At 50.0% G+C, this 71,765-nt stretch overlaps 2 protein-coding genes across 2 annotated transcripts in view; one reads left to right on the top strand and one right to left on the bottom strand.

Moving 5' to 3' along the window:
• Nucleotides 1–5,306, top strand: part of znhit6 (zinc finger HIT-type containing 6) — a 110,164-nt gene extending 104,858 nt beyond the window's left edge. Inside the window, exon 10 of the mRNA XM_070885957.1 lies at nucleotides 5,040–5,306. Within this exon, the coding sequence (XP_070742058.1) occupies nucleotides 5,040–5,125 (86 nt within the window). The 3' untranslated portion in view covers nucleotides 5,126–5,306. The remainder of the gene's footprint in view (nucleotides 1–5,039) is intronic.
• Nucleotides 5,307–47,888: 42,582 nt separating this feature from the next.
• Nucleotides 47,889–52,315, bottom strand: ccn1 (cellular communication network factor 1). Its single transcript, XM_070886452.1, has 5 exons — nucleotides 52,069–52,315; nucleotides 51,297–51,510; nucleotides 50,143–50,490; nucleotides 49,139–49,311; nucleotides 47,889–48,572 (listed from the first exon to the last, which is right to left on the bottom strand). The coding sequence occupies exons 1-5, from the start codon at nucleotides 52,114–52,116 to the stop codon at nucleotides 48,270–48,272; spliced, it is 1,086 nt and encodes a 361-aa protein (XP_070742553.1). The 5' UTR covers nucleotides 52,117–52,315; the 3' UTR covers nucleotides 47,889–48,269.
• Nucleotides 52,316–71,765: the final 19,450 nt, after the last annotated feature.

The raw sequence follows: 71,765 nt of genomic DNA, 5'->3' as shown, positions 1-71,765 counted from the left end.
CCCTCAGTACTGCCCCCCCGACAGTGCGGCACTCCCTCAGTACTGCCCCTCCGACAGTGCGGCACTCCCTCAGTACTGCCCCTCCGACAGTGCGGCACTCCCTCAGTACTGCCCCCCCGACAGTACGACACTCCCTCAGTACTGCCCCTCCGACAGTGCAGCACTCCCTCAGTACTGCCCCCCCCGACAATACGACACTCCCTCAGTAGTGCCCCTCCGAGAGTGCGGCACTCCCTCAGTACTGCCCCTCCGACAGTGCGGCACTCCCTCAGTACGGCCCTCCCTCAGTACTGCCCCTCCGAAAGTACGGCACTCCCTCAGTACTGCCCCTCCGACAGTGCTGCACTCCCTCAGTACTGCCCCTCCGACAGTGCAGCACTCCCTCAGTACTACCCCTCCGACAGTGCGACACTCCCTCAGTACTGCCCCCCCGACAGTGCGACACTCCCTCAGTACTGCCCCTCCGACAGTGCGGCACTCCCTCAGTACTGCCCCTCCGACAGTGCCGCACTCCCTCAGTACGGCCCTCCCTCAGTACTGCCCCTCCGACAGTGCAGCACTCCCTCAGTACTACCCCTCCGACAGTGCGACACTCCCTCAGTACTGCCCCCCCGACAGTGCGACACTCCCTCAGTACTGCCCCTCCGACAGTGCGGCACTCCCTCAGTACTGCCCCTCCGACAGTGCCGCACTCCCTCAGTACGGCCCTCCCTCAGTACTGCCCCTCCGACAGTGCGGCATTCCCTCAGTACTGCTCCTCCGACAGTGCGGCATTCCCTCATTACTGCCCCTCCGACAGTGCGGCACTCCCTCAGTACTGCCCCTCCGACAGTGCAGCACTCCCTCAGTACTGCCCCTCCGACAGTGCAGCACTCCCTCAGTACTGCCCTCCGACAGTGCAGCACTCCCTCAGTAATGCCCCTCCGACAGTGCGGCACTCCCTCAGTACTGCCCTCCGACAGTGCAGCACTCCCTCAGTAATGCCCCTCCGACAGTGCGGCACTCCCTCAGTACTGCCCCTCCGACAGTGCCGCACTCCCTCAGTACGGCCCTCCCTCAGTACTGCCCCTCCGACAGTGCGGCATTCCCTCAGTACTGCTCCTCCGACAGTGCGGCATTCCCTCATTACTGCCCTTCCGACAGTGCGGCACTCCCTCATTACTGCCCTTCCGACAGTGCGGCACTCCTTCAGTACTGCCCTTCCGACAGTGCGGCACTCCCTCAGTACTGCACCTCCGACAGTACTGCCCTTCGGACAGTGCAGCACTCCCTCAGTACTGCACCTCCGACAGTGCAGCACTCCCTCAGTACTGCACCTCCGACAGTACAGCACTCCCTCAGTACTGTCCCTCCGACAGTGCGGCACACCCTCAGTACTGCCCCTCCGACAGTGCGGCACTCCCTCAGTACTGCACCTCCGACAATGCAGCACTCCCTCAGTCCTGCACCTCCGACAGTGCAACACTCCGTCAGTACTGCCCCTCCGACAGTGCGGCACTCCCTCAGTACTGCCCCTCCGACAGTGCGGCACTCCCTCAGTACTGCCCCTCCGACAGTGCGGCACTCCCTCAGTACTGCCCCTCCGACAGTGCGGCACTCCCTCAGTACTGCACCTCCGACAGTGCAGCACTCCCTCAGTACTGCACCTCCGACAGTACAGCACTCCCTCAGTACTGTCCCTCCGACAGTGCGGCACTCCCTCAGTACTGCCCCTCCGACAGTGCGGCACTCCCTCAGTACTGCCCTGGGAGTGTCAGCCTGAGTTATGTGCTCAAGGCCCTGGAGTCGGGCTCGAACCCACAACCTTCTGGCTCTGAGGTGGGGGTGCTGCCCACTGAGCCACAGCTGACAATGTAGAACTTAACAACCTTCAGCATGGAGAAAATTTCTCATGTCCCGCCCTAGTTCTTTAGCCAATGAATTTAAATCTGTGACCTCCAGTTACTGACCCACTTAGCACAGGATATAATTTCTCTCAACTTGCTCGATCAAAATTCTTCATCATTGTGAATCTCTCTATTGGGTCTCGCCTTTTCCTGCAGAGCAAAGCTTCCTCTGTCTGCCCCAGCGATGCTCCCGAGCTTAAACTCAAGTGGGCATGTCCGACTGCACTAGTGCAGGAGCGACGTCCAAAATCCGGAATCCGGACACCGGACGATCTGTGGCGGGGTCGTCCGGAAACCGGGAAATGTTCCAAAATCCGGTCTCCCCCTGACCTCGGGCTGCACTGTCGGAGGGGCAGTACTGAGGGAGTGCCGCACTGTCAGAGGGGCAGTACTGATGGAGCGCTGCACTGTGGGAGGGGCAGTACTGAGGGAGTGCCGCACTGTCGGAGGGGCAGTACTGAGGGAGTGCCGCACTGTCGGAGGGGCAGTACTGAGGGAGCGCCGCACTGTCGGAGGGGCAGTACTAAGGGAGTGCTGCACTGTCGGAGGGGCAGTACTGAGGGAGTGCTACACTGTCGGAGGGGCAGTACTGAGGGAGTGCTGCACTGTCGGATGGGGCCGTACTGAGGGAGTGCTGCACTGTCGGAGGGGCAGTACTGAGTAAGTGCTGCACTGTCGGAGGGGCAGTACTAAGGGAGTGCTGCACTGTCGGAGGGGCAGTACTAAGGGAGTGCTGCACTGTCGGAGGGGCAGTACTGAGGGAGTGCTGCACTGTCGGAGGGGCAGTACTGAGGGAGTGCTGCACTGTCGGAGGGGCAGTACTGAGGGAGTGCTGCACTGTCGGATGGGGCCGTACTGAGGGACCGCTGCACTATCAGCAGTACTGAGGGAGGGGCCGTCTTTCGGATGAGATGTTAAACCGATGCCCCGTCTGCTCTCAGGCGGATGTGTGGAATCCCACGGCCACAACTTTGAAGAAGTGCAGGGGAGTTATCCATGGTATCCTGTCTTGCGTACAGTTTTGGTCTATATATTTAAGGAAGGATATATTTGCATTGGAGGCTGTTCAGAGAAGGTTCACTAGGTTGATTCCAGAGATGAGGGGATTGACTTGTGAAGATAGGTTGAGTAGGTTGGGCCTATACACATTGGAGTTCAGAAGAATGAGAGGTGATCTTATCGAAACGTATAAGATAATGAGGGGGCTTGACAAGGTGGATGCAGAGAGGATATTTCCACTCAGGGGAAACTAAAACTAGGGGACATACTCTCAGAATAAGGGGCCGCCCATTTAAAACTGAGATGAGGAGGAATTTCTTCTCTGAGGGTTGTAAATCTGTGGAATTCTCTGCCCCAGAGAGCTGTGGAGGCTGGGTCATTGAATATATTTAAGGCTGAGATAGACAGATTTTTGAGCGATAAGGGAGTAAAGGGTTATGGGGAGCGGGCGGGGAAGTGGAGCTGAGTCCATGATCGGATCAGCCATGATCTTATTAAATGGCGGAGCAGGCTCGAGGGGCCAGGTTGCCTACTCCTGCTCCTATTTCTTAACCCTCACCCTCAATCAACATCACTAAAAAGCAGATTATCTGGTTATCACTGTTTGTGGGAGCTTGCTGTGCACAAATTGGCAGCTGCGTTGTCCACATTACATACAACAGTGACTACACTCCAAAAGTACTTCATTGGCTGTAAAGCGCTTTTGGACGTCCGGTGGTCGTGAAAGGCGCTATCGAAATGCAAGCCTTTCTCTGTGTGCTGAACCACTTTGGTGATCTTATTTTTAATGTTCATTGAGGTTCGTGCAAAGGAGCCGAGAATGATTTCAGTCGATTTTGAGACCTCTATTTCAGCATCACGCATGCACTCCCTCCCTCCCAGGCTAGACCAGAAAGCAAAGATCTTTTCTCTTGTCGGGCCTCACCAAAGCTCTGTGACGTGATGTGCAATGAGGGTGGATTTTGTACTTCCCAGTGTTGAGACTGACCCCATTATGCCTGCATTACGGGCTGTGTCGCTTCATTGGATTTGTGCTGGAATTGGCGTTGGCCAAATTCCCTTCACTTCATACCTGTACTTTGAGCTTGAACTGAACACGGATTTGGGTCCGAGTGGATCCTGTTTGTATATAAATGTCGCCCAGCCCCAACCCGGTTCAGCGTAGTCCATCGTTACATGCAAGCCTTAGTCTTGAATGGGTCGATTTTCGTTATTTCTTGCTGTTATTTACACGCCCTAAGTGGAGGAAGCGCATCCGGGAGGGCACTGAGTACCTCGAGTCTCGTCGCCGAGAGCGTGCAGAAACCAAGTGGAAGAAGCGTGCGGCAAACCAGTCCCACCCACCCCTTCCCTCAACCACTGTCTGTCCCACCCGTGACAGAGACTGTAATTCCCGTATTGGACTGTTCAGTCACCTGAGAACTCACTTTTAGAGTGGAAGCAAGTCTTCCTCGATTCCGAGGGACTGCCTCTGATGATGATGATGAAGTAAGTCTTACTCTTGAGTGGGTAGATTTTAGCTTTTGCTGCTGTTATTTACACTATAATTGTTGTGTCTGTAATGCACTTATGAATGACTCCACGAGGCAATGTGTTGCACTCAAACTGTAGTGCCCTTGGTCCTTTATTCGTAACTCCAGAGTGAGGCACAAGCACGGTGGGCAGCCTTTTATACTGGGCCCTGCACACCTATGCAGGTGACCCTCAGGTCTCCCACTGCAGTGCCCTCTGGTGGACAGCCTCCTGCCACAGGGGCAGGAAACCCCAGTCTCCACCAGTTGCACCCTCTAGTGGTGCCAGCATGTATATACACAGTGTAAACCTTATTGATAGTACATCAGGTAACAAGTCTCCATCTTATGCAACTATGCAGTGACTACACAGAGAGTATATCTATAGTCTGCATATACAACAACAATGCGTGTTATGTATTAATGCTTGGGGGTCACCAGACACCAGAGGGCGCCGCGGTCGGAAGTCATCGGGCTGTACGCATGTGGCCTGTGTGCTTGGTCACCTGTATATAAGCTGGGTGTCTTTGTCACGCTGGCTTTCTCGGGCTGGAATATAGATGGATCAGGTTGCACCTGAGTGAGTTTACAGTAACCAGACTCTTGAGTCATTACAATGTGTTTTTTTTCCCTTCCCCTCAAGATAACTCAAAGGAAGACTCTCAGAGCAGTGCGGACTCCTCATCAGAGAGTGAAGAGGAAGAAGGGGAAATCAGGGACAATCTCTAAAGAAACCGCAATCCTGTGCGTTGTATCCAGGGAACATTTACTTGATTGAAGAAGACTCTTGGGGTGGGACCGTGTTTCAGTGTTTACATATTGTGTGCTCTTGTCTCCAGCGGGAAATTTTTAGAGTAGTGTTACGTTTGTTTTTTAAATGAACCCACAAATAAATTTTCTAACTACATAACCTTGTTTTCTCCCCCCGACACACACACACACACACACAAGTCTATGGGCTAGACTTCCCACTTCACATCGCTGGGCTATCGCTGAGCCGAAAGTCGCGAGCCACAAAACGGGCGATGGTCCAGCGATCATGAAGGCTGGAACATCGCTAAGGCTGGAACATCGCCCATTTTTTGGGCCCAAGCAAGCAGAGTGGAAAGTCCAGCACATATATTTTCGCATCCCCTCAATGATTAGCAGGCTGACACTTTCCTTATCTCCAGATGTTTTGGGGAGTGGGTTGCGAATGAGATTTGTTTCTGTAAACCCGTGTTGGATATCAGTTAGTCTGCTGAGCGGTGCGTAGGACGCCACGACTGTTGGTTGTTGAGGTGGGGAGAACTTTCATAACCTTGGTTAGAGCACTGCGTACAGTTCCGGTCTCCATATACCTGGGTTAGACCACACACAGAGCACTGCGTACAGTTCCGGTCTCCATATACCTGGGTTAGACCACACACAGAGCACTGCGTACAGTTCCGGTCTCCATATACCTGGGTTAGACCACACACAGAGCACTGCGTACAGTTCCGGTCTCCATATACCTGGGTTAGACCACACACAGAGCACTGCGTACAGTTCCGGTCTCCATATACCTGGGTTAGACCACACACAGAGCACTGCGTACAGTTCCGGTCTCCATATACCTGGGTTAGACCACACACAGAGCACTGCGTACAGTTCCGGTCTCCATATACCTGGGTTAGACCACACACAGAGCACTGCGTACAGTTCCGGTCTCCATATACCTGGGTTAGACCACACACAGAGCACTGCGTACAGTTCCGGTCTCCATATACCTGGGTTAGACCACACACAGAGCACTGCGTACAGTTCCGGTCTCCATATACCTGGGTTAGACCACACACAGAGCACTGTGTACAGTTCCGGTCTCCATATACCTGGGTTAGACCACACACAGAGCACTGCGTACAGTTCCGGTCTCCATATACCTGGGTTAGACCACACACAGAGCACTGCGTACAGTTCCGGTCTCCATATACCTGGGTTAGAGCACACACAGAGCACTGCGTACAGTTCCGGTCTCCATATACCTGGGTTAGACCACACACAGAGCACTGCGTACAGTTCCGGTCTCCATATACCTGGGTTAGACCACACACAGAGCACTGCGTACAGTTCTGGTCTCCATATATCTTGGTTAGACCACACACAGAGCACTGCGTACAGTTCCGGTCTCCATAGACCTGGGTTAGACCACACACAGAGCACTGCGTACAGTTCCGGTCTCCATATACCTGGGTTAGACCACACACAGAGCACTGCGTACAGTTCCGGTCTCCATATACCTGGGTTAGACCACACACAGAGCACTGCGTACAGTTCCGGTCTCCATATACCTGGGTTAGACCACACACAGAGCACTGCATACAGTTCCGGTCTCCATATACCTGGGTTAGACCACACACAGAGTACTGCGTACAGTTCCGGTCTCCATATTATCTTGGTTAGACCACATTTGGAGTACTGCGTACAGTTCTGGTCGCCATATTATATAAAGAATATCGAGGCACTGGGGAGGATGCAGTGAAGATTTACAAGGATGATACCAAAAATGCGAGGGTATACGTATCAGGAAAGGATGAACTGGCTGGGTCTCTTTTCTCTTGATAAAAGAAGGCTGAGGGGTGACCTAATAGAGGGCTTTAAAATGATGAAATGTTTTGATAGAGTGGATACAGAGAGAATGGGTCCAAGTTTCGGGACGCGCCGAAAACGGTGCAGCCCGGACCTGGACGCCCGTTTTTCGCGCCAGAAAGTGCGCCTAAAAAATACTTACCTATTCTCTGGCTCCCTGCAGGTCCTCTGGAGCTAGGTGCAGTGCAGCACGAGCTGTGGGAGGCGGAGACAGGTCCCTGCACTGAAAACAGTGCCGGGACCTCTGCACATGCGCGCTACAGTGGGCACGCATGTGCAGTAGCTCCAGGCGCCCAAAACTATGGGAGGGGCCCGAAGCACGCAGCCCCTAGCCCTGGCCCAATGGCCTCACTGGGGCTGCGTGGATAAGGCTCCTCGCTCCTCCCACCCGACCCGACCTCCGCACCCCCCCCCCCGGACCTCCGCGACTCTCTCTCCCCGACCTCTGCGACCCCCCAAGCCCCCGCGACTCTTCCCCCGCCCCCCCCCCCCCCCCCCCGAGACCCGACGCCACCTACCTATAAATCCAGCCCGAAGTCTTGGGCCCGGCCATTCAGCCTCCCTCCTCTCTCCTTCCCTCCCTCCTCTCTCCCTCCCTCCTTCCTTCCCTCCCTCCTTCCTTCCCTCCTCCCTCCTTCCCCTCTCCTTCCCTCCCTCCCTCCTTTCTCCTTCCCTCCCTCCCCTCTCCTTCCCTCCCTCCCTCCTCTCTCCTTCCCTCCCTCCCTCCTCTCTCCCCCTCCCTCCTCTCTCCTCTCCCTCCCTCCTCTCTCCTTCCCTCTCTCCCTCCTCCCCCCTCTCCTCCTCCTCTCCCCCCCTCTCCTCCCCCTCTCACCCCCCCTCTCCCCTCACCCCCCCCTCCCCTCCCCTCACTGTCAGAAACACAGACACTGACAGACAGAGAGAGAGAGACACTAACAGAGACACACTGGGGGGGGGGCATCCCAGCATGCTGTTGGAGGGCTCCCGGTGCTGCAGTCGGTAAGTAGAAAATGTTTTATTTATTGATTTTTTTTATTTTTTATAAATTTTTTTGGATTGATTTATTGATGTTTTTATCATTTATTATTGATGATGGCTCTTTATTTGTAAAACTGAAGTGTTTAATGTTTGTAAACTTCCCTTTAAACCCCCCCCCCCCATTCCCTACGCCTGATTTGTAACCTACGCCTGATTTTCTAAAGTGTAGACGAGGTTTTTTCGAACGTACAAAAATCTTCACTTACTCCATTCTAAGTTAGTTTGGAGTAAGTTTTCACTGCCGAAACTTTGAAAACAGGCGTAAGTGGCCGGACACGCCCCCTTTTGAAAAAAAAATTCTGTTCCAAAGTGAAACTGTTCTAACTGACTAGAACCGGAGCAAACTAAATGCCGAGAATTCGAATTTCTAATATACTCCGTTCTCAACCAGTTGCTCCAAAAAAACAGGAGCAACTCAGGCCGAAACTTGGCCACAATGTTTCCACCTGTGGGGGGAGACCAGAACTCGGGGCCATCAGTATAAGACAGTCACTAATAAACCCAATGGGGAATTCAGGAGAAACTTCTTTACCCAGAGAGCAGTGAGAATGTGGAACTCGCTGCCACAGGGAGGGGTTGAGGTGAATAGTATCGATGCATTTAAGGGGAGGCTGGATAAACACATGGGGGAGAAAGGAATAGAGGGTTATGCTGATAGAGTTAGATGAGGAAAGATGGGAGGAGGCTCGAGTGGAGCATAAACACCGGCACGGACTGGTTGGGCCGAACGGCCCGTTTCTGTGCCGTATATCTGATGTAATCCTATAAATTATCTTCACAGAATTATATTGGTATGTAATGCAACAACAGATTGCATTTATATAGCGCCTTTTACACCGTATAATGTCCCAAGGCGCTTCACAAGCTTTGTCGGACAAAACTTGACACAGAGCCACATGAAGATATTCGGACAGGTGACCGAAAGCTGGGTCAAAGAGGGAGGTTCGAAGGAGCGTCTTAAAGGAGGAGAGGTTTAGGGAGGGAGTTCCAGAGCTTGGGGCCCAGGCAGCTGAAGGCACGGCCAGCAATGGTGGAGCGATTATAATCAGGGATACTCAAGAGGCCAGAATTGGAGGAGCGCAGAGATCTCACGGATGGAGGAGGTTACAGAGATAGGGAGGGATGTAGGGTGGGAGGGGGCTACAGGGATCGGGAGGGGTGTAGGGTGGGAGGGGGTTACAGAGATAGGGAGGGGTGTAGGGTGGGAGGGGGTTACAGAGATAGGGAGGGGAATAGGGTGGGAGGGGGCTACAGGGATCGAGAGGGGTGTAGGGTGGGAGGGGGTTACAGGGATATAGGGAGGGGTGTAGGGTGGGAGGGGGTTACAGAGATAGGGAGGGGAATAGGGTGGGAGGGGGTTACAGGGATAGAGAGGGGCGAGGCCATGGAGTGATTTGAAAAAACAAGATGGGTATTTTAAATTGTGGTATTTGCCGACTGGGAGCCAATGTAGGTCAGTTGAGCACAGGGGGCGATGGGTGAGTGGGACTGGGTGCGAGTTAGGACACGGGGCAGTGAGCACAGGGGGTGATGGGTGAGCGGGACTGGGCAGCGAGTTAGGACACGGGGCAGTGAGCACAGGGAGTGATGGGTCAATGGGACTCGGTGTGAGTTAGGACACGGGGCAGTGAGCACAGGGGGTGATGGGTGAGCGGGACTGGGTGCGAGTTAGGACACGGGGCAGTGAGCACAGGGAGTGATGGGTCAATGGGACTCGGTGTGAGTTAGGACACGGGGCAGTGAGCACAGGGGGTGATGGGTGAGTGGGACTGGGTGTGAGTTAGGACACGGGGCAGTGAGTACAGGGGGTGATGGGTGAGCGGGACTGGGTGTGAGTTAGGACTCGGGGTCAGTGAGCACAGGGGGTGATGGGTGAGTGGGACTGGGTGTGAGTTAGGACACGGGTCAGTGAGCACAGGGGATGATGGGTGAGTGGGACTGGGTGTGAGTTAGGACACGGGTCAGTGAGCACAGGGGGTGATGGGTGAGTGGGACTGGGTGTGAGTTAGGACACGGGTCAGTGAGCACAGGGGATGATGGGTGAGCGGGACTGGGTGTGAGTTAGGACACGGGTCAGTGAGCACAGGGGATGATGGGTGAGCGGGACTGGGTGTGAGTTAGGACACGGGTCAGTGAGCACAGGAGATGGGTGAGTGGGACTGGGTGTGAGTTAGGACACGGGTCAGTGAGCACAGGAGATGATGGGTGAGTGGGACTGGGTGTGAGTTAGGACACGGGTCAGTGAGCACAGGGGGTGATGGGTGAGCAGGACTTGGGGTGAGTTAGGACACGGGGTCAGTGAGCACAGGGGGTGATGGGTGAGCGGGACTGGGTGTGAGTTAGGACACGGGGCAGTGAGCACAGGGGGTGATGGGTGAGCGGGACTGGGTGTGAGTTAGGACACGGGTAGCAGATTTTTGTGTGAGTTAAAGTTTACAGTGTGCGGAAACTGGGAGGCCAGAACGAGCTAACTTTAAACAAAGCTGCAATTTTTCCATCAACAACAAAAACATTGACGTATGAAATGCCTTCTTGACAATTGCACGGTCTCCAATGAATGTCCTGAAGCCGACCCAAGTGAAATCAACAGAAAACATCGCCAGTAACAAGGATCCAGCAGTAACACCCACATCGTGGCCAATCTTCTCCAAGTTTCACTTTGGGGCGTGATGTGATGTGACAACATGCAATATAAGCCGCAGCTGTGGCAAATTGGTGTCGACAGTTTAATTTAATTTCCTTAACTCTAGTCTAAAGTTGATGTTTTTCTGTTTAAAGTCTTGCATTTCTATCACGCCTTTCACGACAACCGGACGTCCCAAAGCGTTTTACAGCCAACGAAGTACATTTGGAGTGTAGTCACTTTTGTAATGTGGGAAACGCGGCAGGCAATTTGCGCACAGCAAGCTCCCACACACAGCCGTGTGAGAATGACCAGATAATCTGTTTTAGTGATGTTGATTGAGGGATAAATATTGGCCCCAGGACACCGGGGATAACTCCCCTGCTCTTCTTCAAAATAGTGTCATGGGATATTTTACGTCCACCTGAGAGAGCAGACGGAACCTCGGTTTAACATCTCATCCAAAAGACGGCACCTCCGACAATGCAGCGCTCCCTCAGTACTGCCCTTCCGACAGTGCAGCGCTCCCTCAGTACTGTCCCTCCGACAGTGCAGTACTCCCTCAGTACTGCCCCGACAGTGCAGCCCTCCCTCAGTACTGCCCCTCTGACAGTGCAGCACTCCCCCTCCAACAGTGCAGTACTCCCTCAGCACTGCCCCGACAGTGCAGCCCTCCCTCAGTACTGTCCCTCCGACAGTGCAGCACTCCCTCAGTACTGCCCCTCCGACAGTGCAGCACTCCCTCAGTACTGCCCCTCCGACAGTGCGGCACTCCCTCAGTACTGCCCCTCCGACAGTGCAGCGCTCCCTCAGTACTGCCCCTCTGACAGTACGGCGCTCCCTCAGTACTGTCCCTCCGACAGTGCAGCACTCCCTCAGTACTGCCCCTCTGACAGTGCGGCACTCCCTCAGTACTGCCCCTCCGACAGTGCAGCGCTCCCTCAGTACTGCCCCTCTGACAGTACGGCGCTCCCTCAGTACTGTCCCTCCGACAGTGCAGCACTCCCTCAGTACTGCCCCTCTGACAGTACGGCGCTCCCTCAGTACTGCCCCTCCGACAGTGCAGCACTCCCTCAGTACTGCCCCTCCGACAGTGCAGCACTCCCTCAGTACTGTCCCTCCGACAGTGCAGCACTCCCCCTCCGACAGTGCAGCACTCCCTCAGTACTGCCCCTCCGACAGTGCAGCACTCCCTCAGCACTGCACTGGGAGAGTCAGCCTAGATTTATGTGCTCAATTTCCTGGAGTGGGATTTGAACCCACAACCTTCTGATTCAGAGGCGGTATTGAAGAAGGGGATTCATTTAATGTCATACATTTCCAGCAATCAAACCTAATGTTGTGACACACAAGCAGCTTGGTGTATATACTATTGGGTTACTCCACCTCTTGGATCAGCACAATCCATTGAAAGAAAGAACAAACTTGCATTTCTGTAGTGCCTTTCATGACATCCTAAAGCGCATTTGGTGTGTGTCCCCATTTTATCTCGTACTGCACCTCTTAACTTTGTAAAAGAAAAGACTTGCATCGATACAGTGTCTTTCCCATCATCATCATAGGCACTCCCTCAGACTTGCTTCCACTCTAAAAGTGAGTTCTCAGGTGACTGAACAGTCCAATACGGGAATTACAGTCTCTGTCACAGGTGGGACAGACAGTGGTTGAGGGAAGGGGTGGGTGGGACTGGTTTGCCGCACGCTCCTTCCGCTGCCTGCGCTTGGTTTCTGCATGCTCTCGGCGATGAGACTCGAGGTGCCCAGCACCCTCCCGGATGCACTTCCTCCACTTAGGGCGGTCTTTGGTCAGGGACTCCCAGGTGTCGGTGGAGATGTTGCACTTTATCAAGAAGGCTTTTGCTGGGGATGTTGGCCTGGTCGAGGACGCTAATGTTGGTGCATCTGTCCTCCCAGGGGATTTGTAGGATCTTGCGGAGACATCGTTGATGGTATTTCTCTAGCGACTTGAGGTGTCTACTGTACATGGTCCATGTCTCTGAGCCATACAGGAGGGCGGGTATTACTACAGCCCTGTAAACCATGAGCTTGGTGGTAGATTTGAGGGCCTGGTCTTTGAACAACCTTTTGAAGTGTAGTCGCTGTTGCATGCCAGAACGATGAATCATATTTTTTACGGACAGCTTTATTTAGTCACCTTGCTCATCTCGAGCAGACCCACGCTAGCGGTTGTGAGGTGCAGTAACCGATACAGAGTTGCCGTTAACAGGAGCCCCTTTCGACTTCAGACCGGTCTGGTATTGCTCGGATCTCATGGAAGGTCCAGTTACTTTATTTACCGTGTGTGAAACCGATTGTGTTGCAAAAGTCACAATAAGGCAGGAACTGAGAGACCAAACTGAGAATCTACGACGTTAATGCAATAACTATAAACAGCCAATTTATTGTCTGAATGGTGACAGATTAGGAAAAGGGGAGGTGCAACGAGACCTGGGTGTCATGGTTCATCAGTCATTGAAAGTTGGCATGCAGATACAGCAGAAGGTGAAGGTGGCAAATGGTATGTTGGCCTTCATAATGTAGTATAGGAGCAGGGAGGTCTTACTACAGTTGTACAGGGCCTTGGTGAGGCCACACCTGGAATATTGTGTTCAGTTTTGGTCTCCTAATCTGAGGAAGGATATTCTTGCTATTGAGGGAGTGCAGCGAAGGTTCACCAGACTGATTCCCGGGATAGCAGGACTGGCAGAAAGACTGAATCGACTAGGAATATATTCACTGGAATTTAGAAGAATGAGAGTGGATCTCATAGAAACTTATAAAGTTTTGACGGGATTGGACAGGTTAGATGCAGGTAGAATGTTTCCAATGTTGGGGAAGTCCAGAACCAGGGGTCACAGTCTAAGGGTAAGGGGTAAGCCATTTAGGACCGAGATGAGGAGAAACTTCTTCACTCAGAGAATTGATGTTGAGGCCAGTTCGTTAGATATATTCAAAAGGGAGTTAGATGTGGTCCTTACAGCTAAAGGGATCAAGGGGTATGGAGAGAAAGCAGGTGTTAATGAAAATAAATTCACATAGACTCTAGTAAGATAAGAGAGACAACTTTATTGCTAACACAGCTCTGGGAGAAGAGTTGAGATCCCGCGATCTGCGAATACCTTCTCCCCGAGTGCCTTGTGCCGCGGGGTTATAAGCAGTTTACAGGGGGCGGAATATAATCATTTAAATTCATTTACATACAACCAATCAATCCATATGGCAACGCAATTCATTTACAGACAACTTTTTAGTCCTAGTGAAACCTGATAGCATGGTGCGAGTTTGGGGCCCTTCCTCTGTATCTTCTTTTGTGGTTCATTATTCTGTTGCAAAGCTTTCTATGAAATAGTGGCCTGCACCTGGCCAGGAGTCACTTGTTGCTGCAGAGTTCATATCAGGGACAGCAGATAGGCTTCTTGGTACAAAGTTCATTTAGTGAAAAGGCAGATAGTTGGCTTACCCCATCATGCTTTGCTATGTCCGGAAATCCACTCCAACAGTTCCCCCTGTTGGTCCTGGAGGATGGTCACGAAATCCAGATGACCACAATGAAGGTGGCTCAGTGCCTACCTTCGAGGCAAGTTACTTCCCTGCCTTGCCTGTAGCTCTAGCCTACCCTTCATAGGTAGTGGTCTGTGCCTGCGCCATCCGCTCCGTCTTCCTCGGTGTCTCCGGGTGTTCCCATCAGATGTTCTTTTCCGGTGATCACGCTGGCAACTGGCACTATTCGGGCCATCATGACTTTACAGCAGATATTAAAACATCCGATAATCAAGCAACAAGTAATTATTATTACAACAAGAATAACTACTCCATGCGTTAAATAGGACCCCCAGGATCCCCCTAATAGCCAGTCAAGCCAGCTATTCCCCCTTTTTGGGCCTTGTCTGAACTCGTCAAGCTGCTTTCTTATGGCATCAATGGCTAGGGTGATATTGTATGATTCATCCGTAACATGCGTTATACATTTGTCTCCTATTATTGTGCACACTCCCCCCTGTTGGGCTAACTGATAATCTACAGCATAAAGGGTCTGCTGCGTATACAATCTTAATTCAGACAGCTCCCGGTTGATGGCATCCAATCCCTCAGATGTGCTGTTTCCCAGAATGGTTAATCCACAAATAAGATAGTTCCTATTTTTGGCACTAATTACTCCCGCTGATCCCCCCACAGACAGGGCCCCGAGCAACCCGTGGCCGAGTGATGCTCCCAGCGTGATAGGATCCTCCCAATCGGCACAGAACTCCTTGCTGATGGCCCGTGTTACTATCCTTCTCCGGATATGCCCCCTTTGGGGGCATGGAACAGTGAGTGGTCCTATAGTTCCTACTGCAAAGAGGAGCGGGAGGGTCGGTGTTACGGTCTTGAAGGTGCCGTTGAGGAGGAACACGAATCCTTCCTTAGCTCTATAACACTTTACGTTGGTGTTGCTAACACTCGTGAACTGCTTATACCACCAATTCCCTTGAATTTGAGCCCGATCCTACCAATTGGTAAGCATCAAACGGGTATGCCCATGTTTCTGAGCTGACATGAGTTCCGTTGCACTGACCGCAGATAACTTGCCTCCCTGCGGTCACGTTCAGGCAGCTTTGCTCGTTACAGGTGCAAGTAAACTGGCCTCTATGCACTCGACAGTGCTGACGGGCACACTGTGTCTGCACACAGGTGGCGTTCTCGGGGACCAGGGCATACACACGCCCCCATCCTTGCCCCGAGAAGCAAAGCGGGTAGCTTGCATTGTCTGAGCATACTGTTTCGTCCTTTCCCCAGGACCCCCTGCACACAGGATCTGTGGGATTTATTAATTCCACGCATCTTCCCTCTATACCCCTTCTATATTCGCCCGTTTGTCCCTCACAGGGTGCGTCCGAAGTATCCGCCATATATAAGTCACGGGGTCCGCCCAGGGGTGGCCATGAACAGGGCCTCTACTGATTGGGCTAGTGGGTAACACACGGTTCGATTGCCATGTAAACGTATATGGGTCTTGAAAAACAAGTTATCTTCTAATCCTATTAGCTTTACAACGATTATATACGCTATCTTAGGAATGTTTGTTACGCTCAAACAATACAATATTTACACATTAGCAGTAGCTGTAATTTGGACTTGCTTGGAATGCATAAACAAGTATCCTGGTTACATTATCGTGAATCACATGTCTTATGTTTACTCATTAGTTTCTTTGTACAATTTCAACTGGGTCCAATGTTTCCACACACTCTTCCCTCTTATGTCCAGACAGGCACAGGTGTCTCCACTGATTATGACCTCATATGGGCCATTCCATTTTGGTGCAAACCCTGGTTTTTCAGGTAATGTTTTTACCATGACGCGACGTCCCGCCATCGGGACGTCAGGGAGCCTTTCAAGCTCTTTCTGAGCGTCTCTCTCTTCCTGATTGTCTCTGACTAATTTACGCATCCCTTTGAGTTGAGTGCTTGGTTCCAAAACATACCGTTTAATTTTGTCTTTTACTGGGCCTACGTCTGCCCCACCTGTTATGATGCTTTCTGGTAATTGCATCGCCCTTCCTGTTATTAGTTCATAAGGGGTTAATCCGGTTGTCCGGTTTACCGTGGCTCTTAATTTCATCAATATAATGGGTAATACTTCTGTCCACGTTCTTCCTGACGTTTGCATGGCCTTTGCCAGGGCGTTCTTCAGGGTACGGTTCATGCGTTCTACCATTCCAGAACTCTGCGGGTGGTAGGGGATGTGGAATTTTTGTTTTATGCCCATCAGCTGGCATACTGTTTTTACAATCTTCCCGGTGAAGTGGGTGCCTGTCGGAATCTATCTGAAGAGGCACTCCCCATCGGGGAATCACCTGCTCGGTCAATACCCTTGCCACTGTTGAGGCACTCCCCATCGGGGAATCACCTGCTCGGTCAATATCCTTGCCACTGTTGAGGCACTCCCCATCGGGGAATCACCTGCTCGATCAATATCCTTGCCACTATTGAGGCACTCCCCATCGGGGAATCACCTGCTCGGTCAATATCCTTGCCACTGTTGAGGCACTCCCCATTGGGGAATCAACTGCTCGGTCAATATCCTTGCCACTGTTGAGGCACTCCCCATCGGGGAATCACCTGCTCGGTCAATATCCTTGCCACTGTTGAGGCACTCCCCATCGGGGAATCACCTGCTCGGTCAATATCCTTGCCACTGTTGAGGCATTCCCCATCGGGGTATCACCTGCTCGGTCAATATCCTTGCCACTGTTGAGGCACTCCCCATCGGGGAATCACCTGCTCGGTCAATATCCTTGCCACTGTTGAGGCACACCCCATTGGGGAATCACCTGCTCGGTCAATATCCTTGCCACTGTTGAGGCATTCCCCATCGGGGTATCACCTGCTCGGTCAATATCCTTGCCACTGTTGAGGCAGTGCAATCACGTGTGGCGAAAGCTTCCACCCACCGGGTAAATTGATCTATAATCACTAGGCAATATCTTTTTCCATGGGATGGGGGCAAAGGACCTGTGAAATCAATTTGTAAATGTTCCCATGGCCCCTGTGGATGGGGTTGGTGTCCCATTTTAATTTTAATGGGCCTGCCTGGATTATATTGTGCGCACGCAACGCATCGATAGCAATATTTGGCAATATCTCTCCCCATCCCCTTCCACCACCAATCTCTTCCAAGACTCCCGAATGGGACAGGCCATGGTGCAACTCCAATAAGGTATTCTGTATGCATTCAGCCGCCGTTACCTTGTCGTTTCGTCTCCAAACGTTATCCTTTCCTTGCGTTGCACCCTGCTTTGTCCACATACCCCTTTCTTCCTCAGAAGTGTCCTGGTGTAGTTTCTCGATACTTATCTGTTTCTCTCGGACCCCAGCGGCACTGACTGAGGCTTCCTCACACTCCTCTTGTTCTAATGCCTCTTGTGCAGCTAAGACCGCAGCCTGATTTCCCTGGTGACTCAGCCAATCTGGACTGGTTCGGGCCGGTTCCCTTTGGTGGGCTTTAATTTTAATGACCGTGACCTGTTTTGGTTTATTACTGACTGCTAAGAGGGCTTCTATTCTCAGCTGGTGTTTTATGGGATGTCCGCTGGTTGTGATAAAATCCCTCCTCTCCCATGCTGTCATATAATCGTGTACTACCCCGAATGCATATCTACTGTCCGTATAGATATTAACGATCTTACCCTCTGATAGTTTCAGTGCCCAGGTGAGGGCTACCAGTTCTGCCACCTGAGCTGACGACCCCCCATTAATTCACCCTGATTCGACTGTCTCTAGATCCTGGTTAACTACAGCCCATCCGCTACGAGGTAGTCCCTCTACGTATTTTCGCGAGCCGTCCACAAACTAGGTTTGTTCTGCGGATTGAAGGGGCGTGTCTTTTATTCTATCCTCTTCCATGTCCATATCCACGTCCCCGCAATCGTGGGGCTCTCTCTCTTGCACTATGCCCTCCGTGGGGTTTTCCCCTACATCTCTAATTATAGTTACTGCTTTGTTGGGTGGCAAGAGGACTGCTTGCAACTTTGCCCGTCTCATATTAGAAACGGTTCTCAGTTTTCCTGTGTTTAACATTTCTACCAACATGTGTTTGATGTGGAGAATGATGTTTCCGGTCATTACCACGGGCTCGCTTATTTCTACTGCCCAAGCTGTGCAGTCTAGTGCAGCTATACATCTGGATAATCCGGTCACCACCGGACCTTCGGCGGTGGAGTAATAGGCTATAGGTCTCCTTTTATCCCCGTGATCTTGGGTGACCACGGCCGTATAGAACCCATCTTCATTGGTACAGTGGATGTGGAAATCTTTATCCATGTCAGGCAGTCCCAATCCAGGTGCGGAGACTAGTTCTGACTTGAATTTACTATACGCCTGTTCTTGTTCAGGGCCCCACTCTATCAGGTCGAGGGCCGGTTTTCCTCCCTTTACTAGTCTTTGTATAGGCTCGGCAATCTTTGCAAACTCAGGGATAAAGTTCCGGCTGTAATTAAAGAGACCCAGTACCTTCCTCACCCCCCCCCCCTTACCGTTACTGGTCTAGGCATGTCCTTGACAGCCTTTTTCCTATCCGAGGGCATTTCTTTCAACCCCTTTGAAAGGCAGTACCCTAGGTACAGGACTTGGGTTTTCCCGGCCTGGGCTTTCTTGGGGTTGACCTTAAGGCCTGCCGTCTCCAAAGCTCGTAACACCAGGTATAGGGTTGCCTGATGTCCCTCCTTGGTTTCTGAAGCTATTAATATGTTGTCAACATATTGTAAAATACTATTTCCTGCCGGTACTTCTATTTGTTTTAGTACGTCGCTCATGACTCGGTGGAATATGGCAGGCCTATTATGGAACCCTTGTGGTAATCGGGTCCAAGTATATTGTTTATCCTCCACCGTGAAGGCGAATTTCTCTTGTGATTCTGGGTCGAGGGGAAGTGCCCAGAAGCCATTGGCTATGTCCAGGACTGTAAAGATTTTATGTTCAGGGGATAATCCATTAAGGATTGTGGAGGGACTGGCCACTATCGGGTATAGTTTGGGGGTGACCTTATTAAGGGCAGTGTAGTCAATGGTTAGTATATAACTCCCATCTGGCTTCCCTACTGGCCATGTTGGGGAGTTAGTGGTGCTAACAGTTTCTCTTAAGATACCTTTTTCCATTAGTCACTTTACTATTTCTACTACTGCTGTTCTGGCTTCAGGTCTTATAGGGTATTGCCGGTGTGGTTTATGAGATGGTCCACGGACCTTAATCGGGTCCATGTCCGCCTTTCCGGTATCCAATTTTGTCTATGCCCAAACCCCGGGCACAGAGGCACAAATGCCGCCATACCCTCCAGTCTCGGTGTGCCAGTTGTTTTTTGTGGCTGTTGCTACACCTAAACTTTCCATATGGTGAGCTATCTGTCCCAAATCTCCCTTGCAGCCATCTGCCTTTGGCCATGTTAATTTCCCCTTGCCACAATCAATCAGGGCCTGGAATTCCTTCATTACGTCATTCCCCAATATTGTTCCCTCACGATTCTTGCATACATAAAATCTCATGGGTATACATAAATGATCAATTTCCACCACTTGGGTGGTGCTCAGGTAGGCTGGTGTTGGCAGTCCATCTATTCCGTTTATTAAAGACTTTTTGTCGGTTACGGGAAGGGGTAGATTGTTATGGATATTGAGGCTCCAGTGTCCACTAGCATCTCACACTGTTGGCCCCCTCCTAGTGCAGACACATATATCCTTCCCTCCTTTTTACTTTGTACAGGGGCCGCCGGGCATCACAGGGTGGCTTTGTACTCCTGCCACTGCTGGTATTCCTGTTCTGACAGGGTCCTTGCCTTATTAGGATAGCCATTTTTACTATAGCAGGTCGCGTCTAAATGTCCCTTTTTGCCGCAATATGTGCATTGTTTCTCCATGCGTTTCCCCTTACATTCTTTGGCAAAGTGACCCACCTTCCCGCAGTTATGTCATGTCCCCTTTTTCTGCCCCCCCCGTCCCTGCTGCAAAAACCCTTTCTTGTTTAATCTTTGGGATTTTTCATCACCCCCCTCCCTGGACGCCACTAGCCCACTCGACCAGTTCATCATAATCCTGGATTACAATTACTCCCATTTTTATAATGGTCTGGTGTGCAGCGGATAGTCCGTCCTTGAATGCCTGGATAAATGCTCGGTCACCGCGGCCCGGGTTTCCCTGTCCAGAGCATTCTTGATATATCTGGAATAATCATTCCCCATACTCTGAGGCTCCTTCCCCCTTTTGTTGTTTGGTTGTAGTAATTTTACTCCAATTAGTCGGGGCATTACCTAAAGTGTAGTTGGTGGCCCACCCAAACTGTATCCAGCTCTGCCCAAAATTTGGTATTCGCACACCGGGGTTGTAATTTACCCAGGGATGCCAGTATCTGCTGTCTCTCGCCGGGGGTAAATGGTTTATAGATTGCAGTGGGATTCGCTGCAGTTCCTCCCCTGGTGACTGGCGCCGCCGGGAAGGTTTCTAGATCTTCCTGACCCGGGGCTGTTGCCTCACCTTGGTAATCTTCGTAAGGGGGCAGTGAGGCTGTTTCTCCATATCGGTTCTGAATCTGTTGTTCTAACGCCAGGCATTTCTTTTCTCATTCCCTACATTTCCCTTGTGCCTGCCTTAATTGTTTACTTTTCTCTTCCCTTTTCTCTCTAACGTCCTTTACTTGTTCAATTAGTCCTGCTAACTGATGGATGAGTAATACTCCGGCCTTTTTGGTTTTATCTTTTTTTTGTTTTGCCATCCAATTTCGTTGTTGTTCTAATGTCTGGGATACATCCCAGCCGTCTTTCTGCATTTTTTTTAATTAAGACTTGTCGATCGGTCATGTAAGAGTTAATTAGGGACCCGGGCGGTCCACATTTTACGTCCGTTTCCTTACCTGCCATTGACGATGTTTATTCTATGTTCCTGTATTCCCCTTTAGTTTATGGAATTTCCAAACTTAAATACTAACGGCCACAATTCACCTCGCAGAGACCTCTTGTCTTGCTCGCGAAGATTAATGTGTTTCCTTACCACCGGAGTCTGGCTCTTGGTTGGAGTGATCAGCTCCCTTCTGCACCGATTTTTATATCACCTTCTATGAACATTGGACTAAAATACTCAACCCCCGCATCACTAATTACTTTACTTTCAGTCTGCGTTGTACACCACTACGGTCTGAATTTCTTAACTCTTATCACATACTATCACATACTATCACATACTATCAAGTTATGTCTCTTTCCTCACTTAATCTATTTTATTCGTTTGATACCACTTTGCCGGCCAGCCGCTTCCCCCAGTATAATTTCTGGGTGGTCAGAAATTGACTACTGTCCCGTTCTACTGGGTCATATGACTATCCAGCTCCGCGATATCCTGTTCGTGACGCCAATTTGTTAATGAAAATAAATTCACATAGACTCTAGTAAGGTAAGAGAGACAACTTTATTGCTAACAGAGCTCTGGGAGAAGAGTTGAGATCCTGCGATCTGCGAATACCTTCTCCCCGAGTGCCTTGTGCCGCGGGGTTATAAGCAGTTTACAGGGGGCAGAATATAATCATTTAAATTCATTTACATTAAACCAATCAATCCATATGGCAATGCAATTCATTTACAGACAACTTTTTAGTCCTAGTGAAACCTGATAGCATGACGTGAGTTTGGGGGCCCTTCCTCTGTATCTTCTTTTGTGGTTCATTATTCTGTTGTAAAGCTTTCTATGAAACAGTGGCCTGCACCTGGCCAGGAGTCACTTGTTGCTGCAGAGTTCATATCAGGGACAGCAGATAGGCTTCTTGGTACAAAGTTCATTTCGTGGTGGCTTACCCCATCCTGCTTTGCTATGTCCCAAAATCCGCTCCAACACAGGAATGGGGAATGGAAGTTGCATGATCAGCCATGATCATATTGAATGGTGCTGCAGGCTCGAAGGGCTGAATGGCCTGCCCCTGCACCTATTTTCTATGTTTCTATATTAATGTAGTGGGTATGTAATATGGTCAGTCTGCTGCATTATTAACAGTTTGCCTTCAACAGTAACGAGCCTCGTCAGTCCGCTGTAAATCAATATGTATGAAATGATTATTTATCTTTGACCTGCCCAACACCAAGTTTTTGTTCAATGATGCCATTTGGCACCTTCTCGAATTTCGTAATGCCATGTATCCTCTCAATGTAATCTGCGGTTTGGACTTAAAATCTAATCCTCTTGTAAAGGGAAAGGTTATGTAAGGTCTGTACTGGTTTGGGAGCAGAAAAGGTAAATGTCTTTGTGACAACTTGATTGGAAAATACAACAGTAAAAAAGTTGAAAGGTGACAGGATTTGTGAACACCATTTCTCGGCGGTGTGCTATACCACGCTACCTAGAGCAGAATGTAACTATTTACTCATTCTGCACTAAATCGCTGACCGACATTAGCTCCCGGTCCGGCAACGCCTCAATTTTACAATCCTCATTCTTGTTCTCAAATCCCTCCATGCCCGTGCCCCTCCCTATATCTGTAATCTTCTCCAACCCCACAATCCCCCGAAATCTCGGCTCTCCTCTAATTCTGGCCTCCAAGTCAGCATGGATTTATGAAAGGGAAAAATTCTGGAATTTTTTGAGGATGTAACTAGCAGAGTAGACAATGGAGAACCAGTGGATGTGGTGTATTTGGACTTTCAGAAGGCTTTTGACAAGGTCCCATACAAGAGATTGGTGTGCAAAATCAAAGCACATGGTATTGGGGTAATGTACTGACGTGGATAGAGAACTGGTTGGCAGACAGGAAGCAGAGAGTCGGGATAAACGGGTCCTTTTCAGAATGGCAGGCAGTGACTAGTGGAGTGCCGCAGGGCTCAGTGCTGGGACCCCAGCTCTTTACAGTATACATCAATGATTTGGATGAAGGAATTGAGTGTAATATCTCCAAGTTTGCAGATGATACTAAACTGGATGGCGGTGTGAGCTGTGAGGGGGACGCTAAGAGGCTTCAGGGTGACTTGGACAGGTTAGGTGAGTGGGCAAATGCATGGCAGATGCAGTATAATGTGGATAAATGTGAGGTTATCCACTTTGGGGGCAAAAACAAGAAGACAGAATATTATCTGAATGGCGGCAGATTAGGAAAAGGGGAGGTGCAACGAGACCTGGGTGTCACGGTTCATCAGTCATTGAAAGTTGGCATGCAGGTACAGCAGGCGGTGAAGAAGGCAAATGGTATGTTGGTCTTCACAGCTAGGGGAATTGAGCATAGGAGCAGGGAGGTCTTACTGCAGTTGTACAGGGCCTTGGTGAGGCCTCACCTGGAATATTGTGTTCAGTTTTGGTCTCCTAATCTGAGGAAGGACGTTCTTGCTATTGAGGGAGTGCAGCGAAGGTTCACCAGACTGATTTCTGGATGGCAGGACTGACCTGAAGAGAGACTGGACCAACTGGGCCTTTATACATTGGAGTTTAGAAGGATGAGAGAAGATCTCATAGAAACATATGAGATTCTGACAGGACTGGACAGGTTAGATGCAGGAAGAATGTTCCCGATGTTGGGGAAGTCCAGAACCAGGAGACACAGTCTTAAGATAAGGGGTAGGCCATTTAGGACTGAGATGAGGAGAAACTTTTTCACTCAGAGAGTTGTTAACCTGTGGAATTCCCTGCCGCAGAGAGTTGTTGATACCAGTTCATTGGATATATTCAAGAGGGAGTTAGAAGTGGCCCTTATGGCTAAGGGGATCAAGGAGTATGGAGGGAAAGCAGGAAAGGGGTACTGAGGGAATGATCAGCCATGATCTTATTGAATGGTGGTGCAGGCTCGAAGGGCCGAATGGCCTACTCTATGTTTCTATGCCTGGACCCTAAGCTCTGGAACTCCCTCCCTAAACCTCTCCTCTATTAGAACACTCCTTAAACCCTCATCCATCTTTTTTTTAAATTCATTTACGGGATGTGGGCGTCTCTGGCAAGACTGGCATTAATTGCCCCTCGAGAAGGTGATGGTGAGCCGCCATTTCAGAGGGCAGTTAAGAGTCAACCCCACTGCTGTGGGTTTGGAGTCACCTATAGGCCAGACCGGGTAAGGGCTGCAGCTTTCCTTCCCTAAAGGACATCAGTGAACCTGATGGGTTTTTACGACAATCCGATAGTTTTATGGTCACCACGACTGACACTAGCTTTTTATTCCAGATTTATTTAATGAATTGAATTTAAATTCCCCAGCTGCCATGTTGGGATTTGAACTCAAGTCTCCGGATCATTAGTCCAGGGCTCGGGATTATTGGTCCAGTAACGTAACCACTGTGCTACCGTTCCCTTATATCGCGTTATGTGGCTCGGTGCCGATTTCTGTCTGATTACGCTGCTGTGAAGCACCTTTGGACATTTTTACGCCGTGAAAGGCGCTCTATAAATGCAAATTGTTGTAGATGGTGAGTGGCAGATTGCCAAATGGAGGGTGTCATCCAGTCCCATCCAACGTTGCCCCTGAGGTGCACGGCCATGCATCCATCGGGAGGTCCCGCGCAGAGCGTTCACCAGACGTTGCCGCTGGAAGCGATACCCCGCCTGCTCGGCCGCGCAGCACGTTTAAAGGGACCGCGTGCGAAAATAACGATGCTCCAGTGAGCATTAGTCCCATCCTGTCTGACCTGGGGGCCCGTGCGTGTACTTCCATCAGGGGTCGCTGCAAAAGGACCAGGAGCAGGAAGCTCTGCGCATGTCTCCCTCCCTGGCCCATGGACACCACTGGGTGTGGTACTGCTCTCTGACTGATCACACTGTGCTCACACCACCGAGTAGCAACCAGCTGGAGAGCTTTCACAGGGGGAGGTCTACCAGCGGCTTTCCAGTTAGAATCTAGCGGCCGGGAGCAGTTTGCGCCTCAGTTGGTAAGCTCAGACATCTGGGCCCTGGGTCAGGGGGCGCAGCGCTAAGGGAGGCGTACAACTCGTGACGCAAGGATGGGGAACTCCCGAGCTAAAGAGTTGGGCCGGGAGCGCTCCGAGAGAGGCCGGGGGGGGGGGGGGGGCGGGGAAATGTAAATAAAACACAAACATTGCCCACGCAACGCAAATCGCACAAAAAAAATATAAACCAAAAACTCTCGCACTTGCCTTCCTCTCCGCCGTCGGGATTGCTGGACCGCTCTGGTTTCCCAGGCGGTCATTGCGGGCGCACTTCTGTGCGGACGGGTCGGGCAAAACTCAAAACTCGCGCCGGTGTCGCAACCAGAGACGTTGTACACCCGGTGCGGCTCTTCCCGGCGGTCCTGCCCCCTTGTTGCCACAAAACACCGCCCAGAGGATCGGGGTGGGGCGCTGGAGATATCATCGCCGCCTTTCACACCGCTCCCGGGGCGTAACCCCCAGCGCAAAGGGCCGGGAAAATCCAGCCCTTGGAACGATACAGCACAGCAGGAGGCCATTCGGCCCATCGTGCCTGTGCCGGCTCTGTGACAGAGCGATCCAATCAGTCCCACTCCCCGCTCTTTCCCCACAGCCCGGCACATTATACCCTTCAGTATTTACCCAAATCCCCGTTTGAAAGTCACTATTGAGTCTGCTCCCACCGCCCTTTCAAGCAGCGCGTTCCCAATCACAACAACTCGCTGCGTAAAAACATTCTCCTCTCCTCCCACTCTGGTTCTTTTGCCAATCACCTTCAATCTGTGTCCCTCTGGTTACCGACCCTCCTGCCCCTGGAAACACTCTCTCCTTATTTACTCTATCACAACCGCTCAGGATTTTGAACATCTCGATTAAATCTCCCCTTAACCTTCTTTGCTCCAAGGAGAACAACCCCAGCTTCTCCAGTCTCTCCATGTAATTGGAAACCCTTCATCCCTGGGACCATTCCAGTAAATCTCTTTTACAAAGTGCTTACAGCACACAAACAGACCATTTGGCCCAACAGGCCCAGACTGGAACCGAAAATGCTGGAAAGGCTCAGCAGGTCAGGCTGGGGGAGAAGAGACAAGTTAATTTTTCAAGTGAGCTCTCTATGTCCGGGTCCAATGAAGGTTCCACGCCTGGAATGACAACATTCCTGTTCTCTCTCAAAGTTGCTCCTTGACCCACTTTCTAGTATTTGCTGTCTTTTTCACTTCTATAGTCAGTCAGTAGATCCCTGGACCAGTCGTTGTGAAATTGGCTCCCGTTCCCCCTAAAAATAACTTATTACAGAGTATTTACAGCCCATTGGGCCCACCGCTCCGTGCCGGGGTTTATGCCCCACCGCTCCGTGCCGGGGTTTATGCCCCACCGCTCCGTGCCGTGGTTTATGCCCCACCGCTCCGTGCCGGGGTTTGTGCCCCACCGCTCCGTGCCGGGGTTTATGCCCCACCGCTCCGTGCCGGGGTTTATGCTCCACACCAGCCCCCTCCCACCCCTCTCCATCTCACCCTATCCCCATATCCTTCTATTCCTTTCTCCCCCATGTGTTTATCCAGCTTCCCCTTAAATGCATCGATACTATTCGCCTCAACCCCTCCCTGTGGCAGCGAGTTCCACATTCTCACCCCTCTCTGGGTAAAGAAGTTTCTCCTGAATTCCCCATTGGATTTATTCCCATCCTGTATTTATGGCCCCTAGTTTTGATCTCCCCACAAATGGGATCATCACTTTAGGTGAGTGGGCAAATGCATGGCAGATGAAGTATAATGTGGATAAATGTGAGCTTATCCACTTTGGTGGTAAAAACAGAGAGACAGACTATTATCTGAATGGTGACAGATTAGGAAAAGGGGAGGTGCAACGAGACCTGGGTGTCATGGTACATCAGTCATTGAAGGTTGGCATGCAGGTACAGCAGGCGGTTAAGAAAGCAAATGGCATGTTGGCCTTCATAGCGAGGGGATTTGAGTACAGGGGCAGGGAGGTGTTGCTACAGTTGTACAGGGCCTTGGTGAGGCCACAGCTGGAGTATTGTGTACAGTTTTGTTCTCCTAACCTGAGGAAGGACATTCTTGCTATTGAGGGCGTGCAGCGAAGGTTCACCAGACTGATTCCCGGGATGGCGGGACTGACCTATCAAGAAAGACTGGATCAACTGGGCTTGTATTTACTGGAGTTCAGAAGAATGAGAGGGGACCTCATAGAAATGTTTAAAATTCTGATGGGTTTCGACAGGTTAGGTGCAGGAAGAATGTTCCCAATGTTGGGGAAGTCTAGAACCAGGGGTCACAGTCTAAGGATAAGGGGTAAGCCATTTAGGACCGAGATGAGGAGAAACTTCTTCACCCAGAGAGTGGTGAACCTGTGGAATTCTCTACCACAGAAAGTTGTTGAGGCCAATTCACTAAATATATTCAAAAAGGAGTTAGATGAAGTCCTTACTACTAGGGGGATCAAGGGGTATGGCGAGAAAGCAGGAATGGGGTACTGAAGTTGCATGTTCAGCCATGAACTCATTGAATGGCGGTGCAGGCTCGAAGGGCCGAATGGCCTACTCCTGCACCTATTTTCTATGTTTCTATCATCTCTACTGTGTCCCACTCCAGGGACTTGAGCAATAAATCTAGGCTGACACTCCGGTGCAGTACTGAGGGAGCGCTGCACTGTCGGAGGTGCCGTCTTTCGGATGAGACGTTAAACCGAGGCCCCGTCTGCTCTCTCAGGTGGATAGAAAAGATCCCATTTCACTATTTCGAAGAAGAGCAGGGGAGTTATCCCCGGTGTCCTGGGGCCAATATTTATCCCTCAATCAACATAACAAAAACAGATTATCTGGTCATTATCACATTGCTGTTTGTGGGAGCTTGCTGTGCACAAATTGGCTGCCGCGTTTCCCACATTACAACAGTGACTACACTCCAAAAGTACTTCATTGGCTGTAAAGTGCTTTGAGACGTCCGATAGTCATAAATTGCGCTACAGAAATGCAAGTCTTTCTACGTCTACCCTATCAAACCCAAAGTTTCGTAGCGAAGGATATGCGAGTGAATTATCCCAGAGTCATCCAACGCCTCCATTTCAGTCCTCAGTCACCATTTAATGATGTTTAATGGTGTTTAATAGGCTGATAAAAACTAGGTACAAGTGTTTTCGTCCACCTTGGTTGTGGATTTATTCAGCTCATTACTTTTTGCCAAGACGCTGATTCTGACTGGAACAAGTTGTTATTTGGATGCCTTAACTTTCCAGAACTCTCGAGCTATTCCTGGGAATTCAGCAGTGTTCCATTCCTCCCTGTGGATATTAACCTGGCATTCTTGCTCCAGGCAGATAGCGCCTTTCACGGTCACCGGATGTCTCAATGCACTTTACAACCAATGAAGTACTTTTGGAGTGTAGTCACTGTTGTAATGTGGGAAACGCGGCAGTCAATTTGTGCACAGCAAGCTCCCACACACAGCAATGTGATAATGTTCAACGACATTCAGATAAACTGTTTGTGATGTTTGAGGGATAAATATTGGCCCCAGGATACCGGGGATAACTCCCCTGCTCTTCTTCGAAATAGCGCCGTGGGATCTTTTACCTTCACACTGAGAGAGCAGACAGGGCCTCGGTTTAACGTCTCATCCGAAAGACGGCACCTCCACCAGTGCAGCACTCCTTCAGTACTGCCCCTCCGACAGTGCAGCACTCCCTCAGTGCTGCTGCCTCTCCAACAATGCAGCACTCCCTCTTCTCCCCGCCCCTGACAGTGCGGCACTCCCTCAGTACTGACCCTCCGACAGTGCGGCACTCCCTCAGTACTGCCCCTCTGACAGTGCAGCACTCCCTCAGTACTGATCCTCCAACAGTGCGGCACTCCCTCAGTACTGCCCCTCTGACAGTGCGGCGCTCCCTCAGTACTGCCCCTCCGACAGTGCAGCGCTCCCTCAGTACCGCCCCTCTGACAGTGCAGCACTCCCTCAGTACTGCCTCTCCAACAATGCAGCACTCCCTCAGTACTGGCCCTCCGACAGTGCATCACTCCCTCACTACTGACCCTCCAACAGTGCAGCACTCCCTCTTCTCCCTGCCCCTGACAGTGCAGCACTCCCTCAGTACTGCTGCCTCTCCAACAATGCAGCACTCCCTCAGTACTGTTCCTCCAACAGTGTAGCACTCCCTCAGCCTGGATTTATGTGCTCAAATTCCTGGAGTGGGACTTGAACACACAAACTTCTGACTCAGGGGTGAGGGTGCTGCCCACTGAGCCACAACTACACAGCTGATAATGATGCAAAACTGGCTAAGGAACAGAAAGCTGGAGGGAAATATACTGTGGTGCCCCCAGGGGTCAGTATTTGCACCACTGCTGTTTGATGTATATTAATGACCTGGACTTGGGTACAGGGGCCATAATTTAAGGTTTGCAGAGGACACAAAATGTGGAAATGTAGTGAACAGTGAGGAGGACATAGACTGGTGAAATAGGCCGACACACGGCAGATGAAATTTAACGCAGAGAAGTGTGAAATGATTAATTTTGGTGGGAAGAATGGGGAGAGAAAATATGAAGTAAAAGTTACAATTTTAAAGAAGGTGCAGGAACAGAGAGACCTGGGGGGGTGGGAGGTATGTACATAGAAACATAGAAAATAGGTGCAGGTGTAGGCCATTCGGCCCTTCGAGCCTGCACCACCATTCAATAAGATCATGGCTGATCATTCACCTCAGTACCCCTTTCCTGCTTTCTCTCCATACCCCTTGATCCCTTTAGCTGTAAGGGCCATATCTAACTCCCTTTTGAATATATCTAACGAACTGGCCTCAACAACTTTCTGTGGTAGAGAATTCCACAGGTTCACAATTCTCTGAGTGAAGAAGTTTCTCCTCATCTCGGTCCTAAATGGCTTACCCCTTATCCTTAGACTGTGACCCCTGGTTCTGGACTTCCCCAACATCGGGAACATTCTTCCTGCATCTAACCTGTCGAATCCCGTCAGAATTTTATATGTTTCTATGAGATCCCCTCTCATTCTTCTAAACTCCAGTGAATATAAGCCTAGTCGATCCAGTCTTTCTTCATATATCAGTCCTGCCATCCCGGGAACCAGTTTGGTGAACCTTCGCTGCACTCCCTCAATAGCAAGAATGTCCTTCCTCAGATTAGGAGACCAAAACTGAACACAATATTCCAGGTGAGGCCTCACCAAGGCCCTGTACAACTGCAGTAAGACCTCCCTGCTCCTATACTCAAATCCTCTCGCTATGAAGGCCAACATGCCATTTGCCTTCTTCACTGCCTGCTGTACCTGCATGCCAACTTTCAATGACTGATGTACCATGACACATATGAAGAGACAATATGAAGTAAAAGGTACAATTTTAAACAGGGCGTAGGAACATAGAGACCTGGGGTGACATGTACACACATCATTGAAGGTGCCGGGACTTGTTGAGACGGCTGTTTATAAAGCTAAGGATCCCGTGTGTTTTTTTAACAGGCATAAGACTAAAAATGCCCAGAAGGTACGCTAAACCTTTATAAATCACTGGTTAATTCACTGGAGTATTGTGTCCAACTGTGAGCACCGCCCACTTTAGGAAGCCTTGGAGAGGGTGCAGAGGGGATTTACGAGAATGGTACCAGAGGGATGAGGGACTTCAGTGCTGTGGAGAGACTGGAGAAGCTGGGGTTGTTCTCCTTAGAGCAGAGAAGGTTAAGAGGAGATTTGATAGAGGTGTTCAGAATTATGAAGAATGGTTTTCATAGAGTAAATAAGGAGAAATTGGCAGGCGGGGTGGGTAACCAGAGGGACACAGATTGACGATAATCGGCGATGGAACCAGAGGGGGAGATGGGGAGAATGTTTTTACGCAGCGAGTTGTTGTGATCGGGAACGCGCTGCCTGAAAGGGCGGTGGGAGCAGATTCAATAGTAACTTTCAAACGGGAGTTGGATAAATACTTGAAGGGGAAAGATTTGCCGGGCTGTGGGGAAAGAGCGGGGAGTGAGACTGATTGGATCGCTCTGTCACCGAGCCGGCACAGGCACGATGGGCCAAATGGCCTCCTCCTGCGCTGTATCATTCTATGATTCTATGATAATATAAAGAATCTTAAGAACGCTCGTAGCGATTACCTTGATAAGCAAGAACAATTCTAAACATAAATTGCTTGAATTTTAAGCCCACGATGGGGTTAAAATTTACAACAGTTGCAAGGGTAATTTCTCTTAACTGTTGTAAAACAGATTTAAGACTGAACATTCTTCACATGCTCTGTGTTCTGGGTTTGCTGCAAAGTTCTGAAGTCAAGCTCTCACAATAGTTTAATTGAGGCCGAAACTCTGTGATGTTCCTCCCCAACAGATCTATTCTTGTTGGCTCCGGGGTTAATGGGGACTGGGTAGGTGGAAGTGAAGAGATTATTGAGTCAGATATAAAAGTGCATTAAAAAAGATTGTGACCCCAACTGTGTCCCTTGACCCAGATACCAGGGCACAAGAGTCCTGCTTTAATTAAGTATCTGGAATTAAATATCAGTTTGGAGAGCTACTTAATGTATGTTCTATTACGAATAATCAAGCTTTTTTCTTTATGTTGCTGGTCTTTAACATAGAAACATAGAAAATAGGTGCAGGTGTCAGCCATTCGGCCCTTCGAGCCTGCACCACCATTCAATAAGATCATGGCTGATCATTCTCTCAGTACCCCTTTCCTGCTTTCTCTCCATACCCCTTGATCCCTTTAGCAGTCAGTGCCATATCTAACTCCCTCTTGAATATATCCAACGAACTGGCCTCAACAACTCTCTGCGGTAGGGAATTCCACAGGTTCACAACTCTCTGAGTGAAGAAGTTTCTCCTCATCTCGGTCCTAATATCTGGAATAAAGAGTATAAATCTACCATGTTTTCAGTTTTGGGGTACTGTATTTCAGGTGAGATGTTAAACCGAGATCCCGTCAGCTCTCTCAGCTGGATGTAAAAGATCCCACGGCACCTTTTCGAGAAAGAGCAGAGGGAGCTCTCCCCAGTGTCCTGTCCAATATTTATCCCTCAATCAATATAACAAAAGAACAGATTGTCTGGTCATTGCTGTGTGTGGGAGCTTGCTGTGCGCAAATTGGCTGCCGCGTTTCCCACATTACATCAGTGACTACAGAAAGAAAGAAAGAATTGCATTTTTTTAGCGCCTTTCATGACCATCGGACGCCTCAACGCACTCTACCGCCAATGAAGTACTTTTGGAGTGTAGTCACTGTTGTAATGTACACTCCAAAATCACTTCATTGGCTGTAAAGCACTTTGTGATGTCCGTGGTCATGAATGGTGCTATATAAATGCAAGTCTTTCTTTTCCTTCTTTGTATATGAAACTAGCCCCAGCACGATAGTGAGTTCTTTAATTGTTCAAATAGTAACGGGATGAGAAATGTGCGTTGATTATTTATGACTGGACCATGCTGGTTTTGTTCCAAGGCTTTTATTTTACTTTGAAGATTGGCACATTTATTTACTATAATGGCTTTTTTTTTTATACAACGTGACTCTACTTTTAATGTTGGGGCCTGATGCAAAAGAGGGCACTACAAGGATTTATTGAAGAAATATATTGGCATGGTTACATCCAGAAATCCCAGTTCTTTGAAGAACTTTTGATCTAATCACATTGTTCATTTACTGAAGTCATGTGAACTTATTATTCACAGGATGGTGACTCCAGTATTCTAGCTGAATGTTGCTGTGTTGATAAAAAGCAATGCGATGGATTAGACAGGAACCCAGAGCCGATTGGCAGACGCAAGATCCAATCAACAAACCGCTTGAGAGGATGTTTAGAATCTTGCCATGTCATTAAGCCATTTCCAACGCTCCCGTAACCAACCTCCCATCTTCCACACTCATCTTCATAGGCAGTCCCTCGGAATCGAGGTCGCGAGGCGGGGAGGTTTAGGGAGGGAGTTCCGGTGCTTGGGGCCCAGGCGGCTGAAGGCACGGCCACCGATGGTGGAGCGATTATAATCAGGGATGGACAAGAGGCCAGAATTAGAGGAGCGCAGAGATCTCTGCGGGTGGAGGAAGTTACAGGGATAGGGAGGGTGTAGGGTGGGAGGGGGTTACAGAGATAGGGAGGGGTGTAGGGTGGGAGGAGGTTACAGGGATAGGGAGGGGTGTAGGGTGGGAAGGGGTTACAGGGATAGGGAGGGGTGTAGGGTGCGGGGGTGTTACAGGGACAGGGAGGGGTGTAGGGTGGGAAGGATTACAGTGATAGGAAGGGGGTGACAGAGATAGGGAGGGGTGTAGGGGCTGGAGGGGGTTACAGGGATAGGGAGGGGTTCAGGGTGGGAGGGGCTAACAGGGATAGGGAGGGGTGTAGAGTGGGAAGGGTTACAGGGATAGGGAGGGGTGTAGAGTGGGAAGGGGTTACACGGATAGGGAGGGGTGTAGGGTGGGAGGGGATTACAGGGATAGGGAGGGGTGTAGAGTGGGAAGGGGTTACAGGGATAGGGTGGGGGTGACAGAGATAGGGAGGGGTGTAGGGGCTGGAGGGGGTTACAGGGATAGGGAGGGGTGTAGGGGGGAGGGGTTACAGAAATAGGGAGGGGTGTAGGGTGGGAGGGGGTTACAGGGATAGGGAGGGGTTTAGGGTGGGAGGGGCTAACAGGGATAGGGAGGGGTGTAGAGTGGGAAGGGTTACAGGGATAGGGATGGGTGTAGAGTGGGAAGGGGTTACAGGGATAGGGAGGGGTGTAGTGAGGTGTCATGTATGTACATGCTGTTTGTAGCCACCAGATGGTGTCATTGTTGGAGGCCACTGAGCAGCATGCACATGGTGCTGCTCAGGTATAAAAGGCCAGCCATTTTGTGAGTCAGGCACTTTGGGCCTAAATAAAGCAGAGCCAAGATTGTACCTTGCTTAGTTAAACATAACTCAGTTTGAACCTTATTGCATACATAACATTTGGCGACGAGAATACAAGAACCTTTGTTTGCAAAATGAGCACGATTGGATTTTTAGAGCGATTCGTGGAGGTAAAAGATTGGGCAGACTTTATGAGCCGTTTGAACCAGTACTTCATGGCCAACAAAATGAAGGAGGTTGAAGATGCAGATCGGCTCCGGGCCGTGTTCCTCACTGTGTGCGGTTCAAAGATCTACAGTCTGATAAAAAATCTACTCCTGCCTAGTGATCCAACAGAGAAAACGTACAGGAGTTGTGTACATTGGTGCGGGAGCACCTCAAGCCAGACGCCGGCATCATCATCTCGAGATACAGGTTTTATACACACGTTCGATCGGAGGGCCAGAGCGCGGCGGAATTCGTTGCTGACCTGAGACGTCTAGCGGGACCGTGCAAGTTCAGGACAGTGTTGGTAGACATGCTGCAGGACTTTGTTATCGGTATCAATCACGAGGTGATCCTGTGCAAACTTCTGGCGGTGGAGGAGTTGGATTTAAAAAGGGCCATCCAGATCACTCAATCATGTGTGACGATGGACAGGAGTCTGAAGCAAATATCGGTGAAGAACTGAACCTCGGCAAGTACTCGAAGTGTGATTGATTCGGCGTTCGGCAGAGCGGCACATGGCAGGGCCTATCCGGCTGCGTTTGTAGAAACATAGAAACATAGAAAATAGGTGCAGGATTAGGCCATTTGGCCCTTCGAACCAGCAGTGCCGATTTAAGCAATATAGTTACAAAGGCTGTCTGAGATTGAGGCATCTCCAGCGCAAGTGTCCACAGATGAGCAAGCGTGCTGTGACCTACCATGTGGAGGATGAGAGTCAGACCAGCGCGGATCCGGATACGCAATCCGAGATGCCAGAGGAGGAAGTGTATGGACTGCACTCCTTCATAACCAAGAGTAAACCAATGTTGATTAAGGTGAAGTTTAACGGGATACCGGTATCGATGGAACGGGACACGGGGGCGAGTCAATCGATCATGAACGAGAGGGCATTTTATAAGCTGTGGGATACTAAGACTGTGAGGCCCAGGCTGAGCCCTGTTATCGCCAAGCTGCACACGTACACAAAAGAACTGATAAAGGTGATTGGCAGTGCACAAATTAATGTGTCGTATAACGGTGCGTTTCACGAGTTACCGCTGTGGATTGTTCCAGGCAATGTCCCAACGCTGCTCGGCAGGAGCTGGTTGGAGAAAATCAGATGTGACTGGAACGACATAAAGGCGTTGTCGTCGGAGGAAGATATATGTGCCCAAGTATTGAGCAAGTTCCCCTCGCTGTTCGAACCGGGTATCGGCAACTTCACGGGAGCCAAGGTGCAGGTCCACGTGGACTCAGATACAAGACCCGTCCATCATAAAGCTCGGGCAATGCCGTATATGATGAGGGAGAAGGTCGAAATTGAACTGGACAGACTCCAGCGTGAAGGGATCATATCACCGGTCAAATTTAATGAATGGGCCAGCCCCATTGTTCTTGTGCTGAAAAGTGATGGCACGGTCAGAATCTGTGGAGACTACTAGGCTGCGATCAACAGGGTTTCGAAACAAGATCAGTACCTGTTACCGAAGGCTGATGACTTGTTTGCGACGCTAGCCGGAGGGAAGTCGTTCACAAAACTGGACTTGCCGTCGGCCTATATGACGCAGGAGTTGGTCAAGATGTCGAAGAGCCTTACGTGCATAAACACGCACAAAGGACTGTTTATTTACCACAGGTGCCGTTTGGAATTCGCTCGGCTGCAGCAATATTCCAGAGGAATATGGAAAGTCTACTGAAGTCCATTCCCAGAACCGTCATGTTCCAAGATGACATCCTGATCACCGGTCGTAACTCCAAGGAACATCTGAACAACCTGGAACAGGTTCTACTGCGTTTGGACAGAGTGGGACTCAGACTGAAACGCCCGAAGTGCATCTTCATGACATCGGAGGTCGAATTCCTCGGGAGGAAAATCGCCGCTGGTGACATCAGACCTACTGATGTGAAAACCAAAGCCATCAAGAGTGCACCCAAGTCGCAGAACGTGACGGAGCTGTGTTCGTTCCTGGGTCTACTCAACTACTTTGGTAACTTCCTACCTAAATTGAGCATCTTACTTGAACCATTGCACATGCTATTGAGAAAAGGCAACAACTGGGTGTGGGGCGCATTGCAAGACAGAGCCTTCGAGAAAGCCACCAATCTGCTTTGCTCGAACAAGCTGCTGGTACATTATGACCCATGTAAACGTTTAGTTTTGGCCTGTGACACATCGTCATATGGAATTGGTTGTCTGTTACAACAAGCCAATGAGTTGGGGAAACTTTAACCTGTCGCGTATGCGTCCAAAAGTTTGTCTAAATCAGAAAGAACCTACAGTATGGTGGAAAAAGAAGCTTTAGTGTGTGTGTACGGTGTTAAAAAGATGCATCAATACCTGTTCGGTCTGAGGTTCGAATTAGAGACCGATCACAAGCCGCTCATTTCATTGTTTTCCGAGAGCAAAGGTATCAATACCAACGCTTCATCCCACATCTAAAGGTGGGCGCTGACATTATCTGCCTATGATTATGTCATTCGCTACAGACCCGGCACAGAGAGTTGTGCCGATGCTTTGAGCCGGTTGCCGTTGCCCACACCGGTGGTGGAAACGCCACAACCGGCAGATTTAATGTTAATCATGGATGCTTTTGAGAGTGAAGGTACCCCTGTCACGGCTCAACAAGTTAAGACCTGGACCAGTTCGGACCGGATATTACCGGTGGTAAAGGGTTGCATCCTCAAAGGGGATTGGTCTGCTATACCTAAGCAAATGTGCGAGGAGGCCAAACCGTACATTCGTCGCAAGGACAAACTGTCTATTCAAACAGATTGCATATTGTGGGGCAATCGAGTTGTAATGCCGAAGAAAGGGAGAGAGAAGTTTGTGCGTAAGTTACACAGCACACATCCGGGTATAGTGATGTTGAAGGCCATCACCAGGTCCCACGTATGGTGGCCAGGAATTGATTCTGAGCTGGAAGCATGTGTGCATCAGTACAACACCTGCATGCAGCTCAGCAAAGACCAGCGGAATCGCCGCTGAGTCTGTGGACAAGGCCATCCAAAACTTGGTCCAGGATCCTTGTAGATTTTGCAGGTCCCTTCCTGGGCAAGATGTTTTTAATGGTGATGGATGCTTATTCGAAGTGGATAGAATGCATAATCATGTCATCCAATACGTCCACGGCAACCATAGAGAATCTCAATGTCATGTTCGCAACACACGGTCTGCCTGACATAGTGGTGAGCGACAATGGGTCGTGCTTCACCAGTCAGGAGTTTCAGGAGTTTGTAAAACTTAACGGCATAAAACATGTAAGGTCAGCACCGTTCAAGCCTGTGACCAATGGGCAAGCAGAACGTGCAGCACAAATTATCAAGCAAAGCATGAGGAGAGTAATCCAAGGGTCACTGCAGACCCGCTTATCCTGCACACTGCTGAGTTACAGGACAAGACCCCACACACTCACAGGGGTCTCGCCTGCTCAACTCATGATGAAAAGGGGTCTTAAGACCAAGTTATCTCTGGTACACCTGGATTTAAGTAATCATGTTGAATACAGAAGACAGAGTCAACAAGGGTACCACGATCGCGCAACTGTGTCACGCGAGATTTCTGTTAATAATCCTGTATATGTGTTGAACTATGGTCAGGGTCCCAAATGGATCGCTCGTACGGTCATGGCCAAGGGGGGCGATAGAGTATTTGTTATTAAGCTCAAGAATGGGCAAACTTGCAGGAAACACATGGATCAGACAAAGCTGAGGCACACAGACGAGCCAGAGCAGTTGGATGAAGAAATCATCGATGACCAACCAACCTACCAGCAGCCTCCAGTGGACTCAAGGGTCATCAGTGAACCCGGAACTTCCATCACGGACTTGTTCAATAAAAATGGATTTACAATTCCTGACATGGCCACTGCCACTCCCAACAAGTCAGCCATCCAGCCACCAGCCACAACAGACTCCATACACTCACGCGAGGCCGGAATCGAACTGAGACGGTCAACCTGGGAGCGTAAAGCACTGGACCGTCTCAACCTGTGAAAGACTGTGATAACATCTCAGATGGGGGTATTGTCATGTATGTACATTCTGTTTGTAGCCACCAGATGGTGTCATTGTTGGAGGCCACTGAGCAGCACGCACATGGTGCTGCTCTGGTATAAAAGGCCAGCCATTTTGTGAGTCAGGCACTTTGGGCCTAAATAAAGCAGAGCTAAGGTTGTACCGTGCTTAGTTAAAAATTACTCAGTTTGAACCTTCATTGCATACATAACAGGTGGGAGAGTGTTCCAGAGATAGGGAGGGTGTAGGGGGGAGGGGGTTACAGGGATAGGGAGGGGTGTAGGGGGGAGGGGGTTGCAGAGATAGGGAGGGGTGTAGGGTGGGAGGGGGTTACAGGGATAGGGAGGGGTATAGGGGGAGGGGGTTACAGAGATAGGGAGGGGTGTAGGGGGAGGGGTTACAGGGATAGGGAGGGGTGTAGGGTGCAGAGCGCTGCACTGTCGGAGGGGCAGTACTGAGGGAGTGCTCCATTGTTGGAGGGGCAGTACTGAGGGAGTGCCGCACTGTCGGAGGGGCAGTACTGAGGGAGTGCTGCACTGTCGGAGGGGCAGTACTGAGGGAGTGCTGCACTGTCGGAGGTGCAGTACTGAGGGAGTGCTCCATTGTTGGATGGGCAGTACTGAGGGAGTGCTCCATTGTTGGATGGGCAGTACTGAGGGAGCGCTGCACTCTCGGAGGGGCAGTACTGAGGGAGCCCTGTACCGTCAGAGGGGCAGTACTGAGGGAGTGCTGCACTGTCGGAGGGGGAGTACTGAGGGAGTGCTGCACTGTCGGAGTGGCAGGACTGAGGGAGCGCTGCACTGTCGGAGGGGCAGTACTGAGGGAGTGCTGCACTGTCGGAGGGGCAGGACTGAGGGAGCGCTGCACTGTCGGAGGGGCAGTACTGAGGGAGCGCTGCACTGTCGGAGGGACAGTACTGAGGGAGCGCTGCACTGTCGGAGGGGCAGTACTGAGGGAGCGCTGCACTGTCGGAGGGGCAGTACTGAGGGAGCGCTGCACTGTTGGAGGGGCAGTACTGAGGGAGTGCTGCACTGTCGGAGGGGCAGTACTGAGGGAGCACCGCACTGTCGGAGGGGCAGTACTGAGGGAGTGCTGCACTGTCGGAGGGGCAGTACTGAGGGAGCACCGCACTGTCGGAGGGGCAGTACTGAGGGAGTGCTGCACTGTCGGAGGGGCAGTACTGAGGGAGCACCGCACTGTCGGAGGGGCAGTACTGAGGGAGCGCTGCACTGTCGGAGGGGCAGTACTGAGGGAGCGCTGCACTGTCGGAGGGACAGTACTGAGGGAGCGCTGCACTGTCGGAGGGGCAGTACTGAGGGAGCTCTGCACTGTCGGAGGGGCAGTACTGAGGGAGTGCTGCACTGTCGGAGGGGCAGTACTGAGGGAGTGCTGCACTGTTGGAGGGGCAGTACTGAGGGAGCTCTGCACTGTCGGAGGGGCAGTACTGAGGGAGCGCTGCACTGTCCAAGGGACAGTACTGAGGAAGTGCTGCACTGTCGGAGGGGCAGTACTGAGGGAGCGCTGCACTGTCCAAGGGACAGTACTGAGGAAGTGCTGCACTGTCGGAGGGGCAGTACTGAGGGAGCCCTGCACTGTCAGAGGTGCCGTCTTTTGGATGAGTCGTTGAACCGAGGCCCTGCGTGCTGTCTCAGAGGATGTAAAAGATCTTATTTGTACTATTTCGGAAAACTGCTGCAGTGATATCCCTGGTGTCCTTGTCCACCATCACTAAAATCCAATTATCTGGTCATTATCACATTGCTGTGTGTGGGAGCTTGCTGTGTGCAAATTGGCTGCCGCGTTTCCTACATTACAACAGTGACTGCACTTCAAAAAGTACTTCATTGGCTGTGAAGCGCTTTGGGACATCCTGGGGCCATAAAACTTGCTATAGAAATGCAAATCATTATTTTACATCTCTTGTGACATACAGTGCAAGTGTCACCTTGTATTGGCTGGTGGTTGGGTGGGTTACATGTAAAGGGAATGGAGTCACACATGTAATTATTGATTTCATGTTTACGCAGCTGAACGGTAGTACCACTACAATTAATGTAACATCCCCCCCCCGGCACCTGGGAATCTTTGGCCCCAGAGGCGCTCAAAGTGGAGGAGGAGCATCTGGGAGGCCGTCGAACACCTCGAGTCTGTTCGCCGGGAGTACGCGGAAGCCAAGTACAAACAGCGGAAGGAGGGCACGGCAAATCAAACCCCCCCACCCACCCGTCCCTCCAACCACTGGCTGCCCCACCTGTGACAGAGACTGTTGGTCCCGCATTGGACTCATCAGTCACCTGAGAACTTGTGTTAGTGTGGGAGCAAGTCATCCTCGACTGCAGGGGACTGCCCAAGAAGAAGAAGAAATATGCGCGATTTTTTTTTTAATGCATTTACAATTTTTCCTTTTTAAATGTTTTTTTTGGAATAAAAGTCGTGACCGGATTATTGACAACAGATGCAAAGAGGAATGCTGTCATATGCAGTGATTAGTAAATGAGCTGAAGATGAAGAATAGATAGTCAGAACAGAGGTGATTTCCGAGGATGTTGCCAGGACTGGAGAATTTTAGCTATGAGGAAAGATTGGATAGGCTGGGGTTGTTTTCTTTGGAACAAAGGAGGCTGAGGGGAGAACATAAAAACATAAGAAATAGGAGCAGGAGTAGGCTACCTGGCCCCTTGAGCCTGCTCCACCATTTAATACGATCATGGCTGATCTGATCATGGACTCAGCTCCCCATAACCCTTTATTCCCTTATCGCTCAAAAATCTGTCTATCTCCGCCTTAAATATATTCAATGACCCAGCTCCCACAGCTCTCTGGGGCAGAGAATTCCACAGATTTACAACTCTCCGAGAAAAGAAATTCCTCCACATTTCCATTTTAAATGGGCGACCCCTTATTCTGAAACTATGTCCCCTCGTTCCAAATTCCCCCACGAGGGGAAATATCCTCTCTGCATCTACCCTGTCGAGCCCCTTCAGAATCTTGTATGTTTCAATCAGGTCACCTCTCATTCTTCTAAACTCCAATGAGTATAGGCTCAAACTGCTCCACCTTTCTTCATAAGACAACCCCTTCATCACAGGAATCAACCTAGTGAACCTTCAGAGAAAAGTGATTCAAAGGAGACCTTATTGAGGTGTATAAAATTATGAGGGGCTGAGATAGAATGGATAGGAAGGACCTATTTCCCTTAGCAGAGAGGTCATTAACCAGGGGACATAGATTTAAAGTAATTGGGGGGAGGTTTAGAGGGGATTTGAGGGGAAATTTCTTCACCCAGAGGGTGGTGGGGAACTGGAACTCACAGCCTGAAAGGGTGGTAGAGGCAGAAACCCTCACCACATTTAAAAAGTACTTGGATGTGCACCTGAAGTGCCGTAACCTACAGGGCTATGGACTGAGAGCGGGAAAGTAGGATTAGGCTGGATAGCTCTTGGTCAGCCGGTACGGACACGATGGGCCGAATGGCCTCCGTCCATGCTGTAAGTTTCTATGGTTCTATGATTCTAACAGCTTTATTGGGGGAGGTGGGTGGGGTTGAGGGGGGGGGGGCGATATTAGCACAATTAGAGTCATGCCAAGGGTATGTTACCGAACCCCTGTCATCACTTGCAGACTATGAGTGAGTCTGAATTCAGGGACCCGTGTGAAGGGATTGAATCACTTTCCTCTGATGCATTTCCACGGCATTAAAGTTATTCAGTCTGAGTATTTTTCAAGGAAAACGCTCCCTTTTGAAGTGTACACGCTTGCCTTGCCCTCCTCGTTATTTTCATGGGGTTTTTTTTTGGACGCAGAACATCTGTTACCCATCAGGTTGTCTGCTCGCCGGGGCACATCTGAATCCCTCTGTGCTTTCATACCTGCTTTCACTCGCGTAATGGAATAAAGTGGATTCTTTCCCCGTCTTCAAAAAAAACATTCCTGCAAGCAGCAGACTGCGATTTACTGCTCAGGAAGGAATGTAGATATTAATAGGCAGCCACTTATCACAAACATCAGCTCGTTGGCTTACTGAACTGAAATGTAGCTCTAAAATGTTTTTTTTAAATGAAAAACTGATCTATTTATATATCTTAGGTAGTGTATCGGCAACATGCTCGCCTCAGTTAGGCAGAAAGGAAAAGAAAGACTTGCATTTATATAGCGCCTTTCACGACCACTGGACGACCCAAAGCTCTTTACAGCCAATGAAATACTTTTGGAGTGTAGCAACTGTTGGAATGGGGGAGAAAATTTGCGCACAGCAAGCTCCCACAAACAGCACTGTGATGATGGCCAGATATCTGTTTTTAGTAATGTTGATTGAATGATAAATATTGGCCGAGGAGACCGGGGATAACTCCCCTGCTCTTCTTCAAATTAGTGTCGAGGGATCTTTTACATGCACCTGAAAGAGCAGACAGGGCCTCAGTTTAATGTCTCATCCAAAAGATGGCACCTCTGACAGTGTGGCATTCCCTCAGTATTGCACCTCTGACCATTCAGCACTCCCTCAGTAATGCCCCTCCGACAGTGCAGCGCTCCCTCAGCACTGCCCCTCCGACAGTGCAACACTCCCTCTGTACTGCCCCTCCGACAGTGCAGCGCTCCCTCAGTACTGCCCCTCCGACAGTGCAGCACTTCCTCAGTACTGCCCCTCCGACAGTGCAGCGCTCCCTCAGTACTGCCCCTCCGACAGTGCAGCGCTCCCTCAGTACTGCCCCTTCGACAGTGCAGCGCTCCCTCAGTACTGCCCCTCCAACAGTGCCTCACTCCCTCAGCACTGCCCTTCCTACAGTGCGGCACTCCCTCAGTACTGCCCCTCCGACAGTGCGGCACTCCCTCAGTACTGCCCCTCCGACAGTGCGGCACTCCCTCAGTACTGCCCCTCCGACAGTGCAGCGCTCCCTCAGTACTGCCCCTCCGACAGTGCAGCGCTCCCTCAGTACTGCCCCTTCGACAGTGCGGCACTCCCTCAGTACTGCTCCTCCGACAGTGCAGCGCTCCCTCAGTACTGCCCCTCCGACAGTGCGGCACTCCCTCAGTACTGCCCCTCCGACAGTGCGGCACTCCCTCAGTACTGCCCCTCCGACAGTGCAGCACTCCCTCAGTACTGCCCCTCCGACAGTGCAGTGCTCCTTCAGTTCTGCCCCTCCGACAGTGCAGCACTCCCTCAGTACTGCACTGGAGTGTCAGCCTAGATATTTGTGCTCAAGTCTCTGGAGTGGGAGTTGTGATTCTTTGAAATCTTCAGCCCGTTAATGGACCATTTCATGCCACCTTGCTGAGAACAGATCGCGTGAACTTTCACCCTGAGTACATCTGGTAGCATTATTCACTTCTGTAAATAGAGTCTGTCTGTCAATCAGAGGGGCTGCGGCTATCCAGGTGTGAATGTTGCTGAGACTAGAGCTCCCCGACAGCTACATCAATGTCAGCTACTTTAATTAACCGGGATCAGAGCTTTCTCTCCTTTGGACTTACTGCTCAGCTTGCAATGTGATTGCGAACAGCATTATTCATTATTTAAAGACAAATTTCAACTAATGACCCTTTTCACACATTTAAAAAATCATCTGTCACTTGCAGGGCGGATGGTTGGTCCTACTTGTCCGTCGCAGCCTGGCGTGTTTCAGCCGTGTGTTCCTTAACCCGGCCCAACACCTCCACTCAACACTCCAACAGCATGCGCAACAACTCAGCTTTACTGATCAACATATCCCCTTGCTCGCTTCCCTCCCTCCGTCTCTTCCCCCTCCCTCCCTCCCTCCGTCTCTTCCCCCTCCCTCCATCTCTTTCCCTCTCCCTCTCTCCTCCACTCCCTCCCTCCCTTCCTCGCCCTCCATCTCTTTCCCCCTCCCTCTCTCTTCCCCTCCCTCTCTTTCCCCTCCCTCTCTCCTCCCCTTCGCTTACTCTCTTCCTCCCTACCACTCGCTCTCCTCTCTCCCTCGCTCTCATCCTCCCTCTCCCCCTCTCTCCTCCTCTCCCCACTCTCTCTTTCCCACCCTCTCTATTCCCCTCCGATGCTTTCCTCGTCCCCTCCTCACTTCCGCCTCCCTCCCTTTCTACTTCCCCCTCACTTCCCCCCTTCCTCCCTCTCTCCTCCCCTCCCGCCCTCACCTTCCCCCTCCCTCACTTCCCCATCCCTCCTTCCCTCTCTCTTCCCCTCCCTTACTCTCATCCTCCCTCCCCTTCCTCCCTCTCTTCCCCTTTCTTCCCTCACTTCCCCCTCCCTCTCTCCTCCCCTCGCTCCCTCTCTCCTCCCTCCCTCTCTTCTCCTCCTAGGCTCTCGTTGGCCCCTCACTCTCTTCCTCCCTCCCCCCTCACTTCCCCCTTCCTCTCTCTCTCCCCCTCCCTCCCTCTCTCCTCCCCCTCCCCTCCCCCCTTGCTTCCTCTCTCCCTCCTTTTCTCTTCCCCTCTCTTTCCTTCCCTCCCTCGCTCCTCCCCCCTCCTCCGACTTCCTCCATCCCTCACTCTCTCTCCCCCTCCTCCTTCTCTATCCCCCTCTCACTCTTCCTCCCTCCCTCCCTCAAACCACCTCTATCCCCCTCTCCCTCTCCCTCCATTCCCTCCCTCTTCCTCTCCCTCCGTTCCCTCTCTCTCCCTCCTCACTCTCCCTCCATTCCTTCCCACTCCCTCTCCCTCCATTCCCTCTCTCCCCCTCCCTTCATCCCTCCCTCCTCCTCGCCCCCTCCCTCCATTCACTCCCTCTCCCTCCATTCCCTCTCTCCCCCTCCCCCTCCCTCTCCCTCCATTCCCTCCCTCTCCCTCCATTCCCTCCCTCTCCCTCCATTCCCTCGCTCCACCTCGCCCCCTCCCTCCATTCAGTCCCTCTCCCTCCATTCCCTTCCTCCCCCTCTCCCTCTCCCTCCATTCCCTCTCTCTCCCTTCATTCCCTCCCTCCTCCTCCCCCTCTTGGTCTCCCTCCATTCCCTCCCTCTCCCTCTCCCTCCATTCCTCTCTCCCTCCCTCTCCTCTCCCTCCATTCCCTCCCTCCCCCTCTCTCTCGCTCTTTCTCTCGCCTTCGCTCCACCAGCGGAGAGGTGCTTGAGATGCCACACATTCCTCTTCGCTTCTCGTTACCAGTTTGAATCGGCGGTTATTGGGATTAGGCAAAAAGTAATTGCCTGTGCGCCACTGCTGGAAGTGACCCGCCTCCTACAGACTGCGAGACATTCTCTGCAGCAAATTCCTTTCAGCCCCACGACTGGCGTCAATGGAGAAAGTATTTGAGGTTGTAGCGAGACCCAGGGCCGGCACTTCAATATCTGGCGCTTTGTTTGCACACAATACCGACTTGCTACATGTAAGCCTTTCCCAACTCGGGACGAAACTTAGAGGGGGTATTCTGCACCTTCCAACAAAGGGCTGGGGTCTCGCAAGTTGTGGCCGCGCTGGGACATGAATGAGGGATTGTCTGGGCTTCACTCAATGGGCTCCCTGCTTATTTTACTAAATTGCTTCACTGCACAACTGAAATATCATAAATACTGTATTAGATTGAATTTAAATACTTTCCAACCCCGGGATGTCTGAAGATCTAGCCCTCAATAGTGACGATTATAAAATGTACTTAACCTTCAGGGTGAGTTCAGTGGAAGGTGAGAGTCGGGGTCTTTGTTTGACTCGGGGGAGTAACTCCAATCATCCCCCCCCCCCCCTTGTATTTCCCGGGGATTCTCGCATTTTATTCAGCAAGTGCCTCGGAGATTTTGTTCCATTATTGCCAAAAGCTTCCCCAACCCCTTCCCAAAACAACCTGGGACCCGAGAATCTTGAAATGTTGCAGCTTGGGTGCCCCGAGCTCAAGGAAGCAGGTACCCATTCAGTCCCATTCCCTCCTACATAGGATTACATCGGATATACGGCACAGAAACAGGCCGTTCGGTCCAACCAGTCCATGCTCCACTCGAGCCTCCTCCCGTCTTTCCCCATCTAAATCTATCAGCATAACCCTCTATTCCCCCACCACCACCATATGCTTGTCCAGCTTCCCCTTAAATACATCGATACTATTCGCTTCAACCACTCCCTGTGGCAGCGAGTTCCACATTCTCACCACTCTCTGGGTAAAGAAGTTTCTTCTGAATTCCCCATTGGATTTCTCGGTGACTGTCTTATATCGATGGCCTCTAGTTATGCTCTTCCCCACAAGTGGAAACATTCTCTCTGTATCCACTCTATCAAAACCTTTCATCATTTTAAAGACCTCTATTAGGTCACCCCTCAGCCTTCTCTGTTCAAGAGACAAGAGACCCAGCTTGTTCATCCTTTCCTGATATGTATACCCCCGCATTTCTGGTATCATCCTTGTAAATCTTCTCTGCGCCCTCTCCAGTGCCTCTATATCCTTTTTATAATATGGCGACCAGAACTGTATGCAGTACTCCAAATGTGGTCTAACCAGGGTTCGATACAGGTTTAGCATAACTTCCCTACTTTTCAATTCTATCCCTCTAGAAATAAACCCTACTTCCTGGTTTGCTTTTTATGGCCTTGCTAACCTGGGGCACAATGTTTAGTGATGTGTGTATTTGTATCCGAGATCCCTTTGTTCCTCTACCCCACCCAGACTCACACCCTCCCAGTAATAAGTGACCTCCCTATTCTCCCGACCAAAATGTAATATCTCACATTTATCTGTGTTGAGCATCATTTGCCGATTATATGCCCATTCTGCAAGTTTATTAATGTCCCCCTGTAATTTGTTGCAGTCCTCCTCAGTATTGACTATCCCCCAATTTGGTGTCATCCACAAATTTAGAAATTGTGTTTTTGATTCCAAAGTCTTAATGGTTAATATAAATTGTGAACAACACTGGTCCCAGCACTGATCCTCATATTTCTTTTTTAATCTTGCAAGTATTCATCCACCTCCCTTTTGGAAGGTGTTGTAGGATACGCTGTGCGCTGACAAGCTCCTGTCTTGGTTCTCCCAGGCAATATTTAACCCTCAACTAACATCACTAAAAAACAGATGATCTGGTCATTATCACATTGCTGTTTGTGGGAGCTTGCTGTGCGTAAATTGGCTGCCGCCTTTCCTACATTACAACAGTGACCACATTTCCAAAAAGTACTTCATTGGCTGTAAAGCGCTTTGAGGTTGTGAAAGGCGCTATATAAATGCAAGTTTTTCTCTCTTCTTGGTGTGATACCTTGAACAGAATTGGGCAGAATGGACAGAAGTCAGTTCCATAAATAAATTGTTTATTTTTTTCCTCTTAAAAAAATTAAAACTATGTACATTTCATTCCAGTATGACATTTTAGTGTATCCCAATAGAATTCGCTACACTGTTGATAAATAATGCAACATTCGATGGATAAATTGCAGGATTCAACATAACTGATTCTGTTTGCTCTGCTATGTTCATTGACAGCTATAGCTTTAACACCGTTGGTTACTAGCTGCCACATAATATGAGCTATTCAACTCACTTCAGGAAATATTGTCACCCACACACAGGCTGTGTAAGCAGACCAACACGTTTTCCCCACACGGGAACTCTCAACATTGTTACATTTTTCCAATTACAACCATGTTTTCACACAAAGCACTTGATAAAAAGACAATACGTTGCTAAGAATACACGATAAGACATTATCTAATAATACAAATATACATCGTTTTGTTACAAATGGAACAAAAAGTGGGAAAAAAAACTATGCTCCAAAATGAAGCTATTTCCTCGCTCCAATAAATTGAAGCTTTCATTTATAACTGTGAAGGTTCACCCTTCCCTCAGTCTGCGCTGCCACAGGAGCAACACTGTACAGTGCACGTAGGTATAGCTACAGTATAACAACAGATACGGCCCCCCACCCCCACCCACCCCCACCCACCCCCACCCCCGGCCCCCCTTTCATGTCACTGCACGTACGGTGCGTCAAGATATTTTTAAAAAACAACTACACAACAGCCCCTTCAAAAACCCCAGTCTTCTCAAAAACATTCACCGATCGCAACGTTGAGTTGTAACCGATACGGAGTGTGGGGGGGAAGCTGGGACCAGTGCAAAATGCCATGTAGTTATGACTTGTGCTGGTTATTCATATAACCGTGACAAATATCTGTCTCTTCCGAAGCGAGAAGAGAAAAGAAATAGATCCTGCCCCTTTAAGAGCGGTACTGCCGTCCCACTTTGAGCAGGTCCCTTTCTGATTCATCGTGGCAGTCGATTCCTCCTCCGCCTGCCCGTCCCTGCTTCCCTCCCCCCTCCCCACACAGTTTGTCAATCTAGGAACTTGTGGATGTCATTGTGTAACATGACATAAGGGTTGGAGGCCTCGTTGTGATGGGGACAGTTGTAGTGACATCGGCAGGAATGGATCATCATTATGTTCTTGGTGAAGGTCTCGCCATCCTCACAGCGGAAACGTGCCCGTACCGTGCGGGTCTGTTGGGGGGTGCAGCAACGCCCATCGACACACGAGCCGCAGTGCTTAGAACGGTATCTCTTCACACTGGCACACCCCGCGTAGGTGAAGTGTACCGCTGCACTGGATTTCTTGGTTCTGTAGCACTTCTTTCCTTTCTGAGAGAAGAAAAACACAATTAGCAGGTGTATGGATTTGTTGTAGAACTGCTTGAACATTGTGGAATTCTACTGGAGAAGCTGGGGTTGTTCTCCTTGGAGCAGAGAAGATTGAGAGGAGATTTGATCGAGGTGTTCAAAATCATGAGGGGTCTGGACAGAGTAGATCGAGAGAAACTGTTCCCATTGGTGGAAGGGTCGGGAACCAGAGGGCACAGATTTATGGTGATTGGCAGAATAACCAAAGGCAACACAGGGAAACACTTTTACGCAGCGAGTGGTTAGGATCTGGAATGCGCTGCCTGAGAGGGTGATGGAGGCAGACTCAATCGTGGCTTTCAAAAGGGAGTTGGATAACTTTCTGAAGGAACAACATTTGCCGGGCTACGGGGAAAGGGCGGGGGGAGTGGGACTGGCTGAGGGGCTCGTGCAGAGAGCCGGCACGGGCTCAACGGGCCGAATGGCCTCCTTCTGTGCTGTAACCATTCTATGATTGAGAACACGCACGTTTGCTCAGCAAGCAAGGGGTGGGGGGAGGTGGCTGGGGTGGGGGTAGCGGGGCTTACCTTGAGGTTAGCAATCGTTGGCTGGTCGCAAGGTCGGATGTCACAGAGTCTTGACTCTTTTCGAAGCTTGCAGTCGGGGTTGTCGTTGGTGACTCTTGTGGAGATACCTGTGCCACAGGTCCTGGAACACTGGGACCATTCGGTTGTCTGAACAAAACACTTGGGTCTCCAAGCTGGAATTAAAAAAAATGGAGGGAAGACAATTTAGAAAGTGGAAAGAAACAGTGCTGGTTTATCATGTCGTTTTTAACAAAAGGTCCTCCTAGTTCAATAGCAAGGCTATTTATGGTTTATGGTTATGGTTAAAGCCAAAGTCAACATTCGAAAGGCTTGTACAGTCAGATTATTGAAAGATATCGGTTTCAGTTCAGAAAATTTGGCAGTTTTCCAAAACCTCGCCACGTTGTAAGGGAATTAAACCTAACATGGCACCTGGTGATGATGCCATTCCTGATGCTGGTTCAACATGTTAGGATTTTTCATCCCCTTCTTAAGCCAGAATCTCCTGAAGTAGATGGTGTTTAAGAGTTCATTTAGACCAAGGTTTGCAGTAAACACTGGCGACACACTTCTTGGGAGTATCAGTGTGTGTCTGCAAACTGCAGCAACACATGTGATACAAAATGCTACTTAATAATGCTGCCTTTTACAGACAATATAATGGAGTGTTATATAAACATTACTATTGTAGTTATGTGCACCTTTCATAAATGGTGCTTGGAGGACAGATTGGAGGTAATTGGCAAAAGAACCAGAGAGGGAGATGAGGAGAGTTTATTTACGCAGCGAGTTGTGATCGGGAACGCGCTGCCTGAAAGGGCGGTGGGAGCAGATTCAATCGTAACTTTCAAACGGGGAATTGGATAAATACTTGAAGGTGAAAGATTTGCCGGGCTACGGGGAAAGAGCGGGGAGTGGGACTGATCGGATCGCTCTGTCACAGAGCCGGCACAGGCACTATGGGTCAATGGCCTCTTTCTGTGCTGTCTGACTCGGTAACTTACCAGGTAGTCTCTTGAACCCTCCTTTGAGCAGAGCAAGCAGTTCATTGTTGTAGAGCGGCTGGCTCCACCATGACTTCGCCACGGTCTCCTGACTGAAGACATCTCCCACGTCGTCAGCCTCCGCCTTGCTCCCATCGCAGACCCATTCCTCGCAGCACCGACCTGGTACCTTGACCAGCCGCGGGCTCAGGCAGCCCATGTTGGGCAGCGACAACTCCTGAGGGCAGAGTGGTACACAGCCCACCGCCCCGTCGATACACGTGCACTGGTGCTTGCAATTGGGCTGGAAAATCTCCCCGTTCTGGTAAATCTTGCTGTTGTATTCACAGGGCCTCCCTTCCGATCTCGCTGCAAAAATACAAAATGAGAATTTTAGCCGTGAGGAATGATTGGAGATGCTGGGTTTGTTTGCTTTGGAACAGAGGAGGCTGAGGGGAGACCTGATTGAGGTGTATAAAATTATGAGGGGCCTGGATAGAGTGACTAGGAAGGACCTGTTTCCCCTAGCAGATGGGTCAACAACCAGGGGGCATAGATCCAGAGGGTGGTGGGGGTCTGGAACTCACGGCCTGAAAGGATGGTTGAGGCAGAAACCTTCGCCACATTTAAAAAGTACTTGGATGTGCACCTGAAGTGCCGTAACCTACAGGGCTACAGACCGAGAGCTGGAAAATGGGATTAGGCTGGGTAGCTCTTGGTCGGCCGGCGTGGACACGATGGGCCGAAATGGCCTCCTTCCGTGCTGTAAATTTCTATGATTCTATGAAAATTGGGAGAGAAAGACTTGAGTAATAAATCGGGCAACAGATGGGCATTTGACTTTGCCTGAGTGGAGATTGGTTACTGCTGCTCATATATTATATATTAACTGTGGAAATTCCTGGAGCAGGTCTCTGGAGGCATGCAGGAACTGAACAATGGTTTACTCAGGAATCACTTTCCCTTCTGCATCGAAACACAGTGAATTACATTCCTGACTGCTGAAATCACAGTGCCTTTACTGCCAATCCATGGCCACAAAACAATATAGCATCACCATACATGGTTTTAAAAAAAGATGACAGAACTCCCCTTTTTTCTCCCCCCCTCTCCCGGACTAGACTAAACGGCAGGAGACATTCCCAACGGTTTTGAACAAGCCACAAGAATCTTACCTCTGCAGATCCCCTGAAGGGCGCTGGGGCTGGCGCCAAAGTTGCACTCCAGCCCCTTGGTGTGGTCGCAGGGCTGGGCTCTGCTACAATCTTCGTTGAGCTGCTGCGCGCAGACCCGGCAACATCCACAACCCTCCAGGACCAGGCTGACTCCCGGGGCACACCTTGGCATCTCCTGAGGGCACTGACATCCCGAGGGACAGCTGGCCATCGCCTGCAGAGACAAGGTCAACAAACACACTCCTTCAGTCTCCTGCTTTGTTTTTGGTTACAGTTAAAGTACAACGTGGCAAGGCACTTCCCAAGCTCCCCCCCACATCACTAAAGTTCAGAATAGTTCATAACAGCACAGAAAGAGGCCGCTCGGCCCATCGAGCCTGTGGCGGCTCTGTGAGAGAGCGATCCCATCAGTCCCACTCTCCCTCCCCATAGCTGTGCAAAAAACACACAACTCCCTTAAAGTATTTATCTAATTCCCTTCTGAAAGTTATTATTGAATCTGCTCCCATCGCTCTTTCAGGTAGTTGAGAAATTTAAAATATCTGAGACACAGATTTAAAAAGATTTCTGAAATAGGAGTTTCACCCAGGCAAGAAATGTAAATATCTGATATAAAAATTTAAAATCGATTTCTGAACTTTCACCTGGCAAGAAATCTAAATATCTGATATAAAAATTTAAAATCGATTTCTGAAATAACACTTTAACCTAGGCAAGCAATTTAAATATCTGATATATAGACTAAAAACGATTTCTGAAATAGCACACTCACCTTAGCAAGACAGACAGTGAGGACAGCAAGTGCTGTAAAATGGATCATGTTGGAGGGCGAATGGAAGTGTCTTTTTCTCTTCAAACTGCTCTTGGAATAGCGGCAGACTGTGTGTGTGTATGGACCCGACTCCTCGCTTCCTCTGGTGTCCTGTCGCCGGCTGGCTGGGGCTCTCGCTCGGCTCTGCTGTGGCTGGAGTCTGACTATTGCTCGAGTTGCCCCTGGGTGCTTTGTGCAAACCCCGCCGACGCGGCTCTTGTTTTTATAGGCGGTTGCTGTCTCTCGGCTGACGTCCCCCCCCCCCCAACTCGGCTGTCTGAGGCTGCACAGCTTGTTTGATTCCAGCAGCAAATATGTCAGGAATGTTCTGGCGCTTTGTGCCGAGACGCCGCCCCGGCTAAAGAGGGAGGGAAGGGGGCAGAGAGAGAGAGAGAGAGAGAAAATATCCAGGCTGTTCTCATCTCCTCCAAATTAAAGCCCCCCCCACCTATCACTTAAGCTCACTGAAACAGGGGAAGGAGATGGGGGGGGGGGAAGAACATGCTTTGAAGTTTGCACAATGGGATATTTACAAATCATTTCATTCTCACTCCACAGAAAGTTTATGGCTTCTATTTCTGGCCCCCTTTCCTTTTTCCCACCCCTCTTAAGTATTTCCAGATGAATTATATGTCCTCGACGTAAGATTATTTCCATATTTGGTAGTGCAGGAGCGCTGCCTTTTCACATTTTTTGGCCTGCCCTTTTGGACCACAAAGTATTATTGACATCTCAAAACTTTCTTTTATTGATGTTTGAAGATTCCTCGCCTTCTATTGCTTTGGGTTGTCAAGCAGGTCATTGGAAATATGTAATTTGCTGTGTGTGTATGTGTCAGAAAGGGCTGGGGTTACTGAGACACACATACAATGTGTTTTTTATTATTAACACACACAAGGAATGCGGTTTCAGATCTGTCACAGTCGCATCCGAATAGCAAGTGACATTAGCAGGGGAAGGTTTCAGAAGCGATTAAACGCCTGTACCCACAGAGGAGTGATGCATTCAGCAGTAAAATGTAGCACCACATGGTCTGACTTTGAAGTGAGTTCTACCGGATTTGTCATGGAACCGTGCAGTCACTCACCAAAGGGGCTCCAATGAATGTTTCACGTTTCTAGAAACACCACAGTCTGCTTGGAGACACCTTCCTCCTTATTGATATTTTTTTTTAAATACTTGTGTGCTGAAATAATTCATCTTTAATCGTGGTTAAAATTCCAAGCTTTTCTTTTTGGCAGCAGATCAGACGAGGGTAACATGCAAATTGTGTCTTGAGTTTTCGGAATCAGTTTTAGCCTCCAATAGGTAATTTATTAAAGATCTGATCAGACATAAAGGCTCAGTGCTGTGGATTTGTGGGGTCGCTGTGGATACTGAGGTGGTAAGTTTATCTCTCTGATTAATTAGTGGATTTTTTGGACTTACCTGTTAAGGATGGAATTCCGTTACATGACCCTGTGTAGTGTGACATGCCCAGGCACATTGGTGAATGGATGGCACCTTATAGAAAGACTTGCATTTATATAGCGCCTTTCACAAACTCAAGACGACACAAAGCATTTAACAGCCAATTAAGTAATTTTGAAGCGTAGTCACTACAGTAATATAGGAAACGATGCAGCCAATTTGCGCACAGCAATGTTCCCACAAACAGCAATGGCCAGATAATCTGTTCCTTTAGTGATGTTCGTTGAGGAATAAATATTGGCGACTACACCGGGAAGAACTCCTCCACTCTTCTTCGAAATATGGTGGCTGTGGGATCTTTTACGTCCATCTGAGAGAGCAGATGGGGCCTCGGTATAATGTCTCATCCGAAAGACTGCCCCTCCGACACAGCAGCGCTCCCTCAGTACTGCCCCTCCGACAGTGCAGCGCTCCCTCAGTACTGCCCCTCCGATAGTGCAGCACTCCATCAGTACTGCCCCTCCGACAGAGCAGCGCTCACTCAATACTGCCCCTCCGACAGTGCAGCACTCCCTCAGTACTGTCCCTCCGACAGTGCAGCACTCCCTCAGTACTGCCCCTCCGACAGAGCAGCGCTCACTCAATACTGCCCCTCCGATAGTGCAGCACTCCCTCAGTACTGTCCCTCCAACAGTGCAGCACTCCCTCAGTACTGCCCCTCCGACAGAGCAGCACTCCCTCAGTACTGCCCCTTCAACAGTGCAGCACTCCCTCAGTACTGCCGCTCCGACGGAGCAACGCTCCCTCAGTACTGCCCCTCTGACAGTGCAGCACTCCCTCAGTATTGACCCTGCGACAGTGCAGCACTCCCTCAGTACTGCCCCTCTGACAGTGTAGCACTCCCTCAGTACTGCCCCTCAGAGGGTGCAGCACTCCCTCAGTACTGCCCCTCCGACAGTGCAGCGCTCCCTCAATACTGCACTGGAGTGACAGCCTCAGGATTGGGACTTGAACCCCCAACCTTCTAACTCCGAGTGCTATCAACTGAGTCACAGCTGACACAAAGCAAAATGTATCAATTGTGTCTGATTCGAAGGAAATGTGTATCTGAACTGATCACGATCTCGTATTGATATTATCGTTTGTTGCACCAGTGGGAAACGCACTTGGCAGTTCTATGAATGTGTGTGTCATTAAAAAGAAATGTTATTCCTTATCAAGCAAGCACGTAGAAACAACATTGCGAAAAAATGCTTGTTGGGTCATTTCCGGCAACATAGCTAACCCCAAATCTTTATTTCTATTATCACAGTGGAGGAGAAGGCCATTCGGCCCATCGTGCGTGTACCGGCTCTGTGAAAGAGCGATCCAATTAGTTCCACTGCCCCTGCTCTTTTCCTACAGAACGTCAGACAGGAAATACCAAATAAGCACATCCTAGTTCCGAGACTCTCCCTGTAGTTTCGGCGATACTTCACGATGAGCTGTTCTACATTTATCTATTGCTTGCTTGAAACTGATTTTTTTTCCAAGTAAGTTTTCAAATGCTTCTTTTGCACAAACTGAGCTGGTTACCAATTTCAGTCCAAACTTCAGAAGACACTTTTAAAACAAGATGATTGTATTTGAATGTACCCAGTAGTAACTAACACAGATAGTTAGATCTGTACCGGACCTTTAATACTGGACTGACCGGTCTCAGACCGGAGAGGTGGTTCTACATCAGTAATAGAAAGAAAGACTTGCACTTCTATAGCGCCCTTCATGACCATCGGATGTCGCAAAGCGCTTTACAGCCAATAAAGTACTTTTTGGAGTGTAGTCACTGTTATAATGTGGGAAACGCGGCAGCCAATTTTTTACACAGCAAGCTCCCACAAACAGCAATGTGATAATCTGTCTTAGTGGTGTTGGTTGAGGGACAAATATTGGCCAGGACACTGGGGATAACTCCGTTGCTCTTCTTCAAAATAGGGCCGCGGGATCTTTTACATCCACGTAAGAGGGCCTCGGTTTAAAGTCTCATCCAAAAGATGGCACCTCCGACAGTGCAGCACTCCCTCAGTACTGCCCCTCCGACAGAGCAGCACTCCCTCAGTACTGCCCCTTCAACAGTGCAGCACTCCCTCAGTACTGCCCCTCCGACAGAGCAACGCTCCCTCAGTACTGCCCCTCCGACATTGCAGCACTCCCTCAGTACTGCCCCTCCGACAGTGCAGCACTCCCTCAGTACTGCCCCTCCGACAGTGCAGCATTCCCTCAGCACTGCCCTTTCAACAGTGCAGTGCTCCCTCAGTGCTGTCTCTCCGACAGAGCAACGCTCCCTCAGTACTGCCCCTCCGACATTGCAGCACTCCCTCAGTACTGCCCCTCCGACAGTGCAGCACTCCCTCAGTACTGCCCCTCCGACAGTGCAGCATTCCCTCAGCACTGCCCTTTCAACAGTGCAGTGCTCCCTCAGTGCTGTCTCTCCGACAGAGCGGCGCTCCCTCAGTACTGCCCCTCTGACAGTGCAGCATTCCCTCAGTATTGCCCCTTCAACAGTGCGGCGCTCCCTCAGCACTGTCTCTCTGAAAGTGCAGCGCTCCCTCAGTACTGCTCCTCTGACAGTGCAGCACTCCTTCAGTACTGTCCCTCCGAAGGTGCAGCGCTCCCTCAGTACTGCCCATCCGACAGTGCTGCATTCCCTCAGTACTGCCCCCTCCAACAGTGCAGTGCTCCCTCAGTACTGTCCCTCCGAAGGTGCAGCGCTCCCTCAGTACTGCCCCTCTGACAGTGCAGCACTCCCATAGTACTACCCCTCCGAACAGGCAGCGCACCCTCAGCACTGCCCCTCCGACAGTGCGGCGTTCCCTCAGTACTGCTCTTTCGACAGTGCAGCGCTCCCTCAACACTGCCCCTCCGACAGTGCCGTGCTCCCAGTACTGCCCCTCCGACAGTGCAGCACTCCCTCAGTACTGCCACTCCGACAGTGCAGCACTCCCACAGTACTACTACTCCGACAGTGCGGTGCTCCCTCAGTACTGCCCCTCCGACAGTGCAGCACTCCCTCAGTACTGCCCATCCGACAGTGCAGCGCTCCCTCAGTACTGCCCCTCCGACAGTGCAGCACTCCCTCAGTACTGCCATCCGACAGTGCAGCACTCCCTCAGTACTGCCTCCCCAACAGTGCAGCGCTCCCTCAGTACTGCCCCTCCGACAGTGATGCGCTCCCTCAGTACTGCCCCTCCGACAGTGCAGCACTCCCTCAGTACTGCCCCTCTGATAGTGCAGCACTCCCTCAGCACTGCCCCTCTGACAGTGCAGCACTCCCTCAGCACTGCCCCTCTGACAGTGCAGCACTCCCTTAGAACTGCCCCTCTGACAGTGCAGCTCTCCCTCAGTACTGCCCCTCCGATGGTGCAGCTCTTCCTCAGCACTGCACTGGGAGTGTCAACCTCGATTTTTGGAGTTGGACTGGAATCCACAACAATCTGCCTCAGAGGCGAGAGTGGTGCCCATTGAGCCATGGCTGGGAAGTGGGTGTATTGTACATTATTGACAAAACTTTCTTTCTGACGGTGCCCCCCAGGAAATGCAAGATGTTTGACACTTTGTTTAGTGATCTTTAGAGTATATTTTTCCCTATATATCCATATATACTTTATGCTGCTCCACAGTAAGTACAAACCATACAATTTAAACACACATATAATGCTCTCCGGATTTTATATAGTGAGCGATTAAGAGATACAGAGCAAGCAGGCCAGCTAAGCCACCATGGGCCATCCGCTGCCAGATGCCTCCCTGTCTAACCAGCAGCCTACAAGCCCTGACCGACAGGAGCCAGTCAATTGTCATTAGCAGCCAGTCACTAGAAAGAACCTTTTAACAACCACTAGAGGCCACTCATCCACCACCAGCCAGACAAACCTAGTCACCCAGACAGCCACTGTCAGCCAGACAAGTCTGGTCACACAGACAACCACTGTCAGCCGGACAAGTCTGGTCACCCAGACATCCACTGTCAGCCAGACACGTCTGGTCACACAGACATCCACTGTCAGCCAGACACGTCTGGTCACCCAGACATCCACTGTCAGCCAGACACGTCTGGTCACCCAGACATCCACTGTCAGCCAGACACATCTGGTCACCCAGACAGCCACTGTCAGCCAGACAAGTCTGGTCACACAGACTGCCACCACTAGCCAGACAAGTCTGGTCACCCAGACACCACCACCAGCCAGACACGTCTGGTCACCCAGACAGCCACCACCAGCCAGACACGTCTGGTCACCCAGACAGCCACTGTCAGCCAGACATGTCTGGTCACCCAGACAGCCACTGTCAGCCAGACACGTCTGGTCACCCAGACAGCCACTGTCAGCCAGACATGTCTGGTCACCCAGACAGCCACTGTCAGCCAGACACGTCTGGTCACCCAGACAGCCACTGTCACCCAGACACTTCTGGTCACCCAGACATCCACTGTCAGCCAGACACGTCTGGTCACCCAGACACTTCTGGTCACCCAGACATCCACTGTCAGCCAGACACGTCTGGTCACCCAGACACTTCTGGTCACCCAGACATCCACTGTCAGCCAGACACTTCTGGTCACACAGACAGCCACTGTCAGCCAGACACGTCTGGTCACCCAGACAGCCACTGTCAGCCAGATAAAGACAAGTCTGGTGACCTAGACATCCACCAAGTAAATAAAGAAACAATTGCCTTTCTATAGCACCTTTCACAACCTCAGAATGCCCAAAGCGCTTTACAACCAATGAAATACGTTTTGAAGTATAATCACTGTTACATTGTAGGAAACGCGGCAGCCAATTAGATTACAGCAAGTTCCCACAAACAGCAATGTGAAGACGATCAGATAATCTGTTTTTGTTATATTGATTGAGGGCTAAATATTGGCCAGGACACCAGGGAGAACTCCCCTGCTCTTCTTCGAAATAGTGCTATGGGATCTTTTACATCCACCTGAGAGAGCAGACGGGGCCTCGGTTTAACGGTCTCATCTGAAAGATGACATCGCTGACAGTGTGGCACTTCCTCAGTACTGCGCTGGGAGTGTCAGCCTAGATTATATTCTATACCCTTAATAATTATGTGTACTTCTATATAGCCCAAGTTTATTTAGTGTTTCTCATAACCCTGACACGGCGTATCAACCTTGTGGCTCTTCTCCACACAGACCCTAAGTGGTTCGATGCCTCTCTTTGTCTCTTGTTTCTCAATGGCCAATGCTGGTGCAGTATTCAAGGTGTGGTCTGATCAAAGCGCTATGGTGTTTCGTCACTACTTCTTGTGACTTATATTCTATTGTTTTGACTCTGTAGTTGAACCTTCTATAAGCTTTGTGGATTGCTGTTGGTTTCAACTGTGGCTTGTTAGGTAGCACTCTCTCTCACCTCTGAGGCAGAAGGTCGTGGGTTCAAGTCCCACTCGAGAGACTCGAGCACAAAATCTAGGCTGACACTCCCAGTTCAGTACTGAGGGAGTGCTGCACTGTCGGAGGTGCCGTATTTCAGATGAGATTTTAAACTGAGGCCCCATCTGCCCTCTCAGGTAGATGTAAAAGATCCCATGAGCACACTATTTCAAAGAAGAGCAGGTGAGTTCTCCCCAGCGTCCGGGACAATATTTATCCCTCATTCATGCCTTTGTTATCTCTAGACTTGACTCCTCCAACACACTCCCACGTTCTACCCTATGTAAACTGGAGGTCATCCGAAACTGGACTGCCCGTCTCCAAACTCACATCGAGTCTTGATCACCATCACCCCTATTTAAGGACTTTGCTTTCCTTGTCCTTACTACAGTTCTCTGACTCTGGGATTTACAGGAACAAAATATACACGACACAAAGGTTTAGGTTCAACCCAAAACTATTAGTTTATTAAACCCAACAAAACACGGACAAACCCCCTGTGCGATTTGGTTGAAACACACAATCGCCCAATCCAGCTGGTCGTCACCAATGCGAATTGTGGGCCTGGAGCTGGGAATGAGCGGTCCCTGTCCGTCTTCACCTGACTGCCGCAGTCCTCGAGAACGAGAGAGTGTCTCCCTGTGTGTTTCCCTGTCCATGTCCTTCCCTCTTAAAGTTTGCTTGTCACAAAGCCCTCCCCCCCATTCCCCCCCCCCCCCCCCTCGCTCCCCCAACCATAGTTTCAGTTGCTGGGCTTCTGAATGGCCGACATTCACACATCATCAACCGGTAATCCAACCAGCGGAGATATGCAGAGTCTGCGAGATTGAAGAGGACTCCTCATCTTTGTTTCCCAGTTTAAGAAAGGATATACTTGTTCAGAGAAGGTTCACTCGGTTGATTCCGGGGATGAAGGGGTTGACTTATGAGGAAAGGTTGAGTAGGTTGGAACTCTACTCATTGGAATTCAGAAGAATGAGAGGTGATCTTATCGAAACGTATAAGATTATGAGGAGGCTTGACAAGGTGAATGCAGAGAGGATGTTTCCACTGATGGGGGAGACTAGAACTAGAGGGCACGATCTTAGAATAAGGGGCCGCCCATTTAAAACAGAGATGAGGAGAAATTTCTTCTCTCAGAGGGTTGTAAATCTGTGGAAGTCGCTGCCTCAGAGAGCTGTGGAAGCTGGGACATTGAATATTTTAAAGACAGAGATAGACAGTTTCTTAAACGATAAGGGGATAAGGGGTTATGGGGAGCGGGCGGGGAAGTGGACCTGAGTCCATGATCGGATCAGCCATGATCGTATTAAATGGCGGAGCAGACTCGAGGAGCAGTATGGCCTACTCCTGCTCCTATTGCTTATGTTTCTTATGTTCTTATTCCCTTCAGTGGCCCTCAAGTAAATCAGCCATAGGCTGTCTGCAAACGTATCTGGCCACTCGCCTACTTGCTGTTTAGTCTGCTCTATCTGCCAGAACGACTGTGCCCTAAAGCTACCAACATTTCCTCTTTTAAGCCCTGCGTGGTTCCATCCCCTAACTTAGTGGCTGCTGACAAACGCTGATTTAGCTTCCTGTCCAGGGAGAGTGGTATCAACTTCCTCATCTCCTCCTCGTTGCAGTTATTAATGCCCCCTATCTGCTCCAGGTTAGCAAAATGAATGGAGGCATCCCCTCCCTGCTTCAGTTTAACCCCATCCATCAGCATTTCCCACAGCTGAAGCAGCATAAATGGAAGCACATAATCACTCTCCATCAGCGCCGGACCACCGCCTTATGGGGGTGGACCAAACTTCTGCTGTCGCAGGGGACACATTGGTCTCGGGGTGGGGTGGGGGGGGCGGGGTCCCGGTGCCTCGGGAGCCGGCAGATGCTCCCTATACTGGGGCCCATCCTCTGATTCCTTCCCCGCTAGATCCCAGTCTTCCCCAACTTCTCCAGGCACCAGGAGACAAACCATCCCTTTGGCCCTGTTAAGCACTGGAGTTAACTGACGGATCTTTTCCTTACAAGACCCGTGATCTGCCCCCTCATGACCCTGATTCTGGGCTAATTTGTACGCTATTTTGACATTCCTTAATCGTTCCTCCGCTTCTTTAGCTCTTTCTAGATTTCTAGATAGGTACAACAGACAATGGCATGTGGCCTTCATAGCGAGGGGATTTGAGTATAGGAGCAGGGAGGTCTTACTGCAGTTGTTCAGGGCCTTGGTGAGACCACACTTTGAATATTGTGTACAGTTTTGGTCTCCTAATCTGAGAAAGGACATTCTTGCTATTGAGGGAGCGAAGGTTCACCAGACTGATTCCTGGGATGGCAGGACTGACATATGAAGAAAGACTGGATCGACTGGGCTTATATTCACTGGAATTTAGAAGAATGAGAGGGGACCTCATAGAAACGTATAAAATTCTGACGGGACTGGACAGGTTAGATGCAGGAAGAATGTTTCCGATGTTGGGGAAGTCCAGAACCAGGGGTCACAGTCTAAGGACAAGGGGTAAGCCATTTTAGGACCAAGATGAGGAGAAACTTCTTCACTCAGAGAATTGTGAACCTGTGGAATTCTCTACCACAGAAAGTTGTTGAGGCCAGTTCGTTAGATATATTAAAAAGGGAGTTAGATGTGGCCCTTACGGCTAAAGGGATTAAGGGGTATGGAGAGAATGTAGGAAAGGGGTACTGAAGTTGCATGATCAGCCATGGTCTTATTGAATGATGGTGCAGGCTCGAAGGACCGAATGGCCTACTCCTGCACCTATTTTCTATGTTTCACTTTGTTCGCAGCAAGTCTGCTGCTGCCTCTTGCACTTGGTCACCTGACACTGCAAGTATTCTAGATTGTTCCGCACCATTTCCTCCTTCACTTTTTGCTCCTGCCTTTCCTCACTTAAATCTTCCATCAGCCGCTCTACTACGGTGTCCTTATCACTGATTTTGCTTTCGAGTTCCCTTTTCTCATCGTCCAGCTGTCTTACCTTTACTCTGAGAAGCTGTGTTTGTTTCTATAGACACATTCGCCAAATCGCCTTCTCTCTCGACCTTCTATGGTTACTACTAACCATCCACCCTACCGCTTTTTCCTGCAGGTCCTCAGAGTCTAACATTTCTCATGCCCATAGCTCAGAAATGTCTCACTTATTACAGATGTACAAAGCTACCTTAGCCTCCATAGACTGCCTGCGGCTACCACCAGACGCTCACTCTGCCGCCTTTCCTGCAGAGAGTCCAGTTCCTTTGCCCCTGGCTTGGAAATATTTACCTACCACCTCAGCTTCCTGAGACTTGGCCTCACTTTGTGCCTGTTCTCGTTCCAAACCTCAGAGTCCTGCTGTGGTCATCATTTCTGTAAGGTTTTTGCTTTGCTTGTCCTTACTACAGTTCTCTGACTCTGGGATTTACAGGAACAAAATATACACGACACAAAGTTTTAGGTTCAACCCAAAACTACTAGTTTATTAAACCCAACAAAACACGGACAAACCCCCTGTGCGATTTGGTTGAAACACACAATCGCCCAATCCGGCTGGTCGTCACCGATGCGGATTGTGGGCCCGGAGCTGGGAATGAGCGGTCCCTGTCCGTCTTCACCTGACTGCCGCAGTCCTCGAGAGCGAGAGAGTGTCTCCCTGTGTGTTTCCCTGTCCATGTCCTTCCCTCTTGTTTGTCACAAAGCCCTCCCCCAGCCATAGTTTAAGTTGCTAGGCTTCTGAATGGCCAACATTCACACTTCACCCACTGGGAATTCAACCAGCGGAGGCATGCAGAGTCTGCCAGATTGAAGAGGACTCCTCATCTTTGTTTCCCGCTCCCTGAAATACATATTTAATGTGGTTTCCTCTTACTGTCGATGGGTGTGTCTGGTTGTCAGCTCACAGATAAACGTTTTTCTGATTCAGGCTATGAAGTTAATCTCACCCCATTGTTTGAGTGGAACCTGGAGCGTGGTTCAGATGCTCATTTCTCCCATCGGAATCTATCGAGGCTTGCTCAAGATTCCAGACCACATATTTCCATGAATGTGCCGTTTCATAGTCAATCAGAAAAGCTGTAAAACATTCCACTGTCCAGTATCAATATCCTTCATCGATTCAAAACTGTAGTTGGCTGTCGCCTTTTCCTGTATTTCAAGTTTTAGTCTCCAGACCCTGCGATCTTCCTGTGTCCTGAGCCAAATATCTTTGCAAACCTTACACCTGTGCTCGCTGACCTACATTGGTGGTTAAACAACACCTCGATTTAAAAATTTTCATCCTTTTGACAAATCCCTCCATGGCCTCACCCCTCCCTATCTCTGTAATCTATTTCAGCCTCACAAGCCCACGAGATGTCTGCGCTCCTCAAATTCTGCCCTCTTGAGCATCCCTAATAATAACTGCTCAACCATCGGTGGCCGTGCCTTCAGCTGCCTGGGCCCCAAGCTCTGGAACTCCCTCCCTAAACCTCTCCGCCTCTCTACCTCTCATTCCTCCTTTAAGACGCTCCTTAAAACCTACCTCTTTAACCAAGGTTTTGGTCACCTGCCATAATTTCTTCTTATGTGGCTTGGTGTCAAATTTATCTGTTTTGACTTGCAACACTGCTGTGAAGCACCTTGGGACATTTTACTACGTGAAAAGCGCTATATAAATACAAGTTTTTGTTGCTGTTGTCAGCCAACATCACTAAGGCCAGATGATCTGGTCATCATCTCTTGCTGTTTGTGAGAGCTTGCTGTGTGCAAATTGGCTGCCGTGTTTCCTACATTATAACAGTGGCCACACTTCAAAAAAGTACTTCATTGGTTGTAAAGCGTTTTGGGATGTCCGGTGGTCATGGAAGGCGCTATAGAAATGCAAGTTTTTAAAAAAAATCAAAAACCTTTTGAAATCTAAGGTGCGCTGGGGCGTATCACGATCTGCCTGGGTGATCACGGAGGTTGGTCTGGAAGATTCTCCCCCTTCTAAATCCACACTGACGGCTGATCACAGCAGCAGAACAAATAGACTGTGGAAATAAATGAACTATTCCAATTATTATTTATTATTACTGGGTGCGCAGAAAACATCCTGGCATCTTAGTAGATTGCCCAGGAGTATAGAGTGCAGCATCAGAGGAGATCTGGCCTGAGGGGCTGTATTAAGTTAACTCAGCGTATCACCATGCAGGCACCAGAATGGAACACACACGCCTTCTCCTGATTTCCCCCCCACCCCCCCACCCCATCCCATGGTACACAGGCCAGCATTGGTGCCGGGGGAAGAGAGTAACAGTCTTCCCCACAGAACCACGCCCCCCCCAGCCCACGCTGGCTAATGTCCCTCCTCCCTGCCAACCACATCAGAATTCTGGGGGGGAGTTGGGAGGGGAGAAGAGAAGAGGGGAGAGGAGAGAGGGAGGTGAGAAGGAGAGGAGAGGGGGAGAGGAGAAGGAGAGGGGGAATGGCGAAGGAGGGGAAAGGGGGAGGGGAGGGATGATGAGGGGGAGAGGAGGAGAGAGGAAGGGAGGGGAGGGGAAAGAGGTATGGGGAGAGGATGGGAGCGGAGAGGTGGGAGTGGGGAGAGGCGGGGTGGAGAGGGAAGGGAATGTGAGTGGTGTGGAGGAAAGAGGTGGGGAGGGAGAGGATGGGAGAGGTGGGGAGGGAGGGAGGGAATGGGAGAGGTGGGGAGGGGAGGAAGGGAATGGGAGAGATGGGGAGGGAGGGAATGGGAGAGGTGGAGAGGGAGGGAGGGAATGGGAGAGGTGGGGAGGGGAGGAAGGGGCTGGGAGAGGTGGGGAGGGCGGGAATGGGAGAGGTGGGGAGGGGAGGAAGGGACTGGGAGAGGTGGGGAGGGAGGGAATGGGAGATAGGGAGGGAGGGAATGGAAGAGGTGGGGGGATGGAGGGAGGGAGGGAATGGGAGGGAATGGGAGAGGTGGGGGGGAGGGAGGTGGGGAGGGAGGGGAATGTGAGAGGTAGGGAGGGAGGGAATGTGAGAGGTGGGGAGGGATGGAATTGTAATATGTATAGCTCCACCTGTGGACTACTGTGGCACTGCAGCCAATGCTGTGTACAAATAAAGAGGGAACAGGTCACCTGACTAGAGTTCTGGAGTGTTCAGCCATCTTAAGGCTGTGCGTGTGTTTGTGAGTTGTACTGAAGATATAACAATGGTGATGAGGATGAAATGCGCTTGACCATGAGTTTTGTACAGAGTTACTTATGGTGCTAGGTCTAGATAAAGATATAGAGTACATCGTCAGGCCGTGTATGACATGTCAGTCAGTAAGCAAGCAACCACCAACAGCTATGGAAATGGCCTCCCAGGGTGTGGCAAAGGCTACATATCGATTTTGCTGAGCTAGAAGGACAACAATTGTTCATTGTGATTAATAGCCATTCGAAGTGGGTCGAGGTGTTTCCAATGTGGAAAATAACAACAAGTAAAACATTAGACATTTTACGAAGATTATTTTCTTCATTCGGCCTCCCAGAAGAAATTATTTCAGACAATGGACCACAATTTCGTTCAGAAGAATTTGCACAGTTCACGAGCAAAAATGGTGTGAAACATACCAAGGTTCCACTGTACCATCCTACTTCAAATGGTGCAGCAGAGCGCACATACAAATTGTAAAACGTGCCCTCATCAAAAAGATATTGGATCCAAATCCAAAGAAATGACAGTTGTTATTGGACCACAAATTGGCTAATTTTCTAATTACGTATCGTAATACTCCTCATACAACTACAGATAGAACACCAGCAGAGTTGTTTCTCAAACGACAACCACAAACCAGATTTTCGTTGTTAAAACCAAACTTGGCACAGTCCATAGAAGAGAAACAATTAAGACAGAAAGAGAATCATGATAGAGGTAGAGTAAAAGAGAGAAGTGTGAAATTAAATCAGAAGGTGAGAGTGAAGAACCATCACCATAAATGGTTAAAGTGGTTACCAGGAAGAGTGGTGAAGATATGTGGCCCTCGCACATATTTGGTCAAGATGTTTGATCATGGACAGGTTAGGTTTGTTCATATTGATCATGTTTTACCTGTAGACGTGAAAGTAATAGAAGGTTGGAATGATTCAATTATTTCTGACTCATCAGATAGTTTTGATACAAGTAAAGTACCAGTAGCATATCCTACATCCAATGTACTGGAAAGAAGTCCAAGAGAAAGTCAGAATTTAAGTCTGAGTCCGAGTCAGGCAGACAAACAGTTTGAAGTTAGGGAGCGTTCAAATGGAAATAAGGGCATCCCTTGGAGGAAAACTTTCCTCAGGATCAGCCTCAAATGAGTTTAAATTCGATGCTTGGACGGTTCTGTTCGAGAACGAAGGTATCCTCTTTGAAACAGAAAACAAGTGGTTAAGCTTGATTTGTAAATATGGCAAAATAAGTCCACATCTTTTGTTCTGTATAACCATGCAAGTTATGTATGATGATTATGTTGTTATAATTACTTCTTCATTAAGGAGGGAGAAGTGTAATATGTATAGCTCCACTGTGGACTACTAGAGTTCTGGAGTGTGTGTGTTTGTGAGTTGTACTGAAGATATTACAGGAATGGGAGAGGTGGGGGTGGGGAGGGAGGGAATGCGAGAGGTGGGGAGGGAGGGAATGGGAGATGTGGGGTGGGGAGTGGTGAGGGGGCTTTGTGTGCTGCTCCAAAACTTGAGCAGATTAAATCAGGATGTTGCACTAATGAAGAGGTGAATGTTGGAGGTGTTGACCTTTGGGTGAGTGGTTAAATTATGGCCCTGTCAGCCTGTGGATCACGTGGACACTAAGGGTCCCCTGCCACGAATCAAAGAAGGGCATGGAGTTCTCCCAGTGCCCGGCCCAATATTCTTCCTTCAACCAACCATCAGCAAAAAGCCGCCAGCTGCTCATTGGTCCAATTATTGCTTGCGAGATCCTGCTGTGTGCAAATTGGTTGTCTCTGTAACAGTTACCCTGCTGCAAATAATTCAACTTTTGGGAAGTACTTCGGGACATTTCTGTGAGAGCTCAGAGGGGCAGTATTGAGGGAGTGCTGCATTCTCGGAGGGGCAGTACTGAGGGAGCACTGCACTGTCGGAGGGGCAGTACTGAGGGAGTGCTGCACTGTCAGAGGGGCAGTACTGAGGGAGTGCTGCACTGTCGGAGGGGCAGTACTGAGGGAGCACTGCACTGTCGGAGGGGCAGTACTGAGGGAGTGCTGCACAGTCGGAGGCACAGTACTGAGGGACTGCCCGCACCGTCAGAGAAGCAGTACTGAGGGAGTGTTTCACTGTCAGAGGGGCAGTACTGAGGGAGCGCTGCACTGTTGGAGGGGCAATACTGAGGGAGCGCTGCACTGTTGGAGGGGCAGTACTGAGGGAGCGCTGCACTGTTGGAGTGGCAGTACTGAGGGAGTGCTGCACTGTCGGAGCTGCAGTACTGAGGGAGCACCGCACTGTCGGAGGGGCAGTACTGAGGGAGCGCTGCAATGTCAGAGGTTCCGTCTTTCAGATGAGATGTTAAACCGAGGCCCCGTCTGCGCTCTCAGGTGGACGTAAAAGATCCCACGGCACTATTCAAAGAAGAGTGGGGGTGTTCCCCCAGTGTCCTGCCCAATATTTATCCCTCAATCAACATCACCATCAAGGAGATTATCTGGTCATTATCACATTGCTGTCTGTGGGAGCTTGCTGTGCGCAAATTGGCTGCTGCATTTCCTACATTACAGCAGTGACTAACCTTCAAAAGTTCAGCTGTAAAGCCCTGGGATGTCATTAAAAATGCTTATATATAGTCTTTCTTTTTTATTGCGTGTGGACAGGACAAGACTTGATCGTAATGGCTCTCATGGTGGAATAGCCCAACAACAATCACTGTCTAAGCGCAGACAAGCCACTTTGTCACGTTAGTAGAAGGCAGCCAGTCCGTGTATAACTGAACATCGCAAGAACTCAATACCTTCCGCAGCACAGAGAACAAAATCAATCGTTTTATGGGGGCTTTTTTTTTTACGATACCCTGCTGCAGACAAGAAGCCTAGCCCACTGACAGCACTGATCGATGAAATAACCCCCATAAATGATTGGATCAATGACAATTTACATTTATACTAAAAGCAAGGTACGGCGGAGGCTGGAAATCTGAAATAAAAACTGCAAACGCGGGAGTCACTGGGTAGAATCTGTGGAGAGAGTGGGGCAGGGTTAATGATTCCGGTCTGGTGACCCTGCTTCAGCACAGGAGATGTTACGCATGGACAGTTTATATTGGAGGAACAAAGCCAGGGAAAGGCAGGCAGGAAGATAAAGAATGGTCTGGAGGGCAACAGCTGATTAAATGACAGAAGTAGAAGTGATAATATAAGACAAAGGGAGTTAATGAGAGCAATTAGAGAAATCAAGTCGCTGGAGATATACCACCAACGATGTCTCCACAAGATCCTGCAAATCCCCCGGGAGAACAGATGCACCAACATCAGTGTCCTCGACCAGGCTAACATCCTCAGCATCGAAGCACTGACCACACTCGGTCAGCTTCGCTGGGCAGGCCACATAGTTCACATGCCAGATGCAAAGCTCCCTAAGCAAATGCTTTATGCGGAGCTTCTTCATGGCAAACGTGCCAAAGGTGGGCAGCAGCAGCGTTATAAGGTCACCCTCAAAGCCTCCCTGGTAAAGTGCAACATCACCACTGACACCTGGGAGACCCTGGCTGAAGACCGCCCGAGGTGGAGAAAGTGCATCCGGGAGGGCGTTGAGTTCTTCGGGTCTCAACGCAAAGAGCGTGAAGAGGCCAAGCGCAGTCAGCGGAAGGAGCGCGCGGCCAACCAGCGGCACCCACCCCTTCCCTCCAAGAATGTCTGTCCCACCTGCGAGAGGGTCTGTGGCTCTCATATCGGACTTTTCAGCCACCAGAGAACTCACTTTGAGAGTGGAAGCAACTCTTCCTCAATTCCGAGGGACTGCCTATGATGACTGACACCACTGTGCCAGCCAATGAGCTGGAGGTGGGGTGGGAAGGGGCGGGCATCATGGCTAGACCCACAGCAGACAGACAGACAGCGCACAACAGCAAAGAGATTCAGCAGTCAGCAAACAGGGTCTATTTAAAAACAACCTCTTGAACTACAACAAACAGAACTCATGATCAAAGCTACAGCAACGTCGCCCCATAAAAGGTCAGTGATTTCACCAGCAAGGTACAGTGAGTGGAGGGTAGTTACAATACACAGATTATAAGAACAGAAGAAATAGGAGCAGGAGTAGGCCATACAACCCTTCGAGCCTGCTCGGCTATTTAATGAGATCATAGCTGATCTTCCACCTCAACTCCACTTCCCAGCCCACTCCCCAGATCCCTTATCGGTTAAGAAACAGTCTATCTCTGTCTTAAATTTATTCAATGACCCAACTTCCACAGCTCTCTGGGCAGCGAATTCCACAGATTTAAAACCCTATGAGAGAAGAAATTTCTCCTCAAATGGGCGGCCCCTTATTCTGAGATTCTGGGCCCGACTTTGGTGGCCTGCCCAATTGTCAGCGGTCTCGTGGTGGTCGGTCAATATTCACCGCCGGGTACCGCTGGGGCGGAGTGCTGACAACATTGGTGTGTGCAGCCCTGAGCGATGCGTAAGCGGAATGCGACGGGCGGACAGGCTGTTCCGGCGGGACAGGGTAAGGTATCTGGGACTCGGGACACTTCGGGTCCTGCGTTCTGTGCACGTGCGCTCTGCCATCGATCTCCGTCCCCCCCACCCCCGGGGAAAACGGTCCGGAGGCCAGAGACTGCCGACGTCGCATCGCAAGTAAGTGTCTCCAGATAACCTTAGGTTTTGAATTGTTTTATGCAATGTTTTTCATTTAGTTATAATACTTGGGCTGTTGTGTGAATAAAATGTATTCCTGTTATTTATTTATTTCGTGTTTTTCTGGCGGGGGGAACTAGATCTCTGGGGGCGAGACCCTCTTAAAGGAGACCGGCAACCCAGCACAGTTCCACTCTTTGTACAGTGATGCCGGTGATACATATGTAAAAGATGCAGTTAACAAATGCAAGTATCTAAATGTACCTTTGAACAGTGATGCTGGTAGGATACATGGAAAAGATGTAATTAACAAATGCAAGTATCTAAATGTACCTTTGAACAGCGATGCCGATAGTATACATGGAAAAGATGTAATTGACAAATGCGAATATGTAAAGACAACTAACAATGTCGAGTCGGGTGATTGCGATCAGAGCCAATGTATCATGACTGTATGTGAAGAAATGATGTGTGATGCCGGGTTCTACATGTACGGCGACAAAACCAAGGGCAATCTCCCATTGTAAGCACCCAGGTCCAGCAGGCTACCCAATCATGTAGCCTGCGCCTCTGGGACCAATCTGATGCCCCAGGGAGTGTGGCTACACACAGAGGGAGCATACCCACTGCAGGGTCAGCGATCAGCGGACGGCACAGCACCACTACCATTACTGGCACCCTGCCCCTGATCGGCGCTATCTCTCTAGCCACCAGGACCAGTACTGGGAGCAAGAGGCCAGCAGCCTCCAGCCCTCCCAACGGGACCTGGGATGACCAGACTTCCACCACCACTGAAGGGCAGCAGGGAGACCCCGCAGCCCACAAAGGAGGACAGGGAGGCCACACATTCCTGTGGCTCTGCCCACCACTAGGCAATAGCAAAGGCCGTGAGACCCAGTCATGTGAGCGATCCGAGCCCACCCAGCTGGCAGGGGGCACAGCGCCGCCATCAGACAACCTGGACACAGTCCAGTTACTCTGGAACTAGCGTCCTCACCCACCGCACCCACAGCCCAGGGGCAAGACTGTAATACCACATATGTACCTTACCTATAATATGTACTTGCTCCACTACTGCTAAACCCAGTGATGTAACTAATCCCATTTTCTTTCCTCTGTACATGTATGCAAATCCAGATGTCGAGCCACACACATAGTCTATGTATGGGGGGGGGGGGGAAATGGATGTATGTAGCCATGGACACACATGGATCACACCCAGAACCCACTCAACCTGCACTGCAACCTCCAACCGTCCACTGCTGACCATTTCCCAATGTCGTGGCAATAAGGACTTGGGGGTCGAGAGGGAGAGAGCCATTCCCAAGCACAGACAAAGTGCAATGGCCTTGGGCACTCAAGTCGAGGGCCAGAGCACATAGTGCAAAGGCCAGTGGCACAAGACTTAGGGGGGAGAGCTGTTGTGTATGTATAATATATGTATACACCCTGTACACTCAATGTACAATTACATAAGAGCACTGAATGTATCTTCACACATAGAAAAACATAGAAACATAGAAACATAGAAAATAGGTGCAGGAGTAGGCCATTCGGCCCTTCTAGCCTGCACCGCCATTCAGTGAGTTCATGGCTGAACATGCAACTTCAGTACCCCATTCCTGCTTTCTCACCATACCCCTTGATTCCCCTAGTAGTAAGGACTTAATCTAACTCCTTTTTGAATATATTTAGTGAATTGGCCTCAACAACTTTCTGTGGTAGAGAATTCCACAGGTTCACCACTCTCTGGGTGAAGAAATCCCTCCTCATCTCAGTCCTAAATGGCTTCCCCCTTATCCTTAGACTGTGTCCCCTGGTTCTGGACTTCCCCAACATTGGGAACATTCTTCCTGCATCTAACCTGTCTAACCCCGTCAGAATTTTAAACGTTTCTATGAGGTCCCCTCTCATTCTTCTGAACTCCAGTGAATACAAGCCCAGTTGATCCAGTCTTTCTTGATAAGTCAGTCCCGCCATCCCGGGAATCAGTCTGGTGAACCTTCGCTGCACTCCCTCAATAGCAAGAATGTCCTTCCTCAGGTTAGGAGACCAAAACTGTACACAAT

Source organism: Pristiophorus japonicus, chromosome 8 (genome assembly GCF_044704955.1).
Source record: "Pristiophorus japonicus isolate sPriJap1 chromosome 8, sPriJap1.hap1, whole genome shotgun sequence".
Lineage (NCBI taxonomy): Eukaryota > Metazoa > Chordata > Chondrichthyes > Pristiophoridae > Pristiophorus > Pristiophorus japonicus.
Note: the sequence above shows the minus strand (reverse complement) of the source record. Positions and strands in the feature narration are given on the sequence as shown.

What these genes read in the sequence shown, in the direction of transcription:
- ccn1 (XM_070886452.1), bottom strand. Translation starts at nt 52,116, where the DNA reads ATGATCCATTTTACAGCACTTGCTGTCCTCACTGTCTGTCTTGCTAAG. An exon ending in TCACTGTCTGTCTTGCTAAG is followed by an intron (nt 51,511 to 52,068) that starts GTGAGTGTGCTA and finishes TTGTCTCTGCAG; the next exon opens with GCGATGGCCAGCTGTCCCTC. An exon ending in AGGGTTCAAGAGACTACCTG is followed by an intron (nt 49,312 to 50,142) that starts GTAAGTTACCGA and finishes TTTTAATTCCAG; the next exon opens with CTTGGAGACCCAAGTGTTTT.